The sequence below is a fragment of the Lactuca sativa genome, chromosome 4 (assembly GCF_002870075.4).
Source record: "Lactuca sativa cultivar Salinas chromosome 4, Lsat_Salinas_v11, whole genome shotgun sequence".
Lineage (NCBI taxonomy): Eukaryota > Viridiplantae > Streptophyta > Magnoliopsida > Asterales > Asteraceae > Lactuca > Lactuca sativa.
In genome coordinates, this window is record NC_056626.2 from 338,925,322 (window position 1) to 338,997,410 (window position 72,089).

The 72,089-nt window shown below is 36.5% G+C and overlaps 1 protein-coding gene and 1 long non-coding RNA gene across 13 annotated transcripts; one reads left to right on the plus strand and one right to left on the minus strand.

Moving 5' to 3' along the window:
- Window positions 1-37,693: 37,693 nt before the first annotated feature.
- LOC111895971 (uncharacterized) lies at window positions 37,694-42,005 on the minus strand. 12 transcript variants are annotated; one of them, XR_006190995.1, is made up of 7 exons: window positions 41,319-42,005; window positions 40,957-41,210; window positions 40,803-40,881; window positions 40,539-40,645; window positions 39,779-39,855; window positions 39,006-39,064; window positions 37,694-38,083 (listed from the first exon to the last, which is right to left on the minus strand). It is a non-coding gene; the product is annotated as an uncharacterized LOC111895971 (long non-coding RNA). The 12 variants fall into 12 exon arrangements; XR_006190993.1 differs by having other exon boundaries at window positions 39,006-39,588; XR_008231963.1 differs by lacking the exon at window positions 40,539-40,645 and having other exon boundaries at window positions 39,006-39,588; window positions 39,779-39,833.
- Window positions 42,006-42,730: 725 nt separating this feature from the next.
- LOC111895990 (mitochondrial fission protein ELM1-like) lies at window positions 42,731-47,106 on the plus strand. The gene is given in 8 exon segments (XM_052770635.1): window positions 42,731-44,944; window positions 45,033-45,129; window positions 45,237-45,338; window positions 45,340-45,403; window positions 46,196-46,294; window positions 46,429-46,550; window positions 46,651-46,714; window positions 46,801-47,106. Coding segments are annotated over 8 exon segments (1,014 nt in total). The 5' UTR covers window positions 42,731-44,675; the 3' UTR covers window positions 46,998-47,106.
- Window positions 47,107-72,089: the final 24,983 nt, after the last annotated feature.

The window sequence follows — 72,089 nt, forward strand, 5'->3', positions numbered from 1 at the left end:
GAAGGACACCATTGCCACTAGGCATTGGTTAGCAGATGTCGCTAACTCCTTCCACACCAGCAGTTGTCCTGATGGGGCAAAGGAGAGACTTGCTTACTGTCTTCTGAAAGACAGAGCTTGAGACTTGTGGGAGGAGGTTGGGTGCTCGGTTGGTGATGAGGCTGTTAATTCGATGACATTTGATGATTTTACGACTAGGTTCCGAGCAGAGTTTGCACCAGTGATTGAGGTGCAGCAGCTAGCGAGGGAGTTTCAGGACCTTCTCCAGACTACTAAGATGGTGGCTGAGATCACCACGATGATCCGAAAGAGGGCACTGTTGGTGTTGTAGTATGTGGAAGACGGGTAGATGAAGAAGTAGAGGTACCATGAGATGTTGAGGAGTGACATTCGGCAGTTTGTAAGCCGATCGAGTTACAGGACACTGGAGGATATGATTACGAGAGTTATGGAGAGGGATATTGATCTTGAGATGGAGAAGAAGAGGAAACCAAATTAGGCTCAGGTTTCAGGGGATTTGGGAAAGAGGCCCATGGTATTTGATTCTAGATCGAGAGGCCAGTAGGGTCGGAGCCACTGTAGCAAGTGTGACAAGGCGCACGATGGGGCGTGCAGGGTGGGTGGTTTTGGCTATTTCATGTGCGGTCAGACGGGTCATATTAGAAGGGATTGCACTGCTACTACCACTACCCCCATCATCTGAACTAATTCGATTCCATTGTAATCATAGGGGCCACAAGAAGGCCCATTGTCTGAGTTTGACTTCAGCAGGACCGATGGCAACACCCGTTCTTGTGACTCTACGGATTACTGAGGGCAAGGCAGATACGCCTGCGGTGAGGAGCACTTGAGAGAGGTTTTGGAGACTTTGAGGAGGGAGATACTTTTCATAAAGTTCTCCAAGTATGAGTTTTGGTTGCATGAGGTGCAATTTCTAGGGCACCTTGTCAACCATAACGGTATTCTGGGTGATCCGACCAAGGTCGAGGCCGTGATGAGGTGGGAGGTTTCGACATCTCGATCTGAGATTTGGAGTTTCCTTGTTTTAGTAGGTTACTATCGGAGACTTATCTAGGATTTCTCCAAGATAGCAGTTGCTCTGACCCGATTGACTTAGTAGACCGTTACTTTTTCCTGGGGGGCTGAGCAGTCGACAAATTTTGAATCCCTGAGGCAGAGATTGTGTGAGGCATCGATTTTGACCTTGTAGGAGGGTGTTAAGGACTTTGTGGTTTATTATGATGCTTCTATCATGAGTTAGGGGGAATTTCTGATGCAGAGGGGTCGTGTGATCGCTTACTCTTTTAGGCAACTAAAGCCTCATGAGGTAAAATATCTGACACATGATTTAGACTTGGGGGCTATGGTTTTCACCCTCAAGATTTGGTGACATTACCTCTATAGGATCCGTTGTTTTGTTTACACGAATCACAAGAGCCTGAGGTATCTAATGGATCAGTAGAATCTGAATATGAGGCAGCGTCGGTGGTTGGATGTGGTGAAGGATTATGATTATGAGATCCTTTACCGCCGGGGGAAGGCCAATGAGTGGCTGATGCTTTTAGCCACAAGGCTGTCGCAGCCCCAATCTGGGATATTTTTTTTGAGGATGACCGTGATTATTGAGCTTTTGGAGCGGATTTGTGAGGCTCAGATCGAGGCTATGAAGGAAGAGCACCGTAAGAGTGAGCGTATAGTGGGTTAAGTGGCTTCTTTTGATTAGGATAGACATGGCTTGTTGACTCTTCATCGGATGGTATGGGTTCCATATTAGGGCGGTGTGCGTCAGATTCTGATGGAGGAGGCGCACAAATCGAGATTCTCCATTCATCCCAGGGCAACAAAGATGTATAGAGATCTTTGTCCTGACACTACAAGAAATTTGGGTGTTTACCCACACACGTTATGTGTGGGTAAATGCTTTTTATGTGTTGGCAATTGTTTTTACCCACACATAAATTAAGTGTCGCTATGTGTTGGCTCATGTCTGTAGATAAAGATCGTTACCTACACATTGGTTATCTGTGGGTATAGAACGAGCTATACCTACACATTAATGTGTGGATAAAACTAGTAAGTATGTGTGGATAAAAGTATTACAATTTTTGTGATGGTTGATGACATGTCTAATGACATGGCAAATGACATGGACAATGATGTGGACTATATATGTGATGTGTCAAGTTACATGGCATGTTACCCACAAAGAGCGGGTGAAACGTGTCATAACATATGTGTGGGTAAACATACTTTTATGTGTAGGTATTGGTTTTTATATGTGTAGATAAAAAATATAGTTAATACAAATATTACTATTAATATTATAATGAAAATACAGTAGATGGATGAACTAAGCTAATACACAAATTAATATTAATATTGAAAAGTAATACATAATTCCTTAGTAGAAACATTACATCATCCAACTTTAACCTACCTTGTCAAAACATAAATATAACCTAATAATAATGTTGTTAAAACAATTTTAACAGTTGCTTCTACAATATCTTCATCAGCTTTTCTCAAGTCGAGCTACCCATATATTTACTTGAACAACACCCTGCAAATAGATTAAATCAGGTATTTATAGGAGACCCGAACCATACACGGAGAGTAAGTGATGTGGCTAGTTGGAGGATAAAATTGTTGGTCATCCTTGTAGATGGTTGAACTAAGCTTGCTTGGTTCTAAGAGACCATGGTTATGCTGTTTCACTATTGTAAACTGGATTTCCTTAATTTTCATCCTTGTTTCTTTCTATTTTGCAGTCTATTCCAAAGAGAAAAGACCGGTAAAAACAACACGTATTTCACAACATCATATGTGAACTGAGCTCGGTACCATAGGAAAATTAATACCGACCTGGTTTTGAATGTTTAGGACCCCTAAAATCCTGCTTTTCAGGTGACCCCTGTGTATCTTGATGTGAGATGAATCTTTTCGTAAGCCCTTTTGCCCCTGCAATTAAAATAATAGAATTAATTTATTAATAAACAACTAAAAATTAAGATGGAAAACAATACAATACAAACATTAAGCACAAATATCAAGTGAGATAGCAACAAATGAACTTTGTATTGCATATGCAATGAAAAGTCCATATCAAATTCTAGAACTATACCTTACTCCAAAAAATTATGTACCTTACTCCAAAAAACCAAAAAATAAATGATAGAAAATTATGTACCTTACTCCAAAAAACCAAAAATAAATGAACAACATACTTGAACAAATGGCACTAAGTATAATGATATTTCTGCAAAATAAAGTGAAAAATAAAGCATTGCACATAAAAGTAACAATTACAGTGGAAAATAGAAAATATTTGTAGTAACTATATGAGATGTAAAAATTAGGTTTTCATACCTAAACTTCTACAAAAAGATGAACAAAATGATTCACTAAGACACCTTCATATTTTTAGTAACAATTTTACTTTGGTTACCAATAGAATGTAAAGAAAGCTATTCATAATTTGCTCTACATTTGGTCCAACATAACAGTGGAAATTGGTACCTGAATGTAATATTAAAAAAAAAAACATTTTCATTAACAATACACTTCTAGGCGATGCTAAATCAAAAGTATATATATCAATATGAATTAAATCTAAATGATACCTTGATTCCCTAATATGTACGAAACATAGAATTTAAAATATACAAGTGGTTTAGCAACAAACAAGAGCCAATCAAGATCTGCAATTTTTAACGAAAATCAAAAGAATACAAATATTCAATTGGGAGACTTAAATGATGATATTATAAGAAGATAGATAGGGAAAGAAAGAGTGGAAAACTAGAAGGTAAAAAAAATCGAACACACCTGTAACAATAGAGAAAGAGATATCAGGAGACATGGTTAGTCGTGGGAGACTGGGCAACATAGGTAGTAGGCAAAAGAGTCGAAAGAATCGTGGAGCGGGGCTGCGGGAGGCATGGAGATTTTAGGTTTTATGGGTGTGGAATAGTGAAATTTAAAATTTTAGAAAATTCAAATTTGGTGGGAGCAATTATGAAATTTAAAAAAGGCGGAGACGAGATCTAAATTTAGTGGAAGCCAAAATTAAAATTGAAATACAAAAGGTCTTATAATCTAATAGTAATTTATTTTAAAATTAATATGTAATTTTTTTCAATTGATACACATAATACAATTTTATATGAGATGAGTGGATACCTAAATTTCTATATCATTTTGTAAAATAAGATAATTTTTGTTTACTTTATTTAACTAAACATTTATGAATAAATATTATGCGTTAGTCAAACTAATAGGTACCTACATTTATTAAGTTTAAAATATATATAGCTAATTTACCCACACATTAATAACAAATACAATATGTGTGGATACATAACATGCCATGTCATTCTCATAAAAAAAGTAAAAGAATTGTTTACCATAAATAACTACACATTTTTTATATATATAAATTATATGTCAGTAAAAGTTAACAAATTTACCCACATATATAAATTTTTATTTTTGTGTAGGTAATCTGTACTCACACAATGACGGAAGTTATTATATGTGCAGGTAATCGATCTCGTTAACAATCACCAATTTTTTAGAAAAAAAATTGCAGCAAAATAAAGTGTTCATAAAACATATTATATACACATATTAAATGTTGACTGCTATTAAAAAACTAATATTTTCAATTACCCACACATTTCAAAAAATGTGTAGGTATTTACCCACACATTAACATGTGTAGGTAAAATATGTGTGGATAAAGACCTAAAATTCTTGTAGTGTGATTATTGGTGACCCTGCATGAAATTGGATGTGGCTTGGTATGTGGATAGGTGCTTGAATTATAGGAAAGTTGAGGTTGAGTATCAGCGACCTCATGGTAAGATGCAGCCGTTGGATATTCCTGTTTGGAAATGGGAGGAGATTACCATGGATTTCATTACAAATTTACCTAGGACTGCACGCAGAGTGGATTCGTTTTGGGTTATTGTGGGTCAATCGACCAAGAGCATGCATTTTAGACAGGGATGCATGCGGAGTGGATTCCATTATGTGTTTATTATGTATGCTATGTGGTATTTTGGGGAACTCACTAAGCTTTGTGCATATGGTTTGCATTTTATGTTTCAGGTACTTCTGGATCAAAATGGAAGAGCTCGTGATGATTTCAATGCACACATCACTTCGTTCCACATTTTTGTGATTACTGTGATGTTTCACTATGTATTTGACACACTTTTTTCTATCTTAGTTTTGTGATGTTTGTTATATTAAAGTTTAATTAATTTAAAAACAAAATTTTTGGTCTTAATTTTTAGGACGTTACAAGTTGGTATCAGAGCCTTACTTTGAGAGATTCGAACGTAATCTCGGGTGTGTCTGAACTCAAACTAAGGGTTTGTTAAAAATATTCCAAAAATAAATGTTTTATAAAAAGACTCTCTAATAAAAGAAAAGGGTATGGTGCAAGCAATCGACCTGGCTCAAGTAAGTTTTCCCAAAATACCCATACATGATTTATGATATGTTTTATGAATTTATGAATCGCATGCTAGTTAGGACTAATGATCTTCTCAAGATTTGCGTGATAAAAAAATCACCGTTTTTTTTTTCAAAATATGAGTGAAACAATCTAATAGAATATTACAATTTAATATTCAAATCGAATTTTAATAATGTTAGAATATTCTAATATTGTTCTAAATTTGATAGATATGCTAAAATATACTAATATTATATTTGAATTATTAGATTTTTTAGAATATTTTAATATTCTATTAGATTTTTTTTTTGAGTATTTATAGTTTAATATTCTAGTATAATATTCTAAAATTCTAAAAATTTGATTTGAATATTTACAGTATAATATTCTATTAGAATAATTTATATATATTTTGAAAAAAAAAACGACAATTTTATTTATTTACTTATTATTTTTTTTGATAAAATAAATGACGAAAACAATATTTTAAAAAAAATCAAAAATTTTTATTTATTTTTCATTTTAAAAATATTTTTTTGAACTCCAAATAGAATGACTAGGATTGCGGCCCCATGTCTCACAAAATATGAAGGTCTCACATTAACCTAATCATATATATATATATATATATATATATATATATATATATATATATATATATATATATATATATATATATATATATATATATATATATATATATATATATATATATATATATATATATATATATATATATATATATATATATATATATATATATATATAGTAGAGAACCATTATTACTAAAGAACCAATGAATCAATTGTTAGACACGAAATTTAAAGCGATCAACGACCAAAAGAATATATGTACACTTGTACATTAGACGCACATACACCAGATTATATCATAAAACTCATCTCTTTACCAAAAAACTCAAATCTTTTTTTGTTTAATTTTTTTAAATCACGATTTATCGGAAAAAAAAAATATACGTTACTCATGATTTTTCATCCCTCTTTCCATAGAGATGGATGTTGATATATAAAAAAGAAAACATATTTTTTTTAAAAAAAAAACCACTTCTTTTTGTTGTTTTTCAATATTTAAGTTATTTTTGTATAAAAAAGACAATTATACAAAAATCTCAATTTTTTCATCTATTAATAAAAATCATTAACAATTAAAAAAAGACTTCGTTATTTCTTATTCACATTGTGAATCTAAACTGTAAATACTGTGAATTTTAGCAGATTCACAACGTGTATTTGTACAAAAATTGCATTTTTTTTTCTTTTTAAATTAATATGAATCTATGTTTAAAGAGTACCAAAAATATAAATTTTGATATATTTATTAAATTTTTTCAATCACAAATATTTCAAAAAACAAAGCAATGAAGTGAGTTTGTTATAATCCGGTATATGTGCATCCATTGTAAAAATCTACAACCCTTCATTTTGCCATTGATCGTTTCAAATTCCGACGATTTAGAGTGGTTTCTTGATTCTTTGATTAATAATGGTTATCTATTGAACTTTTCCATATATATATATATATATATATATATATATATATATATATATATATATATATATATATATATATATACACATACACACACACACACAGAGAGAGAGAGAGGCTAGATCAATGGAGAACTAAATTGAGAGAGAGAACCAACAAAGTTTTTATCTACAATGAATTCAGTTATCAAATTTCACATGTACATTTTATACCTATATCTAAAAGGAATGCAAAAAAATAAAAATAAAAATAAAAATAAAATTATATGCATGTATATATGCATATTTATTTTTTTAAATATATATGTGCATAAAAAAATATAAATATGCATTAAAGTTACTTTTTTTTTAAAAAAAAATTGTTTTTATAAATCTTATTTTCGAAATATAAGCCATATTGTCATATATTTGAAATTTTTTATATACTTTCAGAATAAATTCGCATCTCGATTTTTGAATATTGGTTCGTGTTTTATTTGAAGATTCAGTCATTTAAAATACAAAAAAAGTTGCATGGAATATGAAGAATGAAAGTGTATTGTACTAGAATACACTTTCATTCTTCTAGATACGAATCCGTTCTAAAAGAATATTGTTGTTTACGTTAATAACGAATTTAATTAGTTTTCATGAAAAATGAATAATAAATATGAATATCAATTAATACACATATAATTATGGATATCATATAATATCTATACTTATTTGATTAAAGAATAATTTAACTTTTACTAAATTCTTATCAGGTACATTCTACCAAATAATAGATGTGTGAAACATTTGAACCTATCTATATATATATATATATATATATATATATATATATATATATATATATATATATATATATATATATATATATATATATATATATATATTGGGTGTAAGACTCTTGTACTACATGGGTTGATTAAAAAAAAGTTATATATGAAGATATAAATTTTGAAAATGACAGTGAACTTTAAAATATGCATGCCAATTTTCAATTATGTATATTAAAAAAAACATATTCAAATTTGAAAATATAAAGCAACAAGTTAATGACACATTAATTACTTTGTAAAAAACTATAAATAATTTTAGTTAATTAAGAAAATAAAAAATTACAATAAAATGGCAAGTGAAAATTATTTTTTAAGAATTAACCACAGAAATTACATACATCAAAATGTATGAAAATGCACAACCATTGCACTCACCACGACCTCCATTTGCATGCACCTTCTTACTTGATGATCGAAAATGAAATCCGACATCAAACTTGCGCCTTCTTTATTGACGCAATGACCTCCACCCTGAGGCTTCCAATGAGAGTAATATATATATATATATATATATATATATATATATATATATATATATATATATATATATATATATATATATATATATATATATATATATATATATATATATATATATATATATATATATTCAAACCCATCACGTGTTATTCGTTGTTGCCGTGTTTCTATTTTTGTTTATGTTTTTAAATTTGTTTGTTTGAAAGATTTATTTTTTCAGTTTTTGACGAACCACAACGGCTAAAAAGATGCTGCATTCATAAATTATGTTTTAAAACGTAATATTAAGCTTCAACCTTTTCTATTATAAGGTTTCTTGTTCTCATTTTATGCTAAGAAGATCTGCTACAACAAGGTCTCTGTTTACCTTTCATCATGTGTGGTGTTGGTGATTTGTTATCATAAATATTATTTAAGTGTAATGGGATTACTTTGTTGACCAAAGGTGATCTTGATAAATATTAAACAAGCAAGGAAGGTGTGGAGTACACACTTGTTTAAGTTTGATCAAGTTTTCAAAATACACTGTCATTTAGGGGCGAAGCCCCTAAACGAACGGGGGTTCGAGGGCAGCGCCCCTGGGAGCGGGGTCCAAGGGGCGGCAGCCCCTGGCGGGGTCTAAGGGGCAGAGCCCCTGGCTGGTACAGACGAAAATCGTATTTTCAGAAAATTGACCATTGTTTGACCCTTATCCAATCTTCCGTTTTATTTCGGTTTTTTATAGTTTATGACAGTTTGAAATTGTCATATGAACGTTTTCAGACAAAGATCATAAATTCGGTTTGGCCTCATTTTTCTGGTATAGACGAAACTATCATCAAAGCATTTCAAATTCTTGTCTCTCTGAGTCTTATTCAATTAAAGAATATTGGGAGTACCACCCAAATGATTTAATCTGAATGTGTTTTACATAATTCTCATAATTCCAAGCCTTACTATACCTCAATTTCTAACATGTGGTTTGTGGACTTTCAGGGTGTTGTTATAGTGACTTTACAATGGTTGTTATGGTGACTTTAGGTTATAGAAACAAATATTTGCAATAACTATTTTTTTGTATTTTGTCTACATTTTGGTAGATCTGCAAACAAAGATTCCTAAAAATTAACTATTTTTTATATTTATTTTCTTTCAGCATATTTTGAAACAAAGATCTATAAAAGGTAGCTTCTTTGTATATTTACTATTTCAACCGATCTGAATAAAAAACATATGTAAAAAACTCACATTTGTTTTTGCTATCTTTTACATTTCAACAATCTAAAAATGGTGATATGTACGTTCATGATTGTTTGAAGAATATAACAACATTCTTGTGTAATTTTGAAGTGAAATAACATGTATGCACTTATTTGTGTGTGTTTAACAGGTGATCTTACAAATATTTTTGTATGTGTGTGCTTAACAGATGATCTCATCACATGTTGAAAGTTACTATGAATTAAGAAATAAAGGCACGACGTGTGATGAGGAGGTTATAGGTAAAGCTCAAGAAGGTGTTGATTGTGCCACTAAAGAGAGGCATCCACAAATAAGGAAGGAACCCCCACAAATGGTAATCTACTTTAAACTTATCTAATTAAATGTGTGTTGAAAGGGTTTTAATAATGATTTTTTTATTTGATTTCTTATTTAGGGATTTCCCAATGGTTGTACTTGGTGTAATAGAATGGAAAAGTTGGTATTCAAAGAGAAAGGCATGTCTTTTATGCTTAAGGTTGATTATTTTTTTTAAAGTTCTGTATTAATTTCATGTGTCATAATACATGTTTTGATGTAAGAAGTTGTTACAATGAGATGAAAGTTAGAGGCAAGGTGGATAAGTGATTTTTAGGACCAACGGGGAAGCTTACTGCACGTATTTACATTTTAACCTTGGCCAAGGCCGCTCCTTTAATGGTCTAATCAAATATAAGTTTTTTTTTTTTTTTTTTTTTTTTTTTTTACTTCTCACTTCCTTTGGGCTACTTAAAAAAACAATAATATGCTTTTTTAGATAAAAAGGAGTTAGTAGACATTTTAGCACACAAGTAAACTTCTGCAAATTACCAAACTCATTTAAACTCATGGAAATTACCCTTAAAATCAATATGCAAAATCATTAATCATTTTTAAACATTTCCTTTGTTTTCTTGATTTTCATGCCTTTTATGGGAAGTGGTATTTCCACTTAGAAATTACATTTTATGTGGATGAATAAATTCCTTAAGTTGAAATATCACTTCCCTTCTACATAATATTTTCCAAACAATTCCTCTATTTTCTTGGCTTTTTACTGTCCTAATACCTGGACTACTAATACTTATTTTAGCATGGGGCCATGTTGGCTGAGCATGTATGTTTTGTATACCGGTTATCTTCCTTTTCATCATTTGAATTTTATGGAAATGTACAGAAGATAAGGAAGGCAGATTTCAAATGTGTAAATTGGAGGTAAATCGGTTACTCAAAAGAATGTTGGAACTAAATCCCACCTATGGAGAAGTTCACCACGTGAGATTGATGTTGGTTGGAAGAGATTTAAAGGAACCATTAAGGTAGAAAGGTCACACTAGCCTGCAACACATTTGGATTTGCTTAACACCAAAGTTGATCTTCTATATGAACTAGTAACTTTGACTTCATTTGCTTAACAATATACACATAATCCTTTTCTTGAACATACATTAGAATCATACATTCACATCTGCTTTGATAGAACCATAATCCCAACAGCACCCCTGCAACCAAAAATGTCTATATTTATATCTTTCTATCGCTCCATTCAAGATCAGGAGAAACCCTAAATGCTTACCTTATCTCTCATGTCTTCTTCTTTATACTTCATTTTTTTTGGAATCTCATGTGTGCTATTATTACACTTCTGATTTGGGTATTCTTTTTTAATAAATTGCTCTGTTTAGATTACGATTCAATCCTCTTTAGTGTCGATGAAATTTACTGAAAGCGTGTCTCTTTTTTAAGTTAGCTTTTGTGTGTCTCATATCTGGATTTTTGATTTCTCGTTGAGTTCTCTACTTTTTTTGTTGATTCTGTCAGGTTAGTTTTGAAGGTGCGAAGTAGGACTAGGATGTAGAAGTTTGGTTTTGTCAGTGTTGATGTCAAATTGAAAGGAGATCCCTTAGTTGTGTTTTATTTTTCAGTATATTTGGGATAACTTTTTAATTAGCTTAATATTTTGTGATTTTTACAATTACAATGTATTATGAAGAGCGGAAGCTACAATTATTCTTGACTCCACTATTGGGACCAACCAACCAAGATCATTGAAGAAGAAAATGAGAAACTTCAAAAGCTACAAGAAGAATTAGTAACATCTTCCTATTTACATATTTACACTTATATTTACCGTCAATTCCCGACTATGTATCTTTTTATTCCATGTAATTTAGGTTACAAAAGCTAAAAAAGAGCCAAAGAGGAAAAATAAGATAATGATACTGGGCAAAAAGATGGCGACGATAGTAAGTGTAGTTAATTTTTTTTGTTTCTTGATTTCATCCAATGTAATGATCATTAACCATTGTACTTCTACATATTTTTTAAGTCAATGTATTTATCTCTTTTATATGCAGAAAATAAAGAATAAAATATGCTTGGTTGTGCATAGTTTGGCAAAAATCGAACATTTGAAACTAGCTTTTTGCCGAAGTGGTTTGTTAATGTTAGGAAACAATACTACATTATGTAAAGAAAATTATTAGAACTTTATCAACAAAATCATCGACAACAATATAAAATTAGTTGCAATCATGTAGGAGCTCAGGCTAATAATATTCAATAAACATCTAAAACGAATTACCAAAGGGAATTGTTGCATGTATGTTTTTGACAATTGGCTCCTAAAAAAAATATAAACAAGAAAAAAAAATACAAAGTACCTTCTATTGTTATGAAACATCCCAAACCTTCCACATCAAAAATTTCATTTTTGATTCATAAAACAAATTATAGAAAACAACATCAAGTTATCTTATTTCTTAAAAACCATAGATCATATGTCTCAAAAGCATGTCATAAGATACTAATAATGTCAGAGTACAAATCTCAAGAATCTCATATGCGGAAAATCGCGTGTGTGATGCGTTGTTACCGTGCCGACTTCTTTCCCTTCGAATAAGAAGGACCTGAAAAAAAACTGAAAACCGTAAGCACAAAGCTTAGTGAGTTCCTCTATCATACCACATACCATACAATAAATATACAACCAGACATATCAGGGTGCCCAGCCTACCCTGCTAAGCATATCTGGGTGATCAACCTACCCTCGTCAGGCATACCGGGGTGCCCAACCTACCCTTGTCAAGCATATTTGGGTGCTCGACCTATCCTACCAGGCATATTTGGGTGCCCAACCTACCCTCCGGTTTATTTCAACCGGCTATGGGAACTATTTCACCCCTACCACTACTACATAGAAACATAGCATAACAAACTGTCAGACACATCTATGTGCCCAACCTACCCTGCCGGTATATCTCAACCGGGTCCGGGGAATAGTCCCCTTTCTACCACTATCACATAATATCATAGCATATTGGCACAAATAGCATAAAGGATAGTGGCATACCAGACAATTATCACAAAGACAATCATCTCTACTATAATCAGCTACTAGTGGGCCGACATTCGTGCATTCGACCCAATCATACTAGAAGGTAACTTACCTCAATGTCGTGTAGTAGTTGAACTGTCCTCGGCTCTGGGATCAACTCCTCTCAAACTCCTACACATGACCATCTCCTTTAATTACCCTTTAATACTCATAACCCCTTTAAGGGTCAACTCTTGTCAATGGTCAAAGTCAAAGTCAAAGTCAACATCCTGGTCAAAGTCAACATCCTGGCTGACTCAACTCGCCGAGTTGGTCCATCAACTCGTCGAGTTCCATGATGCATAATCTCAATCCTATTCGTCGAGTTCTATCATGAACTCGTCACGTTCCATGATCCATGCAACCCTGGAATCTCAATCCTACATGTCGAGTTCTTTCATGAACTTGTCGAGTTCCCCTTCACACATAATTAGGACATTTCGCTCACAACTCGCCGATTTCCTCCTTGAACTCGTCGAGTTCTTTAATCTTTGAACCCAAAAATATTTCCAACTCGCTGATTCATCTCCTATACTCGAAGAGTTTAGCCAGTAACATAAAAGGTTGGGGAACCACGACACAACTCGCCGAGTTGTATGGACAACTCATCGAGTCCCCCATAGTCTAAATCCATACATTCATTTCTAGTCGGGTTCAATGCTTCCAAACCATACATCTGGTTCCCTAGGGTCGATATATCACGTAAAGTTACTATCTTTACGTCCACGCATGGGTTATTTAGCTCAAAGGCCCTAAAAGGTGGTTCACAAGTTGCATGGGACTCCCACGGCCATATAGTTGGCACCTTTATGCCATGTAGTCCCTCAATGGCTCTAGATCTGAAGGTTCTTTTCACAAGGGATATCCAAATCCCAAACGCCACCATTATTGAACCAAAACATGGAGAAAAAATCCTAAAACTAGATCTAAACACTAAATAAGTAAGGTAAGAGCTTTATACCTCACGTGAACCAGGAATGAAGTTCTAGTTCCGGATCTACTCTTTTCATTCACTTCCATGCTCTTTCCTCAAGTCTCCTCTTCTTCAAAACTTCAAGAAAGCACGAAGAGTGGCTCAAAACACTCAACAACGTATTAGGGTTTCGTAGCTAGGGTTTGGGACGATGGAGGCTGCAAATGAGGCCACCCTTTGGAGGTTAAGGTGCTTAAATAGGGTGAAAACCCTGAAAATTAGGGTTTCACTCTGGCAACCCTACTTGTTGAGTTGAGGCTTCTCAACTCATCGAGTAGACTTCAAGTCCCGCGTCCGAAATCTATTTCTACTCGACGGGTTTGGGGCCTCCAACTCGTCAACTCCCTTTGCAAAAATGAATAGTTTGGCCTAAAATACATACCAGGATCCGGGCGTTACAAATCTCCCCCACTTATTTTAGACTTCATCATCGAAGTTTGCGGTATCTAGGAGAAACTCTGGGTAATGCTCCTTTATCTCGTCCTCCGGCTCCCAAGTCCATTCCGAGCCCTTGCGGTGCTGCCATTACACTTTCACTAACTCGACCTTCTTGTTCCTCAGATCCTTAGTTCTTATGTATAGGATGGCTACTGGCCGATCGATGTAGTTCAGGTTGCCGTCCACTTAAATATCCTCTAGAGGTACCACCGCAGAGTCATCTACCAGGCACTTTCGCAGCTAGGAGACATTAAAAGTACTGTAGATCTGACTAAGCTCGGCTGGCAGATCCAACCTATACGCCACCTTGCCCACCCGGGCTATAACCCTGAAAGGACCAATGTACGTGGGGCCCAACTTGATCCGCTTCCTGTACCGAATGAAACCTTTCCAAGGTGACACCTTCAGGAGAACCATATCAACGACCTAGAACTCCAGGTCCGATCGGCGTAGCCCTTCTGTCGACTCAGAGCAGTCTGAAGCCTACTATGGACTTGTTGTATCCTCTCTGTCATCTTGAGTACCACTTTGGTACTCCCCAAAACCCTCTGCCCCACCTCACCCTAGCATATTGGGGTTCTGCATTTCCTCCCATATAACATCTCGATGGGAGGACGGTCGATACTCCGTGTTAGCTATTATTGTAGGAAAACTCTGCCAAGGGAAGGTAGGTATCCCAACTACCACTAAAGTCCAAGACGCATGTCCGTAACATATCCTATAGAGTCTAGATGGTATGATCGCTCTGACCATCCATTTTTGGGTGAAAAGTCGTGCTGAAGTTCAGACAAGTACCCAACTCGTCATGAAATTCCTTCCAGAATCTGGAAGTAAACCGTACATCTCTGTTAGTAATCATGGAGACTGGAACTCCATGTCGAGCTACTACCTCCCTGATGTAGATTTCGGCCAGCTTCTCGGCTGAAATGTTCTCCTAGATTGGAATGATATGGGCACTCTTGGTCAATCGATTCACGGTGACTTAAATCGAATCCACTCCTCATGCGGTCTTGTGAAGCTTCGTGATGAAATCCGTAGTAATATCCTCCCATTTCCACATAGGGATATCCAATGGCTACGTCTTGTCATGAGGCCTTTGGTGCTCTACCTTGACCTTCCTGTAGGCCAGGAATCTCTTGACGTATCAGGCTACATCCCGCTTCATGCAGGGCCACCAGTAATCAGGACGAAGATCTTTGTACATCTTCGTCGCCCCAGGATGGATGGAAAATGTGGACTTGTGCGCCTCCTCCATCAGGATCTGGTGCACACCGCCTGCATACGGAACCCACACTCGGCGGTGAAGGGTCAACAGCCCGTAGCTCTCATACTCGAAGGAGGAAATATGGCCCACTATACGTTCACTCTTCCAGTTCCTCCTTCATAGCCTCCTGCTAGGCCTCCTGGATCTTCTCCAGAAGTGGAGTCACCACTATCATCCTCAAGAAAATGTTTCTAATCGAGGCTGCCTTGTAGCTAAGCGCATCGGCCACAACATTAGCCTTCCCCGGGTGGTAAAGGATATTGCAGTCGTAATCCTTCACCACATCTAGCCACCGATGTTGCCTCATGTTCACATTGGCTGATCCATGAGGTACCTTAAGCTCTTGTGGTCCGTGTAAATGGTACAACGGACCCCATAGAGGTATTGTCGCCAAATCTTGAGGGAAAAAACTACCGCTCCCAACTCCATATCGTGCGTCGGGTAGTTTTCCTCGTGAGGCTTCAATTGCCTCGAGGCGTAAGCGATGACGTTCCCTTTCTGCATCAACATTATGCCCAAACCTGAAATGGGTGTCTCACAGTACACTACAAAATCCTCCACACCTTATGGAAGGGCTAAGATCGGTGTCTCGCATAACCTCTATCTCAACGTCTCGAACGTTGCCTATTGCTCAGGCCCACAGCGAAAGACCATGGCCTTCTTTGTCAGTCGGGTCAAGGGTACTAGTGTCTTGGAGAAGTCATGTATGAATCTTTGGTAATAGCCTGCTAACCCAAGGAAACTCTGAATCTCAGATGGAGACTTTGGAACCTCCCATCTCATCACGGCCTCCACTTTGGCCGGGTCAACCAAACTCCCGTTCTAGTTGACGAGGTGCCCTAGAAACTGCACCTTGCGCAACCAGAACTCACACTTGGTTAAATTAGCGTACAAGATCTCCCTCCTCAGGGTATCTAACACCTCCTGCAAGTGCTCCTTATGCTGCTCCTGCGTCTTGGAGTAAACCAAGATGTCATCAATAAAGACGATCAGAGACCGATCTAGCATCCGTCTGCATACGCAGTTCATGGGGTCCATGAAAGCCGCAGGGGAATTAGTGAGCCCGAAGGGCATAACCATGAACTCGTAGTGGCCATAGTGAGTCTGTAAAGCAGTCTTATGTACATCCTCATCTGTGACTCGCATCTGGTAGTGGCTTGAAATCTATCTTGGAAAACCAAGATGCCCCATGTAGCTGGTCAAAGAGATCATCAATCCTCGAGAGTGGGTAATGGTTCTTCACCCTTACCTTGTTCAGCTCCCGGTAGTGTATACACATCCGATGCAACCCGTCCTTCTTCTTCACAAATAGGATCGGGGATCCCCAAGTCGAATTGCTTGGCCTGTTAAATCCCTTGTCTAACAACTCTTGCAGCTATGTAGACAACTCCTGCATCTCATGAGAAGCTAACCGATATGGTGCCTTGGCTATCGGAGCCGCACCAGGGACTAGGTTGATCCTAGACTCGACCTGTCTCTCCGGAGGTATCCCATATAGCTCCTCTCGAAATAAGTCCGGGTACTCTCGCACCACATGTACATCACTCACAGTCGCCTTACCCGCCTCCCGGGTACCATAATGTAGGCAACATACCCTACCAAACCCCGCTAAAGGTAGGGCCTATCCCTCGCTGCCGAACACATAGTTGGTCCATGCTGCGGCCTCTCGCCTTAAATCACCAACTCTCCCCCACTTAGGGTCCTAACACATACCAACTACCGCGCATAATCGATCACCACCCTATTAGGGCTCAGCCAATCCATGTCGATGATAACCTTGTTCCCACGTAACAGAATAGGAACCAAATCCACGAGGTAACGCTTGTCATACAACCTCAAAATGCAATCTCTAAAAACTACTAATGCCCGGACAGATCAATCGTCAGCAATCTCAACCTCTAAAGGGCAATCCAACATGCCCGAAGACTTAGAAAACCTCTTGCTGAGAGCAAGAGAGACAAATGATCGGGTAGCCCCCAAGTCAAATAACACATGTACTGGGATGTCGTTCACATGAACAATCCTAAACAAAACACATAAATATCATAACCAACATGTAATAAAACATACCCATCACCACATCCGATGTAGCACGTGCCTCCTCGGCAGTCAGCTGGAAGGCTTGGCTACTCACCACTGGAGCCTCTTGTTGGATTAGGTGTCTAAGTTCATAACTATTTCTGGAATGGACTTGACCCGATTAGCATGGTCCATTTGGGTTGCATGGCATCATGCATTTGGATAGACTAAAATAAGAGAAATAACACTTAAGGTTTATTAATATATTATAAGCTCTAATATATTAATAATATTATTTAATTAGTATTGATCAAGAATTAATTTGGAATTAATTAAGTGATCAAAAGAAGACTAATTAAATATATGGGCTGATTGTTTAAATCATCCATACTTATATTGTGGGCTAATGCTACATGGATTATCAAGTTGGGCTAAAACCCATAGGATGCTTCATGGAGGCTCCATGGTGTTTATAGAACCCATGGGTCATGGAAATGAAAATTCATGACAATTAGGGTTTACATGGTGTAACCCTAATTGTAACACACTATATAAGCATCACTTTGTTCACCAAAATCGGCTACTAAGACATACAAGTGAGGGCTAGCTGATTTCTAAGTGTTCTTGATTTCTCTCTAAGTTATTCCAAGTGTATTTGGTGTTGTGTGAGACATTTGAGGCATCGCACTTGAGGTGCTAGGCTCACAAGGTTTTCAAGGAATCCAATCTACTACAAGGTATGTTTTCTTGCTTACTTTTATGGTTAAAAGTTCCCCATGTATGCTAGATAGGGTATAAACCTTGGAAAAACAAATTTTGCATCTATCATAGATAAAACATAGATCCAAGGTTTCTAGGGTTTCATGTACACCATAGGAGTGTTAGAATGATCAAAACCCTTCGCCTCTTTCATGCCCTGTCGGCCATCCGTGATCTGCAGCGTCGTTGGAGCTGGCGCCGCCACTGGCGCTCTTGATGTCAGTCGAGGGCAGTTGGAATTTTTATGGCCCCTCTTATTGCAATGAACACAAATCAGGTATGACATCTGAATGGTAGGGGTAGGAGATGTACAATCCTTGCTAAAGTGCATAGTCTTACAGCACTTGTCGTAGCCCGATCCCTTAGCTCTACAAACTCCGTCATGCGGCCCGACGTATTTCCCGCAGCGACCCCAACCCTACTAGCCCTTCGACATATAGTCGGATCCCTTGGGTTTCTTCCCCGAAACCCTAATAACCTACCCAGCCTCCTCCTTTCTCTTCCGGAGGTGCTCTATGTCAATCTCTTTCTCCTCTCTCTGGCTATCATATCATTCAAAGTCGGGCATGCCTTATCGGTCTATATTTATAGCATAATAAATTGTACTAAATATGTTGAATTGATGCATAATTGTCCAAGAATGGCACTATTTTGATGAAATGTTGAACATTATGTGCAGGAAACTACTTAGTGCTAAAGTGGGTGGAACCTGCAAGAAAAACGAGCAAAATGAAGCTAGCAAACATGGGAGACGAATTGGTAAAAGAATGAAGAAAAATGGTGCTGAGAAATTTGACCACCCTTCAGTGTTTTGACTTTTGATCATATCTCAAGATCAAGAGCTCCAATTAACATGAATGAAGAAGTTATGGAAACTAGACAAAATTTCCTACAACTTTTGTGTTTTGCGTTTTTACTTATTCAACCATTTTTATCACCAAAAAGAGGGCAACAATGATGAGAGATGTCCTAGAATGCCTCTAGGACGCCCCCTAGAATGCCTACCCGTTTTAGGCCATTTTCAAGTGCAAATCAAGGACGACCGAAGGCATGTAAAACGCCACAAAGGACGCAAAGACGTCCTACCTGACGTCAAGGACGCCGACGCGGAAAAAGACCCGAAATTAGTTTTTTAGCACCTATTTAAGGGAGATCAAACCCTAACCGACTTTAGACTTCTCCCCTGCATTTTTTCATAGTTTTGGAAGGTTCCAAACACATTCCAACTTTCTACAAATGTGTTTTTGATCATCAATTTCTGAATCCGAGGCTACAAATCATCAAATTCATTATCATTCAACGTTTGAAGATTGTTCAACCAACGAATCTACATCAATTCCATCCAGCTCCAAATTTGATTACCTCATCCCCAGGGTTTCATTGTTCCATAGTTGGTTGATCATTAAACTTCATTGGTTTTATGATTTCAAGTTGGTTTGTGAATTTTAGTATAAATTCCATTGTTTATATTGAAGTTGTGTGTTTTGTTAATCATATGGAAGGCTAAACCACCTAGGTTACTTCCAGGAACATTGTAGGATGTTAGGATGAACAAGTTTCATTCTTAAATTTATGATTTTTGCTTATAGTAATTGGAGTTGGGTTTTCTTATTGTGTGATATTGCAAGTAAGATAGTGTATTGTTAACTCACTAATCATTCTGAATTCAAGTAGTTTAGGAACTCAGATGATCAGTTGAACCCACATACATTATTCTAAATTTGTAGTATTATATACTCAATATTGTAATAGGTAATCGTAAGACACATTATCACCAAACTAGTAGTTGTTCCTAATCCAATTAGACATAGGGAGTAAGACAACTAGTTGGGATAACATATTGTGTGCTAAAAATTATTTGTTGCAAGTTAATCATCCTTAATTATGTATAGGTAATTAAATTGGAATTTTAAGGGAAGAAAAACGTGTAAGTCCAACCATCTGAAGAACTGAACCGAAAGTATCTTGTTTTTTTTTCTCATTGATAGTAGTTTGTTTTAGTAGTTCTTGCATTACCAAGTTTTTAGCTTTTTCATGAACTTTTAGTTTAAATAATTTCATGACAATTTATAATAGTTTTTCATTAACTATTTCAACACAAAGTTTGACCACAACCTCCTCGTTAATTCGACCCTTTCTTACCCTAACTATCTAGTCTGTCAGGTTTATTTTTGACTGAGACAACGACATCCATCAAAATTTGGCGTTGTTGACGGAGAGATTGTGCACTTAAACAATTGTGTTGAAGTAGTCATTACATTTTTTTTATTTTTTTTATTTTTTGCTTTGTTTTATTTCTTGTTCAGAATCTTCACTCTTTTATTGTGTTTTTTTGTAGGGACAGTCGTGAATAGAGGAATACACTTACATGAATCAAGATATGTGGTTGGGGAACGAAAATTCGGGCCAGTATCAGTATTATAATGATCCATACAATGATTCATTTAATGATGATCCATACGATGATCAATATGATGATGATTGTTGGTGGACTAGAAATTCAGCTCAAAGCCATCACCATGAATCATCTTGTTTTCCGGACAACCAAGAATCAGACAACTCTTCATTCAGCAAAAGTTTGATCAAATGTTGTACATGTTGAATGAAACCTTCAACAAAGAAGAAGACAACCCCAGGTCAAGCTTAGTTATTGAAAAGCAATTAAAACATATAGCCGAGCAACTAAATCAACAACTTTCAGACAATATTTCAATGATCAGGAGACTGAGAGTGTTTCTGAAAGTATTTGATAACAAAGTGCATAAACTTACACCACACGAACTAGAGCTTGTATTGCAGTCTCATGTATATTTAAATGATCAGGAGACTGAGCGTATTTCTGAAATCAACGAAGTTAAAGTTGAATTGGATAAGTATAATGAAGATTTTCATGAGGTTGAAGAGTCCAAAGTTGGGGAGGGGTTTGTGGAGGCAAATACTACCCCTACCCAACAATTTTGAAAAAAACCCGAAATACAACTTCTTGTTGCAACAAATTCTTAAAAATTTCCAAATACAAACACATAAATATAATCATTAATCTTCCCTTTTTGGAAACCATCTATGCTCTGATTAGTAGTTTTGAAGATGCAATTGATATGATATTTGGACAACATAAATTGAGACTCCTATTATTTGGACCTACTAATGATCCTCCAATGAATGGTGAACTATTTGTGATCAATACTGTTGATGATTATGTTTATAAGCATACCGCAAACATGCTCTATGACACCACCCACGATTTGGAGAAACCCTTACCTTGTAACAGGTTAATAGAGTTGAATGAGATCGGGTGTCAAAAAGTGAAGAAAAAATTATGGACCACGAAATATGATGTCGCGCTTACCCATAAATCAAAGATGAAGGTGTTTCATGATACAAAACATCGAGTAAAGAAGTCTAGGAATACAAATTATGTTTGGCTGTTCAAATCAAGGTTTAAGCGTCATCATGGAAAGATTAACGGAAAAATGGTTTATTTATACAAGGTAAAAGAATGCATTCCACATGATCTGATTCCTCAAATTATGGTGAACGACCTCATGGATGACTTTCAAGGAAGTCCACTAACATATGATCCTCCATAGACATCTGTGCAGGTAACCCGTTTGGATGAAGACATTAAACTTAGCACTATTACGGGAGGCAACCCGTGAACTTTGTGGGTAAGCTCACTGCAAACCCTCATGAGACTTCACCCATCTACTAGGGGTAACCTAGGGGTTTAGTAGTCTTGTTGCACATGCCAAGTACAAGCGCGGACCCCCACGAAATTGAGGGCTAGTTAGTGTGGTTTATTTTTATTTGATTTGATTTGTTTGCTTATAGTTTTTTTTTCTTATTGTTTTGGGTCTTTATCTGTTTATGCATCGAGGATGATGCAAGACTTAAAGTTGGGGAGGGGGTGTACACAAGAAAAAGATGGAGGATTTAAGAAAGAAATGATTTTAAAAAAAATTATAATTATTCGATGTTTATTCGGGCATAAGGAAACATTATGTAATTGCCTCCATGTAGTGAAATTTTTTTTAGGAAATCAAAACTGCCTCTACTATCGGTACCATCAGGTGTGTTGTCCTCCTCATTTGTATTTTTATCAGCATTATTTTGATGACTTTTATTTGGATAATCAATTTGGAATGAATGTATTATACCTTAAATTATTCCTTGATAATCTAATTCCATCAAGTTTGGCCACCATGAAATTTGTGATGACTTCATAGCTTCTCTATGTCTTGAATGTAACTCATCAAGATGGAAAATTATAGGAGATTCATACATCGAGTCATAATATATAATTAATGTTGATTTTGTGGGTTGCTCAGCCGATTTGGAAATATTTATATTTATCTAAAAATTGTTATCTGAAATACTCACGTTTGAAAAATGAGTGTTTTTGGCTCTAGCCTACGATCTTTCAATTGATGACCCAACCAAACAATATGTGTCATCATGCTCTGAGTACCTGGTCTTAATTAGTCCTACGCCTATGGGGTTAGGAGGGGACTATTATTACACAACCAAAACGCATCAGAAGACATTGAAGAACTTCCAAGTAGCTATATTCAAGCTCAAGTCAAGTACAAAGATGATCAAATCCGATGAAGATATCAAAAACCATGAAGAATGCACAATCAAGATAAATATGAAGAAATGTTCAAGTTGAAGACATTGTATAAAACAATATTTGACCCCTCGATAGAGAGAGTGTATGGGTTGGTCCATTAAGTGTTATTGACCGCGCTAATTATGTTAGTGAACCTTGAAAACGAGAATTTGGGAATAAGTTCAACTGATTACTCATGAAGTTTATTATTGGGAAAGGTTTAAAAAGTGGAGGGTTTCAAACAACAAAGTAAAATAAATATAACATGTATTTTGTTTAAAAGTTCGAATAAGCAACTAATAATCCCCAAAATAAATATATTGAGCTTATTGAATTTTTTTCAAAAGGTGTATGAAATTCGTGATTCCACTGAGTTTTTTCTTAGGATAAGAGAGTAAGCATATGCTGATTATTTCAAGCCAACCTCAGGACGAGTTTGGAATAAAGTTTGGGAGGTTTGATTGGTCTATATTTATAGCACAATAAATTGTACTAAATATGTTGAATTGATGTATAATTTTCCAAGAATGGCACTACTTTGATGAAATGTTGAACATTATGTGCAGGAAACTGCTTAGTGCTAAAGTAGGTGGAACCTGCAAGAAAAACGAGCAAAATGAAGCTAACAAACATGTGAAACGAATTGGTAAAAGAATGAAGAAAAATGGTGTTGAGAAATTTGACCACTCTTCAATGTTTTGATCATATCTAAAGATCAAAACCTCCAATTAACATGAATGAAGAAGTTTTGGAAACTAAACAAAATTTCCTACAACTTTCATGTTTTGAGTTTTTACTTATTCAACCATTTTTATCACCAAAAAGAGGGCAACAAAGATGAGAGACGTCCTAGAACGCGTCTAGGGCGCCCCCTAGAACGCCTACCCGTTTTAGGCCATTTTCAAGTGCAAATAAAGGACGACCGAAGGCATGTGAAATGCCACAAAGGACGCAAAGACGTCCTACCTGACGTCAAGGACGCCTACTAAGACGCTGACACAGAAAAAGACTCGAAAATTCGTTTTTTAGCACCTATTTAAGGGAGATTAAACCCTAATCGACTTTGGACTTCTCCCCTGCGTTTTTCCACAGTTTTGGAAAGTTCCAAACACATTCAAACCTTCTCCAAATGCGTTTTTGATCATCAATTTCTGAATCCGAGGCTACAAATCATCAAATTCATTATCATTCAACATTTGAAGATTATTCAACCAGCAAATCTACATCAATTCCATCAAGCTCCAGACTTGATTACCTCATCCCCAAGGTTTCATAATTCCATTGTTGATTGATTATTAAAATTCATTGGTTTTATGATTTCAAGTTGGTTTGTGAATTTTAGTATAAATTCCATTGTTTATATTGAAGTTGTGTGTTTTGTTAATCATATGGAAGGCTAAACCACCTAGGTTACATATGAGAAAGTTGTAGGATGTTAGGATGAACAAGTTTTGATTATTACTTTTATTCAAATTAATTTCAGTTATTTTTTCATTCTTAAATTTATGATTTTTACTTATAGTAATTGGAGTTGGGTTTTCTTATTGTGTGATATTACAACTAAGATAGTGTATTGTTAATTCACTAATCATTCTGAATTCAAAGTAGTTTAGGAACTAAGATGATCAGTTGAACCCACATACATGATTCCAAATTTGTAGTATTGTATACTCAACATTGTAATAGGTAATCGTAAGACACATTATCGCCAAACCAGTAGTTGTTCCTAATCCAATTAGACATAGGGAGTAAGACAACTAGTTGGGATAACATATTGTATGCTAAAAATTATTTGTTGCATGTTACTCAACCTTAATTATGTCTAGGTAATTAAATTGGAATTTTAAGGGAAGAAAAACATGTAAGTCCAACCATTTGAAGAACTGAACTGGAAGTATCTTGTTTTTTCTCATTGATAGTAGTTTGTTTTAATAGTTCTTGCATTACCAAGGTTTTAGCTTTTTCATGAACTTTTATTTTAACTAATTTCATGACAATTTATAGTCGTTTTTCGTTGACTATTTCAACACAAAGATTGACCACAACCTCCTCGTGGATTCGACCCTTACTTACCCTAGCTAGCTATCTAGTGTGTTTGTGAGGTTTATTTTTGACCGAGATAACGACATCAATCAATGCCGAGTAGATGACATGTTTCTAGATGTCAGGCCTCAACATGTTGTGGTACTAATTCTTCCTAATCTCCCCGTCCCCTGCATACCAAGGCACTAGTAAGGCTCTCTCCCTGAACTTGGCGGTAATCTCTGCCACCGAATGAGTAATCTGCCTCATATCCAGAAATTCTCTGGCAAGCTGCTAAAGCTCCTCAGTTGGTGCAAACTCAACCCTAAACCTAGTCACAAAGTCTTATAAGGTCATAGCCTCAATGTCTGGGGCTCCCAACGAATCACTGACCGCCTCCCACCAGTCTCTAGCTCTGTCCCTCAAACAACCTGCAGCATACCGGACCTTCGACCCCATATGGTAGAAGCTCGTCAACTGAGCAGACTTTATGTCAGCAATCCACCTCCTGGCCATAATGGGGTCCTTCACCCCGTGAAAGTCTGGCCCACCAGATCCCCTGAAATCCATGAAGGAAAGTGTATGTGTGTGTGTCTCTATCTGGCCAGATGCCATGTCACTCCTAAATGCCTTGAGGCGCTCCTCCATCATCTCGATGATCCCTTCCTTAATCGACTCGAAAATCACCAGGATAACCTCAAGGATGCCTCTCGTAATGTCAGATGCGATGAAATCGCGTAGTCCGTCATCTACTGGCTCAGAACCTGCACTCAATCCTGAACCTGAACCTGTCCCAGACCCTGAACCTCCTGCTCGGTGATGTTTCACCATCATTCTTAAACAAAACACATAATCGTCATAGTCATATATTACCTCGAGAGGTATCACGCACTCTACAAGTTCCTTGGTTCTATCTCATCCCTCCTTAATTCGAGTACAAATCCTTTGCTTTCAGTAGTACGGGCCCATACTACCTTCCACATCTATCCGTACTTTCCTAAAGGATTGCCTTGACTTTACCAAGTCCCTTTCACTACTACTGCTTGTTGCACTAATCTCAACCTAGGCTTACCCTAGGGTAACTCTCCTACCTACTCTCCGCCATCAACTACATAAGAAATCCCTGCTGCCTTTACCTAACTAGCTCACGAATACCATTACAAATTACTAAGACCAGATAATTCATCGAATGAGAGATCCTACCCTACAACGGTTGGACTCAAACAAAAGCTATGAAATAGGGCTAGACCTAACCTTCTAAAATTATTTAGTCCACGCAATATGTAACTTAAGGTATTCGTTTACTAATTAGTTAAAGATAACTAGAACTCCTAAAAGCAGAGAGCAAGCAACATTCGAGCATTGGGTAACCAAACCAAGCATATCCTATTCATGCAATCATGTCACTGACTAATCAGATCTAGCATGTAATTCATTAAGCACATATCGTAGTTACATAAGGCATCTTCCTAGATCCTTAGTCCTAAAATAACATGCAGTTCTCACACACATACAGTTGGCATATAAGGCATCCTTCTTAGATCCTCAATCCTAATCTAGCATGCAGTTCTCATAATCATATCATATATCATAACAAGCATGTATGGGTATCTTAGGGAAAAATTACTTGAGTTTGGCCGATTACACGCATCACACACCTTGTTCTTTCTCAAAACCTTTTATTTTAATTTTTAGAAAAACTATTTCCTTGTAAAAATCTTTCAAACCCTCGATTTGAGTCCAGACACCCCCGAAGGTGTGTCCGAATCCCTCGAACCAAGGCTTTGATACCAACTTGAAACATCCCAAAATTTCTTAACCAAAATTTTCATTTTTGATTCATAAAACATATTATAGAAAACAACATCAAGTTATCTTATTTTATAAAAACCATAGATCATATGTCTCAAAAGCATGTCATAAGAAAGTAATAATGTCAGAGTACAAATCCCAAGAATCTCATATGCGGAAAATCATGTGTGTGATGTGTTGATACCATGTCGGCTCCTTTCCCTTTGAAGAAGAAGGACCTAAAAAAATCTGAAAACCATAAGCACAAAGCTTAGTGAGTTCCCTCATCACACCACATACCATACAATAAACATATTGCCAGGCATATATGGGTGCCCGGCCTACCCTGTTGAGCATATATGGATGCTCAACCTACCCTCGTCAGGCATTCTGGGGTGTCCGACCTACCTCTTGTCAAACATATTTTGGTGCTCGACCTACCCTGCCAGGCATATCTAGGTGCTTGACTTACCCTCCGGTTTATTTCAACAGGCTACGGGGACTATTTCACCCCTACCACTATCACATAAAAACATAGCATAACATACTGTCAAGCATATCCGGGTGCCCAACCTACCCTGCCGGTATATCTCAACCGGGTTCGGCGATTAGTCCCCTTCCTACCACTATCACATAATTGATGGGTTTTAGGCATAAGAACAATCCTATGTGCTCATACAAACCCTAATGCTTGGATCTAGGTTTCTCTATTGTACATGCTTTGAATCCAAGACTAATAAACTTAGATCTAACATATTATAAACTGAATTAGGGTTTAGGGAATTACCTTTGATTGTTATATAGCAATAACAATCAATTCCTTGCTTGGATTGGCCTTAGAAAGCTTAGTGCCTCAAGTGTTGCACCTCTAATGGAGTCACAAACACCATATGCAACTTGGATGAAGAGGAGAAGAAGAGAGGCTGCCCAAAAACAACTAGAAACCCTAGAGAATCAGTTGTCCCCGTTTTTGGAGCCTAAGGGGTCCTTTATATACTTGTGTGGGTTGCTAGGGTTTCAGTCAAAACCCTAATGGACAGCTTAAACTCTAAGCAGCCCATGGAACCTTCTGGATAAGGCCATGGACGAAAATATGATGGGCTTCCATCATAATTTCGTTCACCCCTTTTCCTTTAGCATTCCTTAGCCCAATAACTCAATTATCCAATAATTGCAGTCTAGTCCCCTAAGTTTAATTAATCTCTTTTAGCCACAAAATTAATTCTTAATTAATTCTTGACTAATATTAATTAAACAATATGATTTCTCCTTTAATATATTATTCTCATAATATATTAATAAATCATATTTAAACCTTTCTCTCCTTAAATCATCCTACATATTGCTATGGACTTAGACACTAATCCAACAGTCTCCCACTTGGATAAGTCTAATAACTATTTTCCGTATGACTTCAGAACCTGATCAACAATCGTAGCTTTCAAAAGCCGCTGTCAACTCTGATCTTATCAGATAGCGTGTCCTCTAGATAAGGGATTATATATTCCTCCATTCTCAGGATATCGTATAGACATAAGACATGAATTTCAATCATTCTCTCTATACTGTTTCCCGACTTCCGATTTATGACGACTGATAACAGACTATAATTTGAACACATCAACTTAGTCCCGGCTTGGCCAAGCGCTTAGGTGTCATCACTAAATCATCGAGAGGCCCAATGATATCGCTTTTATCCCACTTTGGATAAAAGGAATGGATAAACTTCGACTCAAATGCTCGCTTGAATTTACTAATCGAATCACACACAACAATAAGTTTTATAACACCAAGTTACTGGTGCGTTTACTTATTATCAATGTGCAACCGGCCAACAAATAACAACTCACATGTCTCGGTTTCAAGAATATACAATATTATCGTCTCACTAATCACTCGTGATAAAACCATGAAGTGATCCAAGTGAGCGTGGGTTTAATCCAATACTCTAATCTTATCAAAGCACTCATGAACTCTGCAGCAAACTTGTGCTATGTCTAAACACTTCAGACAATCTACAGACAGATTCATGACAGTCTTCCTTCATACTTACTTCCAACGTATGACCGACTGTGGATGTTTGAATAACCTAGTTATTCTGGAAGTCAAAACATGCAAATTGAAACATAACAATAATACTTAATCCTATATGGCCTCAAACTTGTGAGAGTAAATAAAACATTTCTATTTAACCACCATATTGATTACTCATTATTATCGTTTACTGTTTCAGAAAATCAACTTATTACTCAAATTACAACAATAGCTATCCCATGCATAAAGCATACACACTATGTTTCCTATGGTCCATACTTTGTGAAATAGTTTAATTGAAAAACTTTTTCAATGATGCTCATTTCACAATTCCCAATCTTTATCATTAGTGTAAGAACACAAGGTTCTTTGCTACTATTAGAATATGCTAGATTCTAACATCTTATGCAACGATCCTTTCGTAAAGTCATAGCACAAAAGTCACCAAGACTTGGCTAATGAAATTATGAAGTACTCTATCGGACATTGTTACAAGACAATTCCATAGACGAGAAGTCTCACATTCAAAGTACATTCATTTGAACATCCTTCCTGCATAAAAGTTTCTAATCTAGGCATAGAATCTCAATATCCAACCCCCAATATGGAAACATTTCCACATTTGCCATATGACAACTCATTCTTAATAGAATCTTATCTATTCATAATAATGTCGATATGGTCCATCCAATACCGTACTTCCAACTACTCACAAGCGACCAATCCTCAACGAACTTTGGATTGTCCTTTCATAGTTGTTCAATTATTTTAGTCAAAACCAATTCTAGTCCTTTTCCCTCTTAATGCGCTAGACATTTGGAAAATTTTAGAATGGTAAAATATTATAGCATTTGCAATCGATCCTAAACCCGAAGCGTATGGGACACGATGCATAATGTCTTACATAAAGATATGATACTTTACCAATCTTTTGCCATAATATTTTATGTGTCATGTTCTCACAATTCGAACTATGAAGAGGGATGCCGTAATCATAATCGAATTTTAAGAACACACAATGTATCCTTTGACTGAAAATATTAAAATTTCTCAATCTAAGCTTTAGATTTTGAAACGAAGCATAATATTCTCTCCCTTAATTATATTAAAACAACTTTTCAACCCATGCAACTTTGCAAATTGAATCTTTGTTTTTCTATAATTAATATTGCTAACTTGCAATACTCGCCATAATAATCATACAAGCATAACACTTATGCTCCCACTATCATGATGATTATTATCATATAAGCATAACACTTATGCTCTCACTAGCTTTGACATGTATTCAGAAAACAAATGAGCTTTCAGAAAACAATGCCTATTGAATTTCTGAAATTCATATTTCTAATACCAGATGCTTCGATAATCCTTTATCTAGGCTTCTTAACCTTATACACCTTTGTCTTAGATAGTTCATATGTGTGTTTAAACAATTCAGAACTTATGTTACTAAGTTCCAAATGTTGAAACTAATTGCCAAATCTCATAATTCGAACTATGGAAAGGGATGCCGTAACCATAATCGAATTTTGAGAATACAATTTTCACAATCGCTATCTTCTTAAAATCTCTTTTAGTGAAAGCATTTCCTCACAGTCATTTTCATGAAGGAGGGAATCTTATGACACTTAGATTTTATGGTGTATGAGTTCTTATCCATGTGAATTTGCCAAAACCAAGGTTTGCGACAAATCCAAACTCATATGGACTGAACTTTCTTAATCTTGATTTCTTGCCTTATGGTAACACGAGTGCCCACCATGTCTTCCAAGTAGTTTAGTAACTTTTCCTTACATATCAATGTACTTTCCATCGACTAAGGCTCTAGTATGCATTCAAATGAGAACTCATAGAACTCACATACGCAATTAACTCAATTGGAATGGCACAAAAACAAAATAATGTCAGCACGATAGGTTGCAAACCTCAAGTCGTGTGCTAGTGATGATCTATAAGGTTTATTCTTGATTTGTTCTTGAAACCCTTCAAGACCATTAAGACTCCCACTGACTCCTTGATATATAAGATTCTCTTGTCAAGAAACATTTCTTGACAAAGCAAATATTCAAGAGTTAGTGTAGTTCTTATCAAGACAAAACACTTCACAAATTGGTCCTAGTTGTTCTTTGTCTTATCCAAGACATCACAACTTACCAATTTCTAATGTGCAAGAATAAGAAAACTTTTCCAAAGTCCACATTTGATGAGTGTTATAAACCTACTTAAGACTTGTCACTCAATGTCACAATCTTGGAGTATGACTCTAAGACTTGATATTGGAACGAAGTATGATTGACTCTTTGATTTAACCATTTCTACAACACTCGATTCCTCTTCTTAGACATGCAATTGTACTAAGACTCACTTAGAGGATCAATTGAGATATGGTTCTTAATCATTAAGACTTCATCATAAAACACAATAAAAGGTACTCTCCCTTCTTCTTAGAATGGAGAAACTTTTATCTTTCTGCCTTCTTGATTCTTCTTATTCGTTCTGCTATTGATTGAAACTATTTCAGTCAACTTAGAATTATACTTAATCTTATAAGTATAATCATATTTACTAAACTTTAGTAAATCATGACGAATGTCTTTGTCACTCTTGTGGTGGACTTGATCAACGCACAACCTTGTGTACTTGATCTCCTTGTCCTTCAATAGACACTTTGTCAAAGAATTAGTCTAAGTTTCCCAAATGTGAAAGTTTTTCATTCATCATACAATACACATTGCATGATTCCAAGTTTCTGTCCAATTGAAACTTGGTCGATGAGAAACTCTCCCTATTTGGTAAACTTTTGACATTTCCACAAATAACATAATTAAGAATCAAATCCATTATTGCTAATAATAGAAACATTCAAACATCAACTTTTTTATACATGCCATCGCAAGGATAAATAAATCAAAATTCATTTTATTGCGGAAAAAACTTTGTCCTTACAATGCAATTCAATTGAAAAACTATGTTATTACATATTTCTTAACAATCTATTCTAACTCCAAGTAGTAGCTCAAGAATCCAATCTTCAAGTAATGCAATCGAAATCCATTTCTTCACGATTAGATTCAGCTCACTTCTTCCCTTAAGCTTCCTCTCTTTTCTTCGATCCTACAAAACATCAAAATGCAATCTTATCACATCATGTATTAAGAATCTAGAATAGGAACTTAAAAGAGTTAGATAATGGATTTTACCTGAAGCAGAGCCATACGTCTTGACTCTCCCATCTCTCAGATCTCTCAGGTAGTTAGGGCAGCTTCGTCTCCAATGCCCCTTCTCTTGGAAATAAAAGCAAATGGACTCCTTTGGCACAACACATCGGACAATCACAGACTTAGTTCTTTCTGGACTTCCAATGTTGCCAGTGTCCATTGAAGTTTGGGAGTTTGATTCACCAGACAAATTTGCTTGACCAGCACGCCAAATCATTGCCGATTCAGCAGCTATAAGCAAATAGGTGAGATCAATTAGGATCACGTCGTGGTCCATCATATAGTACTCTCTAACGAACTCACTATATGATTCAGGAAGTGACTGAAGAACCCAGTCAACAGCCAACTCACTTGAAATCTCGACACCCAACATGTTTAACCTATTAATGTGTGACTTCATCTCTAAGACGTGCGCACACACAGGTTTCCCATCTTCGTGTTTACTTGCCAGAAGGGCTTGAGTGAGCTTGAACTTTTCAAGCCTTTGAACTTGTGGGTCAGGGAGAACAATTGGAGGAGGTGGAGGAAGTGAAGCATGACTCTCATTTCCTTGATCGTATCTCGGAACGTCATCTTCATTTGGAAAACTTGTTCCATGGGATTTGGGAAGACCATTGTAAGATTCAGACATCTACAAAACGGGAGAAAATTCAAGTTATGTTGATTAGAATTCTTGATGTAACACCCAAATGAAACATCAAGCTAGGATCCAACACAATACTCTACAACGTAGAAGAGGGATGTCGTAATCTAGTTGCAGAATATTTGAAGGTAGGTAAATGACGATTTACCAATTTCCACCATGAAAAACAAAAAGGAAGATTAAGTTTTAAATGAATTGAAACTCCTAGATCTTTTGAGATTCATTGAACTTTTCAATGGCATGTTTAATCTCGATTATGCCCTACTATTTGTGACTGGGATGCTGAGGATCACAAACAAGGCGTGAATAGCATACGAATCACGTGGTGCACCCAATGCTACTATCACCTAATCAATGTGTTGGTTAGCCACACACGCTCCATTGATCTATGACAAACATCGAGTCACCCTTCGCTACCAATGCCATCCCCAAATTAGTGTGCCGGTTAACCACACACGCTCCACTAACGTTTGACAAGGGTACGAAGTGTAATTCCATGGGTTAGCATACAATTTCACATTTTTGCCTAAAGTAACTATGATTTGGGAATTTGAAAAAGCATTTAGTTACTTTGTACTTCATTATACTTATAATGGAAGGTTTCTATCCTATCCTACCCGTTCGGCTAACGACCCTCCACTAGTCAAGAGTGCGGTGGGTAAGAGTGGATACCCATTCAATCGCCATTTTATAGGCAATTTCCTTAAACACCCCTTACAGACCAGCTTCGTGAATGAGGCCTACTAACGGTAAGACTGACTGTTTACTCATACATATATATAATATTAGACTTTTAATGTTATATATAGTATAGGGTGTATTTTACACTTTTAAAATACTAGGTGGTTCAATTTAGTAAATTATACTTTTAATTTAATTAAGTGTAAACCAAAACTTTATGGGTTTATTAAATCACTTTTAATTATACACTTTAATTAATTAATAAAACCATAAGGGTGTGATTTGAACTTTTCAAATTACTAGCGTTTTAGAATTTAACATTTCAAAATTAAACTTTTAGCCAAATTTTAAATTCCAAAACTTGAGTGCAAGTTTTGAAACATTTCAAAATATTAGGGATCAAACAACAAATAATTCAAATTAAACAATTAATTTCACAATTATCTATATTTAACCTAATCTTATTTTAGTCATCAGATAATTACCAAATAACTTTAAATAATCCATATTTATCACATAAACAACCAATATTTAAAAGATTTGAAATTATCTATTGTTTTGGCAAGGATAAGCATATAATTACGATAAAAATCGGATTTTAACTTCAAAAAACAAATTAGGCATCAAATCCAAGTCAAAACAGCAGCCAAAACCCGAAAATCCCTCTGTCTGACCCCTGGACTCGCCGAGTCAGGGACTAGACTCGCCGAGTCAGACAGACTCGCCGAGTTCATCCACTGACTCGCCGAGTCAGGTCGGGCAGAGGCCAAAAAACTCGATTTTCATCAAATAAAGCAGTTAAGCATCACATACAACTAAAACCAATCAAGGCTCTGATACCACTGATGGGTTTTAGGCATAAGAACAATCCTATGTGCTCATACAAACCCTAATGCTTGGATCTAGGTTTCTCTATTGTACATGCTTTGAATCCAAGACTAATAAACTTAGATCTAACATATTATAAACTGAATTAGGGTTTAGGGAATTACCTTTGATTGTTATATAGCAATAATAATCAATTCCTTGCTTGGATTGGCCTTAGAAAGCTTAGTGCCTCAAGTGCTGCACCTCTAATGGAGTCACAAACACCATATGCAACTTGGATGAAGAGGAGAAGAAGAGAGGCTGCCCAAAAATGACTAGAAACCCTAGAGAATCAGTTGTCCCCGTTTTTGGAGCCTAAGGGGTCCTTTATATACTTGTGTGGGCTGCTAGGGTTTCAGTCAAAACCCTAATGGACAACTTAAACTCTAAGCAGCCCATGGAACCTTCTGGATAAGGCCATGGACGAAAATATGATGGGCTTCCATCATAATTTCGTTCACCCCTTTTCCTTTAGCATTCCTTAGCCCAATAACTCAATTATCCAATAATTGCAGTCTAGTCCCCTAAGTTTAATTAATCTCTTTTAGCCACAAAATTAATTCTTAATTAATTCTTGACTAATATTAATTAAACAATATGATTTCTCCTTTAATATATTATTCTCATAATATATTAATAAATCATATTTAAACCTTTCTCTCCTTAAATCATCCTACATATTGCTATGGTAAAGGCAACCCAAAAGGACCATGCTCATAATCGGGTCAAGTACATACCAAAATAGTTATGGACTTAGACACTAATCCAACAATAATATCATAGCATACTTGCAAAAATAGCATAACAGATAATTCCATACCAGACAATTATCACAAAGACAATCATCTCTACTATAATCAACTACCAGTAGGTCGGCATTGGTGTCTTCGACCCACTCCTACTAGAAGGTAACTCACCTCAATGTCGCGTAGTAGCTAAACTGTCCATGGCTCTGAGATCAACTCTTCTCAAACACTTACACATAACAATCTCCTTAATTACCTTTTCATAATCATAACCCCTTTAAGGGTCAAGTCTGGTCAATGGTCAAAGTCAAAGTCAAACATCCTGGTCAAATTCAACATCCTGGTTGACTCAACTCACCGAGTTGGTCCATCAACTCGTCGAGTTCCATGATCCATAAAACACTAGAAATCTCGATCCTACTCATCGAGTTCTATCATGAACTCGTCGAGTTCCATGATCCATGCAACCTTCGAATCTCGATCCTACTCGTCGAGTTCTTTAATGAACTCGTCGAGTTCCCCTTCACATAGAATCGGGAAATTTCGCTCACAACTCGCCGATTCCCTCTTTGAACTCGTCGAGTTCTTCAATCTTTGAACCCAAAAAACATGTCCAACTCGCTGAGTCATCTCCTAGACTCGATGAGTTTGCCCAGTAACGGAAAAGGTTGGGGAACCACAACCCAACTCGCTGAGCTATATGAAAAACTCGTGGAGTCCCCCATAGTCTAAATCCATATACTCATTTCCAGTCGGGTCCAATGCTTCCAAACCATAGATCTGGTTCTCTAGGGTCGATATATCACGTAAAGTTACTAACTTTGCGTCCACACATGGGTTATTTAGCTCAAAAGGGCCTAAAAGGTGGTTCACAAGTTGCATGGGACTCCCATGGCCATAAAGTTGGCACCTATATGCCATGGAGTCCCTCAATGCCTCTAGATCTGAAGGTTCTTTCCACAGGAGATATCCAAATCCCAAAGACCACCATTATTGAACCAAAACATGGAGAAAAAACCCTAAAAATAGATCTAAACACTCAATAAGCAAGGCAAGAGCTTTATACCTCAGGTGAACCAGAAATGAAGTTCTACTTCCGGATCTACTCTTCTCCTTCACTTCCTGGCTCTTTCCTCAAGTCTCCTCTTCTTCAAAACTTCAAGAAAGCACCAAAAATGGCTCAAAACAGTAAAAAAAACGTATTAGACTTTTGTAGCTAGGGTGTGGGATGATGGAGGATGCAAATGAGGCCACCCTTTGGAGGTTAACGTGCATAAATAGGGTGCAAACCCTGAAAATTAAGGTTTCACTCTGGCAGCCCTATTCGTTGAGTTGAGGCTTCTCAACTCGTCGAGTAGACTTCAAGTCCCGCATCCAAAATCCGTTTCTACTCGACGAGTTTGTGGCCTCCAACTCGTCGAGTCCCTTTGCAAAATGAATAGTTCAATTTAAAATATATACCACGATCCGGGCGTTACATGTTATAATATAAAGACATGAATACTTAATTGATCACAATCATGAGTGCTTTAATTTTCTAACCAATCATATTATCTATTAATTATTATGTATGTGTGTTCTTTACTATCGAGGATCCATGAAAACCCACATCAAACAAATAAATTCCATAAACCAAGTGCCAAAAAATAACTATTCATTATATCAATGTTATTCAAATAGAAACTATTCGCGTAACGAAAGTAATTGGGGAACTAATTATTCGTTCCTGCCGTTTTGTGTTCGTTGAAATATAACATGTTTTTAAATAGAACTAATTGATGAAAGAAACTAGTTGTCGAATGAAACTATTCGTCGTCGTCGCTTTGCGCGGGCTGACAGCTATGTTCACTATATATATATATATATATATATATATATATATATATATATATATATATATATATATATATATATATATATATATATATATATATATATATATATATATATATATATATATATATATATATATATGGTAAAGTGAATATACCTAACAACCTCATCTAAGCTTAGGTACCTAACCACATCATACTACGTAATTTTGTATCGAATTTGCATTGTAATCACCCAAATTTCTTAAAATTCAACCTCATAAGTTGATTGCTTCCAAAATCTTTGGAGTTTCACCATTATCTTCCTTCAAATGACGTCTTTCTATCGGAGACCCCCTGGTGGGCTTCATATACTACCGTTACAAATCAAATGGTGTAGGAGGAATATAATGGTGAATGTTTGAAAATCTTGGAAGTAAATCAAGTTAAGGGTTGAAGTTTAACAACTTTAGATGATTGCAATAGAAATATAATGCAAAACAATGTAATATAATGTGGTTAGGTACCTAAGCTTATATAATGTTGTTAGGTATATTCACTTTACCCATATATATATATATATATATATATATATATATATATATATATATATATATATATATATATATATATATATATATATATATATATATATATATATATATATACACTAGCCGTTGACCCGCGCAAAGCGGCGGGCAGCGAATAGTGTTTTAGACAATTTGTTTCTTTTTGGGGGGACAATGATTAGTTTCAATTCAACAATTAGTTTGTTTTAAGAAACATGTCGTATTAGAAACGAAACACAATGTATCGGCAAGTATCACTAAGCATTAGTATTGAAAGACCATATCTATTTCATGGCATGTATCTTTAAAAGACCGAATAATCAAGAGTAATGCATGGGGCAAGAATATTTTTTCCCTGCAATTTGTTTCACATCCGGCATGCGGAAAATAATCTTTATTTCGAAAACAAGTGATATTTCAAAGTACACACAATGTGTCCATAAACAACTTTTCCTAGCTTGGGGTTGAGGGTATTGATGTATTTTTCTTCTTTAAAAGACTTAACAATGAAAACCTTCAAAGGATAATCATCTTTCGGGCATTTATTCAAATCCCCTTGTTTTAAGGACTTTTAAAAGCCTCCTTGCTCCTCAAAAGTTTAGAAATATGTTCATATTGAGTTGTAGGCATTAATATTGAAAACTCTTCCCACGTTTGCCCTTCGTAACCTTCCGGTTCTCACCACCCATCCATCTTCATGTTCCATTGCCAAACCCAAAAAAATATATTAAAAATTATATGATCTTAAGCTATCCCATTGAATGTGTACCTACAAAAAAAGTCAGTGTTTCATAGTTAGCAAATGGAAAACAAAGCATACATTATACATAAGATCTGTGGCTTATTTCAAATAGATAAATGAGGATAATTAGAATCAGCAATGTACTGTCTGAAATATGAAGATTATAGAAGTACAATGGGATAATAAGAACTACCACAATCATTTATTTGTGATTATAACATCATGTCTTTAATTCTTTGTAATACAACATTTTTTTATAAATATTCTCATTATCAGATTTGAATTATAATTACCTGTTGCATGCATTAGATTATACATATACAAGCAGATCTACATCAAATTTCATGAATTAAAGCAAAAACATGCTTATTTTAAGTCTTAAAAAATGCATTTTATCATTTTTATTTCAGAATACATTTTGTAAAAAAATAAAAAATAAAAATAAAATAAAATAAAATAAACTCAATTCCCTCCTCTTTCTTTTGACTTTCATAAGAAAAAAGATCAAAACAAATGTAGAACCAAGTTAAAATAAACAAAGCTTCAAAAATATCAAATTGCAAGATGAAATTCCAATGTCATAACCTTCGTTTTATGCAAATCAACTAAAAGTACAAATGACAAAACAACCCAATTAAGGGTGATGTTATTAAATTATGTAAACCAAATGTAAATACATTGCTATAAATGCCAAAACTGCCCCTATATGATTCTTTCTAATAAATTTCTATAAACCAAACGGAAGTATATTGCTCTAAAGGGAAAAAATGCCCCTACATGGTAGTGCTAATAATTTTATGCAAGTAAAATGAAAGTTTATTTCTACAAACAGTTAAAACAGTCCATATTTTGTCAATTAATGATTTTATGCAAATAAAATCAAAGCACAAATTTGATGACAACAGTTTACAAAATTCAAGAATTAAAAAAAATAGCTCAAAAGCCTTACCAACGCCTGAAGTGATATGAAACATGAGTATGTGGTGATGCTTTATCTTTTGCTTGTTCCTAAAAAACATGTCTCCATTCACACAACAATCATGTGAACTAAACTTGTCTTGTATAAAAAATAGCAACATAAAACTAAGCAAAACACAGCATATGAGAAAAGAGGAAAAAAATGGTAAATACACAAAATGATATATGTGATCGTTCAATATTACTTTAGGTTAGAGTTTCTTTACCTTATCATGTTTGACAACCCACAAATTATTTAAAACTTGTGACTTTAACAACAATAAAAACATAATAACTAACAATTTGATATGTGAACTATCACATATTTCAGTTTTGTGTCTAACTGACTAACTGTCAAAAGAACCTTCCAACCTTGCTAACCATTTTTTTGTTTCTTAGGTCTGATATAACATATTTTTGTTATAAAATGAGGATATAATCCATGGTTAACCTTTGAAACTGAGTCGTATATTCTTGCTTTTGCCTTGATGCTAGTATGGTTGACCCTTCAATGTTCAATTTGATTATATCACAAGGGGTTTACATCATCCAAATCCTCATCTTATCCCCTAAATCTAAAGACAACCAAACCAAATCAATACCTCACATACTCAAGATAAACTAAAGAATATATCCATAGACATATTAATTGGTTAAAACCAGACTAAGTCAATCGCTAAGTATACAATAATGCTTTGAAATTCATTTGAAATTGTAGTCCAAGAAGATAAAATTTGAAGGGAAGAAGCTCTTGACCCTTTCTACCTTTATTAATTTACGATGAAGCTCGCCTATTTAGTAGAAACTCTTCATCTGCAATCTGTCATAGATATAACTTGTCACTGAAACAAAAAATCAAAATCATTTGTAGAAAAGAAAATCAGTATCATTTAGTAGAAAATATAAGTGTGCATCTTCAAGTTTCATTTAAACTGCAAGTTTGTGTGTGTGTGTGTGTGGAGAGAGAAAGAGAGAGAGAGGCAGAGAACGTAACCAATTTAGAGGAAATATTTTAATATTTTAAATGAGAATTTTTATTCTTTTAAATGGCGGGTTTTTTCTGATTAAAATGATAATTTTTAATCTTTTAAATGGTAGAATTTTTTGCTTTAAAATGACAAAATTTTCACCCTTTAGAATGGCAGATTTATAAGCTTTAAAAATGACATTTTTTAATCTTTAAAAAGATGGTTTTGTAAGCATTCAAATGGCAAATTTTTTACTTTACGAAATGACAAATTTTGAACTTTTTAGAATGACATCGTTTAAAGCTTCAAATTGACAGTTATATAAGCTTAAAAATGACAGAGTTTTATCTCTTTAGAATTATATATATATATATATATATATATATATATATATATATATATATATATATATATATATATATATATATATATATATATATATATATATATATATATACAAAAGCTAAGCTTCAAATTGAAAATTTTTAAAGCTTCTAATTGACATTTTTAAGCTTTACAATGACACCAAATTATTGCTTCAAATCGACATATTTTACCTTACTATTACTGTTTTTAAGCCTAAAAATGGAAAGGATGATTACACATCGTTTGTTGTCCTTATTGTTGATGATGTTGCTTTACACGCATTTTTCAATTTAGTCTTCTGCAACCAATACTCATAGCATTTTATATTATTAGCAAAACTAGCAAAGTTGGAAAAAAAAGATGGGATTTATACTCTTTTTGAAATTTCTCCATGAAATAAATTGAAGGTGGCTAACACACTAAATTATGTAAATTTCATGAGGACTTTGATGTACCTTTTCTTTCCCCTCCTACAAATTCTTCGCTTTCTTCTTGTAATGGTTCATACCAATCAACCATTTGCTCCTTGTAATGCTTAATACCAATCAAACAACAAATTTAATAAATTTTGTAATATTAAAGGGGGTATAAATAAAGATATTTCCTTACATCTAAGTTGGATTGGATTTTTGCATTGGCTTCTTGAGGTAAATCTGCCAGCCTCGTACATGAATTATGACCATTGGCATCGCAACACCATTAAATTCTAGACACTTGATCAAAACATAACAACTTAATGCATTAAGACAAAAAAAATAGCATAATGTACACCCATCCATTACCTATCACACAATATTGCAATTAGACAAAATACCAGTAATAATGGAGGGATGGTAAATCATGAATCCCATACACTTGAAGGCCTGTGCAGCAGTGCAATTAGACAAATTCATCCGTACACCCACATTAGCAAGTAGCGAATGGAAAATGGCAAATAGCAAGACAACAATCAATTACGAAGAAAAACTTACATTTCCTCAGTCAGTGATTGAAAGAGGGAAGGATAAGTAGTCGAATGTTTTGGGAGTTGTAATAACGTCAAGTAAAGGGAAGATTTTTCTGATTTTGCATTAATATTAGCACAAATTGATAAGAGACTTTTCAACTCATGGAAATGGGTAGTGAAAAACCCCATTGTTTGTTGTTCAAAATTGGAGAAATTTGAGGAGACAATCACGTCTTTAGATTAAGGGATTATAGAGAGATAGAGATAAAGATGGATTGTGTGGGGTTTCGAGGTGGATGTCTGGTGGAGACAGGTGGTGGTGCGTTGCTGGTTCCTGATTTAGGGTTTACTTTTGCTGAATGGTGTGTGATGTTGTCGGAGTCCGGTGGAGATGGTGGAGGCAAATTAGGTTTAAGGTTAGGGTTTCTTGTAGAGAGAGGAAATGGCAGTGTTTATAATACAGGGGATAGCAGAATCCGGTACCGGTAGATGATTTCCAACGCATTGGTCATCTAGTTGAGTAGGAAGAACATATGGTTGACGTTGTGAGGGTGAATGGGGGAAAAATGGTGTGTGACAGTCTTCTAGGTTGTATCTGCAATGTCAAGAAGTTAGTGGTAACAGAGGGATGCCGCAGACTAAAGAGAACAAGGAGAAAGGAGCATGAGATGTTGTTTGATGGCAGCCGTTGTGTGTGAGGAGATTAGGGTAACATAGGTAACACCGTAAGATATATTTAGGCTGCAAGAAAGTTATAGGCACGCGTATATCGTATATCGTAAGCTTAACATTATTGTACATCATGTTCAAATAGTGATACCTTTTAAATTTCAAGAAATATTGAATATGCTTAATATAATAGTATATATATATATATATATATATATATATAGAAAAGTGAATATACCCTTAAGGGTATATAAACTTAGGTACCCAAACTCACCATAATACGACATTTTGTTTGATATATTCATTATAGTGTTCTTAAAATTCAACCCTAACTTGATTACTTTCAATATTTTCAAATTTTCACTTTTAACTTCCTCTTACATCACATCTTTATGCCAGACACCTACTAAGCTATATATATTATTGTTAAAAATGAAAATTATGTAAGAGGAAGATAAATGTAAAATTTATAAAAATATTGGGCTTATATCAAGTTAGAAGTTGAATTAGAAGAACATTGGACAATTACAATGTGTATATGTGATACAAAACATATTATGGTGGGTTTGAGTACCTAAGCTTATATACCCTTAAGGGTATATTCACTTTTCTCATATATATATATATATATATATATATATATATATATATATATATATATATATATATATATATATATATATATATATATATATATATATATATATATATATATATATATATATATATATATGTGTGTTAAAGAGTTGGTCTTATGTCCACGTCGATGGTTGCTTTCCCTCCTCCAATAAGAAGACTAATGGGCGGCAAATTTTAAACGATGCTATGTTCTTCCGTTATGCCCTGCATCATCCTTCCGTTAGTTGCTTCCTTTAGTTACTTGGTTGCCTGCATCACCAATCTACCTGCTTGTTTCCGGCCATCCTTGCATCAGGCCGACACAACAAACTTCAAAGGTGGGTTTACTTCATTCCTTTTTTGTCGGTGTTTCCCCCAAAGCTCTTTGCCGCCTCAATTAAGCTTCTTAAGGCGAGTCGCTCTTTATTTCTCACGTTATTCTTTTTGCCACTCTTTCTTCTCCTTCTTTTTCTTTCTTCTTGAAAAGGAACCGCCCTCCTTTCCGACCAATAAAAAGAGTGAAAGACTGGACACAGTGCTTTTATGGTATATGGCGGTGAGCAACTCCTGTGACATATGATTCCCATCAGCGAGGCGTTTCATCGACTTCACGTACTCTCCCAATCGGAAGGCGTTTCATCGACTTCTCTTCTTCTTAACGCCATACTATATTATCTTTGTCTCGCTTTTCTTCTCCTTCTCCCTGTGACCAATTGCAGGTTCAGTTTAAGCTATGCATTTTAGGGTTTATTAGGTTGGATTACATATATAAAAATAGATTGTTGTATCTAGATTTTTCTCACCTTGTCTTTAACATGGTCTTTTTACAATTATCCAGAGTAGCTGATGTTACAGTTGAGCCTGAGCCCTGAGGTACAATCACTCTTTCCTCCACCATCTTTCCGGGGCTTTTCTATGTCAAGGGGACGAACATCATATCTTATGATTTGATATGAGTGTCGGCCCCCACCTTGAAGCTCCTCTAGGCTGCATCGCTAGCCTACCCTTTGACGCCTCAATTTCAATAAAGTTCTTGAACCTCTGTAAATTGATTTATTTAGTTATTCCTACCTCAAATCGAAACTACAAGAACTCATGTTGCCCGCTTAGCCAAAAAACAACATCTGCTTCCATCAACAAAACATGTATGTCTCTCTTTCTATTCACCAATCTCAAAATTGATTAATCTCATCACCGCTCACACTTTTATATATCGATTCTGTCTTGAGCTAACTAAAAGTTAATATAAGCTGTTTTGAGAATTAACAGAAATCTAAAATCCGTGCATGTGAACGATCTAATCAAGCCTTAAGAAAACACGAGGAAGGCGGACGATATCAGAGAAAGAGCACATATTATGAATTTCATGTACCAGTAGCATTTTTTGCAGTCGCTCCTTGTTAATGTTCTATGAATATATAAAAAAGACACAATGATTGCATAATGTCAACTTTAAAAGCTGACTGAAAACTACAAAACTAAAATAATATTTTTTATTGTCACCCATTTACCAAAGATGTCATCATTGGTCTTCTTGTTGAAGAATTTTTGCATTGCAGGCAAGCTCTTTGTTAGTGTCTCTACCTTCCTTTCTCAGTTTCAGGTTCCTATAGAGATTTCTTCTTCTTCATAAAAATCTTTTAATATTTTAAAAAGAGCGCATCCCTCTTTTGATTCTAAAAATGATAGCACGATTGTTCATTATAATTTATAGTTGATGTATGTTTTCAACTGAATGAGTTGTAGGAATTGAACCTCTGGATCACTAAAGAGGCCAAACATGTTTCTTAACTAAAGTGGTCTATAAATGACTGAATAGTTAAAGAGAAATACCTCCATTTGTAGGAATAATATGTGAAAAAATATATATTTTCTTCCGTAATCCAGTTTACAAGCTTGAAAAATAATATAGAGAAAAAAAAAACATTATGCAGAACTTTAACTATGCAAAAACTGGATGTAAATGAATGCAAGAAATAAACATGACAGGAAGATATAAATCCAAAAACTATCCTAATATGACTGAAAAGAGAAGACAATGTGGCTCTTTGAAGAAAGGGAAATCTTGTAAAAAACTTTAAATCTATTTTTTAACATGTTATTGTTCTTTTGGCAACACATGCATCGTGTTACCACGCCAAGTGGAGGAATCAATGAATATCTACACTGGCTCCCAGTTTGTGTCCATAAACAGATATATTACATCATCAGACTGCTTTACAGCTATTCACAAGTTATGTTTACAACTAAAGGGAGTAAAGTCAAATCTTTAACCACAGAAAATGGTGGTAATGTAGGCTTATCCTCTATACTTGAAGTTGATGTTAATTCAATATTAACAATAACAAGAGGAACTGCTGACAAGTAAGCCTTTCTTCTGGATTACCATTAATTTTTGAGATTAGCAAGTAAAATTTTCATTTCTTTTATCATTAATATTTTTTTTTGTTAGGGATGAGCCTTTATTGGTGGTTGCATGTGGTAGAGACACCATATCAATTGCTAGCTCTATAAAAAGATTAACATCTGAAAATGTGTTTGTTGTTCAAGTGAGTCAACTCGAACCCTTTCTCCTTACATTAATTAGTGAAATAAACATTTTTATGAAAAAATCTTTTTAATTGAATATTTTTAACATTTGTTAATTGGGTTTCAGATTCAACATCCAAGAAGACAAGTGAGTAGGTTTGATTTGGTGTTTTCTCCTCAACATGATTATTATGCTCTTACCCCTCATGCACAAGAGTAGGTTCCTGAGTTTTCTTCACAAGTATATGACTCCTGATGAGCCCCCTACTAAGAATGTGGTATGTCTTAATCCGAGTAAATGAACATTTTACCCTTTTGTTAAGAAACAAGGTTGAATAACAAGTGGCTGTTTATTTGATCTGTCTAGAGTAGGTTCTGGATGGGTAAATGATGTATGTCTGTAGTATGTGCTGTATACACAAAAACTTTCTTGTTTTTGGTCTGAATCAACTTTAAGTAAATGACCATTTTGCCCTTTTGTTTAGAATCGATCTTGAATAACAAGTGACTGTTTACTTCATCTGTCTAGGGTAAGTTCTGAATGGGTAATTGATGTCTGTTTGTAGTATGTGCTGTTTTTCACAAAAGTCTTTCTTTTTTGTTCTGAATGACTTGTGAGTAAATGACCATTTTACCCTTTTGTTTAGAAGCAATGCTGAATGACAAGTAACTGTTTATTTGATCTGTCTTGAGTAAGTCCTGAATGGGTAAATGATGTATGTCTTAGTATGTGTTGTATACATAAAAGTCTTTCTTTTTTGTTCTGAATGAACTATGAGTAAATTACCATTTTACCCTTTTGTTTAAAAGTAATTCTGAATGACAAGCGATTGTTTATTTGATCTATCTAGGGTAGGTTCTGAGGGGGCTAATGATGTCTGTCTTTAGTATGAACCGTATACATAAAAGTCTTCCTTTTCTGGTGTGAATGAACTTTGATTAAATGACCATTTTACACTTCTGTTTAGAAGCAGTGCTGAATAGGTAAATTACCATTTTGCCCTTCTATTAATGAGTAACAACTATTATAAATTAAAAATTGTAAGTGTTTATCTGTATTGTATCAACTACCTACATTGGAATCAGTGCATCAAGTTGATTCTGCTGCACTTTGTAGTGTTGCTATTGCCTGGCATGATGAGTTTGCACGTTTACCAAAACCCTTAATCGTGGTCAGCATTGGGGGGGGGGGGGGGGGGGGGGGGGGGGGGGGGGGGAGGGGGGCACAAGTAATTATTACATAATCCTATTTTTAATAAGATTAACTTAATTTTCTTAAAATAATATGTTATATTTATTTATGGGTATTTTTTGTTTCTGTAAAAAAGGTCGATGTAGATATAGTACAGACCTTGCAAAGCAGTTAACTACCTATTTCAAGGGTGTTCTTGATACCTATGGGAGTGTAAGAATTTCTTTTTCAAGAAGAACTCCAGTTAAGGTATAATTTCTCTTTTTCTGACTGCATTTATTGCTCTATATATTAATCATTTCTTGTTCTATATATTAATTATTAATTCCTTCTACAAATATATCAACAGATTGCAACTTATGTGAGAAAAGAACTCGCAGAATTTCGAAAAATCTATATATGGGATAACAAAGGTAATTAATCCCACTTTTCATGATTAAATTCCAATATTTTTCACTATTATTTTCCTTAACATTTTTTTTAAATCTTATAAATTTAGAACCAAATCCACACATGGGACATTTAGCATGGGCATATGCATTCATTATCATAGCAGATTCAATCAGCATGCTGAGTGAAGCCTGCAGCACTGGGTACTCTACTCTACTTACTTGCTACAATGTACAAACAAGAAGTCAAAAAGTCAACCATTTTGTTTTTATAACATTGTACTTTCCTTTTTTTCTTTTTTTTTAATTGAAAACCTGTATATGTCATTGGAGCTGAGCGATGTAAATGGAAATTTGGAGAATTTCATAAAACTTTAAAATAAAGAGGGTCTTAGGCCATTTATAGGCCGTGAGGATGTAAGTTGTTTGCTTTTTTTTTTTTCAGCTTCTTGATATTTTAATGAGATTTTTTTATTTATTTATAAAAAAATATTTGTTTAATTGCTTTTTTCAGTTTAATTTTTTTCTCTGGGACCCTCGAATGGTACAACTCCAATAAAAAGATTGAAACAGATGCCTATTCCAATAATAAGGTTTTCTTCCATCCATTGATCTGCATGAAAAGAAATTAGAAACATGAGCAACTTTTGTAAGATAACTGTGTAGTTATTGTGTTGCTATACCCTAAAATATCATCAAATTTGAATACACCGATGGCAGCAAGTAAATAATCTACTGAGGCTCAACGAATCGATCACCATTTCTTAGTCTCCTGAAATAAAATTATGAAAATAAAGTGGATATCCGTCGGAAAGAGGTTTTAAGTAATATTTTGACATATATAAACTTTTTGCAGACAGGTTTCAAGTAATAACTAATGTTTTTTTTTGCATGTAGAGATTCGGTATCCTAACATGATCGCCTCGCAAGCCCCATCCCCGTATCCTTGTAAACTAGGGAAGCCACAGTGTGTGCCCCACTGCTCTGGCAACTTATTTTTGCAAGTGAAAGCATGTGTAGACCCATAAAAACGCCTTGGAATCTATGAGACTTTGACATGGATAAATAAACCATAAATAGGAAAAACTAAGAAAGTAACAACATGCATATGAAAAGAATCGATGAGAGATACATATCATAACACAAAATTAAGGGAATCGAAAGAAAAGTAGAAAAATAATAAATTTCAGGCAAAAAAAATTAGAAATAGACAATAAACACGAACTTGTTGACATAGAGAATATGCAGATTCGAAAGTTGATATTAGAAAGAGTAAAAATGATTTCATTCAAATGGTGGTACAAATTCATAAACAGATTGAAATAACATATAATTACATAAGAGGAAAGTCGGGGAAACAACAGTTAGTTGTTCTTTTTCTGGATAAATGCAAGAAATATATGTATACATTCATTTCTTTTGATATTATAACATCCTACTTTCATTCTGTTACCTGAGGTAGATTTCTTTGACTATTTTTAATGGTAAACCATTATGTATTTCAAATCTAGAGTCAAGGAAGCTACTATATGTCAAATTTGAAGGAAACGGGTTCCAGCCATGAGCTTCTGGTATGAAGGTAATAAAGATAAAAGGAATGAAACAAATTGAGGGACATGGCTGCTTCTTTCATGAAATCACTTAAAACTAGCTTACTGATCGATTCTTTAGGGCCGTGATTATCACGGCCCGAATAAGTTTACTAGTATATATATATATATATATATATATATATATATATATATATATATATATATATATATATATATCCTCCTTAATAAATGAAGGTTTTTTTTTGACACGTGTCAATCTCTCATGATTTTTGACACTTGTCATTTTATTATATTTTTAGAATAAATAATATCCACATGTCAATTTGTAGGTTTTTTCAAATTTTAAATTAAAAAGCCACATAATACTTATATATTTATATATATAAGTATTGAATGTAATTAATAGTTTCTTTCGTTCCTTATTTTAAATTTTATATAAAAAGATACTTAACATTTATATTTTAGTATTTAATCTTTTGTTTAATCAACCCGTGTAATACACGGGTTTTATACCTACTATATATATATATATATATATATATATATATATATATATATATATATATATATATATATATATATATATATATATATATGAGGTGGGTTCAATTGAGAAAATAAAAAAAGGTTGAGAATGGAGGAATCATTCTCAGCCACTCATTTTATTCAAGCATAAAAAGACACGGTGGCAAACTTGTAAATATGAGAACAACCTTCAATCTCAAATACGTATCTGTAGTTCAAACTCATTCATCATTCATCATCCAAATTTCTTCTCCAACTTTCAACAATCATTCAGATTTCTTCAATTAAACCATCATCAACATCTTCCAGTGCTAATCAATCATCGATCTTCGTCAATAATAAACACGATTCAACAGTTAACAACAAAATTTTGTTTTTGGTTCTTTTAATTCAACCTTCAATTGTGCTTGAATACGATCAGATCTTCAACATCTATGATTAATTATACTCCCAGCGTTATTAGATCAACATCATCGATAATCAACAAAAATCCACTTCATATCATTCATTCAACATCGATTATCAAATAAAACTTGAAAATTGAGGTTAGAAAAATATCAAATCGTTTTTTTTTTGAAAAATTTCATATAATTCTCTATCAATCTACTATTTTGTAAGACTTAAATGTTCAAAATATGATGTTTTTAACATTTTTAAAAAAAGTTAAATTGTATGCACTCCAACTGTTTGATGAAATGCATGAACTAAATTACCACGTTATATTCATATATGAATATGTTTTCTCAGTATATGATTATTAAAACAAAAAAAAACAAATATGCAAGTCGGTATGTTATTCATATGTGAATAACATATAAAAATTATATATATTTGTGAAAATACCTTGTAATATTCATATGTGAATATACTGTGTAATATTCATAAGTGAATATATCATCTAATATTCACAAATGAATATACTATGTAATATTCACATGTGATATACCATTTAATACTATGTAATATTCAGATATGAAAATATTATCTAATATTCATAAATGAATATACCATCTAATATTCACAAGTGACTATACTATGTAATATTCATAAGTGAATGCATCGTCTAATATTTAAATATGAATATACTATGTTTATTATATGCTATATTCATATATGAATGATACTTAAATTGTAAAAAAAAAAAAAAATTAATCATAGTTTTTATTCATAACTGAATAACGAATGTACTGTAGTAAAAACCTGATTCATTTTTATTCACTTATGAATAACGATAATTGAAAATATAAAAAAATAAATTTTTTATATTATCTTAAAACTATATAAATATGGATGTCTATTTGTAGAGAATAAAAAATCATGAATTTTGGTATATTTAAAATCATTTTTTGATAAAAATAGCTTATAAAAATTAAAAAAAAAAAAAACCAAAAAAATAATGTTTTTGTATATATTAAGGTAATGATTAACATAGTTTAAGGAAATATGTTATGTTGGAAAACATATATGCATTCGTTTCCCATTTCCGCCGGTACAATGGAGGATTTTGCGGCAAAAATAAATGATTGGCTGAGAATGATTCCCAATTCTCATATATATATATATATATATATATATATATATATATATATATATATATATATATATATATATATATATATATATATATATATATATATATATATATATATAAAGAAAAAGTTGGACCTTATATGGGTAATGGCCCACCTAAAATCAAATATGAAATTACATATGTAGAATACTATTATGATGGAATAATATATACCTTTTCCGACAATTGCCGGATTTTTAATAGTTCATTCTATGCACACTTTTCTTGTTCCATACAAATTATTATTCACCAATGGTCACCATGTTAGTTAATTAATTGTTTTATGTTATCCTTTATTTACTTAATTACTTTATTAGTTTTTGTTTTCATAATAGATTTTATATTTTTATCGTAGGTTTTTAATAAATTAAGTTAGTATTTATATGGTTATCTACGTCAACAAAGATATCGTTAAGCTTTTCAGTTTAGATTTTATTTTAGATTATTTTAATGATATAAAAAAGTGTTGTGCAACCTAAATGAACAATTTAATTTAGAATTCATACATTGTTATATTTTATTATCATTCGAAGTATTTTTCTATTCGTTCATATTTTGTAAATTATTTGGTCTATCCTAAAACAAATTTCTGTCTACACCACTATATATATATATATATATATATATATATATATATATATATATAGAGAGAGAGAGAGAGAGAGAGAGAAAAGTGAATATATGACTGTAATGTATGTAATATTAGGTATAGAACCATCTATATTGACTTCATTTTGATTAAAAAAAACATAATTTTCTTTCACTGTTAGCTTCTTCCTATTTCTTTTGAACTCATATGATTGTTTATTTTGTAATTCATCTCCAACATTTATGTATTTCGAATGTGTTTTTTATTAAACCTCAAGTAGAAACTTAATAACTTCCTTTGACACCTACCTTGTGTATACTTGCATTGTTTGTTTGTTTTTTTTTTTTTTGATGGATTATGCGAAGCGGTTTATCTAGTTTCTAATGAACAATTGCAATCTTTCATTATAGTTTTCTGTAATAAATTTCAATATACTGAACTACATGTAGTTGATAAAATATTCTTATATACGGTTTGTGGTAATGGCCCACCTAAAATCAAATATGAAATTACATATGTAGAATACTACCACTTATGATGGAATAATATATACCTTTTCCGACAATTGCCGTATTTTTAATAGTTCATTCTATGCACACTTTTCTTGTTCCATACAAATTATTATTCACCAATGGTCACCATGTTAGTTAATTAATTTAGTTAATTAATTGTTTTATGTTATCCTTTATTTACTTAATTACTTTATTAGTTTTTGTTTTCATAATAGATTTTATATTTTTATCGTAGGTTTTTAATAAATTAAGTTAGTATTTATATGGTTATCTACATCAACAAAGATATCGTTAAGCTTTTCAGTTTAGATTTTATTTTAGATTATTTTAATGATATAAAAAAGTGTTGTGTGCAACCTAAATGAACAATTTAATTTAGAATGCATACATTGTTATATTTTATTATCATTCGAAGTATTTTTCTATTCGTTCATATTTTGTAAATTATTTGGTCTATCCTAAACAAATTTCTGTCTACACCACTATATATATATATATATATATATATATATATATATATATATATATATATATATATATATATATATATATATAGAGAGAGAGAGAGAGAGAGAGAGAAAAAAAAAAAAAAAAAGTGAATATATGGCTGTCATGTATGTAATATTAGGTATAGAACCATCTATATTGACTTCATTTTGATTAAAAAAACATAATTTTCTTTCACTGTTAGCTTCTTCCTATTTCTTTTGAACTTATATGATTGTTTATTTTGTAATTCATCTCCAACAATATGTATTTCGAATGTGCTTTTTATTAAACCTCTAGTAGAAACTTAATAACTTCCTTTGACACCTACCTTGTGTATACTTGCATTGTTTGTTTGTTTGTTTGTTTGTTTTTTGATGGATTATGCGAAGCGGTTTATCTAGTTTCTAATGAACAATTGCAATCTTTCATTATAGTTTTCTGTAATAAATTTCAATATACCGAACTACATGTAGTTGATAAAATATTCTTATATACGGTTTGTGGTGCAAAAATTAAACTTATAAAACTCCACGAAAAATATATACATAGCCAATTATAAGCTCTAATAGAGGATACAAGAAATATGATAGAGATATTTGACTGAATTTTGTTAAAATTAGGTAGTTTTTTATGGTTCTATATTTAATATTAGATACATAACAGCCACATAATCCCTAAGCCCATATATATATATATATATATATATATATATATATATATATATTACTTTGTTTTAAAAAGAAAATGTAAAAATTAAATATTAACAGTTTGAAAACTACCAGGTTAGTGAATTATTAGTATTAAATTTTACAAACTACCAACAAAATTATTAAAATTTAAAAGGGTATGGTATGTGTAAAAACAATCATCAAAGAGGTACTAAATACCAAGAGGTAGTAAATACCTTTGGGATAATATTGTTGTTGACTTATTTGGCCCGTACTTCAAGATAATAAACAATGCCTATATAATATACAATTGATCATGCATTAGTGAAGAATAATGCACAAAAATAAAACAATTATAAAACATTGGCTCTTGACATCGGTCACACCACCTTCCATACGAGGCTACAACACTACCTTTCTACATGAGCCGACAAGTTTTTTCAAGTTATTTTTATAATTTCAATACACATTAAAACTCTTATCCTAAAATGTCTCCTTTTTTTTTTTTTTTTTTTTTTTTTTTTTTTTTTTTTTTTTTTTTACAAAAGAATAGACTCTAAAAGGTATATTCTCTTTTACCTTTAGTCCATTCCCATACACTAGAAATTGCAAAGGAAACTACGTTTTAAATTTACATCATTATCGAGTTTCGATACAAGAAGAAAAAAGTTTGTTGGATACACGTCATAAATCTTATCCTATAACGTCTAGTTTAACAGAAAGACATAGAAACAAAAAGGTTATTTTATTATTTGCATTCGTCCTTTACGTCGACCTTTGTTTGACCAATTATCCATTTGCGTACAACAAAAATCGCAATCAGTGTTGTAAATTGTGGAGCCCTATTCTTCGAAGGTTTGAGAAGTCACTTGGCTTCAAAATAAAGAATCGACAACATGACTTAGAATGAGAAGTGTTGTAAATTTTATTAACACACTACAAGAAATGTGAGTATTACCTTCGTCGCCGCTATTGTGACGCCGTTGTTATTTTGTCGCTATTGCTCCTCTTATCGCCGCAAATACAACCTATCGCCGCTAATATATTTTTGTTGCTGCCAAAGACGTCGCCGCTATAACATTTTTCATTTTTTCTAAATGTGACATAAAAAAATTTAAAATTGCTATAACATACATACAAATTGCTATAAAACTTAATTTTACTGAAATATTAGTCCATGCACAAACGATCTAAATATTCATTCACACCAAATATCCATCCAAACAAAATACTGTAACGACCCAAAAATCACGACTAAAAATTTCTTTTAAAACATTACTAAAACTAGATTTATAAACAACGTATCATAAGTCAAACATAACTTTCGAGTATTAAATTCAAAACATAATATCATTATCAGAGTCAAACATTCCCACGCTAACTGACTATGGTGTGTGCTCTGCAATCTTTCCGAGCTCCTCTTTTGAAAACCGAGTACCTGAAACCAAAACTGAAAACCGTAAGCACGAAGCTTAGTAAGCTCCCCCAAACTACCACATACCATACAATACATATAAAGCACATACTAGGCCTTGCCCACTGCATCAGACTGAAGTCTGGAACTAGCTGCATCGGACCGAAGTCTGGAACTGACTGGGACCTTCTCCCCTGCATCGGACTAGAGTCTGGAACTAACTGCATCGGACCGAAGTCCGGAACTGACTGCATCGGACCGAAGTCCGGAACTAGCTGCATCGGACCGAAGTCCGGAACTGACTGGGACCTTGTCCCCTGCATCGGACCAGAGTCCGGAACTAACTGCATCGGACCGAAGTCCGGAACTAGCTGCATCGGACCGAAGTCCGGAACTGACTGGGACCTTGTCCCCTGCATCGGACCAAAGTCCGAAACTAACTGCATCGAACCGAAGTCCGAAACTGACTGCATCGGACCGAAGTCCGAAACTGACTACATCGGACCGAAGTCCGAAACTGACTGCATCGGACCGAAGTCCGAAACTAGCTGCATCGGACCAAAGTCCGGAACTGACTGGGACCTGGTCCCCTGCATCGGACCGAAGTCCGGGACTGGCTGATCATGGCTTAGCATAACACATATCAAATATTATAATCACATATACTGCATACTGCATCGGCACAGAGTCCGGAACACATAACACAAACATGCTTGAATCACAAAGACATCAAGCACTCTAACTACTGCATCGGACCAAAGTCCGGGACTACTGCTAACTAAACGGGCCGGCATTGTGGCCGTAGACCCGTTCCTACTGAAAGGAGACTCACCTGAACTGCTGAGCTCTGCTGATAAACCTCTAGCTGCTACTCGACAATCCCTTGAACCGCTGCTCCTCTAGCTCTCCGAGCTATCAATATACATATAACACTTAGTCTGACAGTCAACTAAGTTAACTCTGGTCAAAGTCAAAATCCTGGTCAAAGTCAACCTTCTAGGTCAACCCTACTCGCCGAGTCCTCCTAATGACTCGCCGAGTTCATAAGCTCAGGGTCTTTCTATTCGCGACTCGACTCGCCGAGTCATTCTATGACTCGCCGAGTCCAACTAGTTCCAAGTCCTGTCCCGTCCAACTCGCTGATTCACCACCCGACTCACTGATTCGAGTCTCAACTCGAAGGGTTTGAGGTTTCGCGACCTGACTCGCCGAGTCCACTAATAGACTCGCCGAGTCCAAGGCAATCTTCAACCAACTCGTCGAGTTGTTCTTCCAACTCGCCGAATTCATGCTTAACTTCATCCGACTCGACGAGCTGTTCATCTCACTCGTCGAGTTCCTCCTCATCTTCAAGCTACTCGCTGAGTCCACTCGAAGGACTCGCCGAGTCTATTCAGATCTTCATACATGCAGAGGACTTTTGAGTCATGCATGGACTCCATACTGCAGATCTACCCTTCCCAAGCCTATTCCCCACGTAAAGTTGCAAACTTTACGTGTAGAGAAGGAGATCTAGGCACCATACACCATAAACTTAGGGTTTGAGACAAAGGGGCTCAACAATCAACCCATAGACTGATGCTTTATGATTCTCTAGGCCAAGATACACATAGATCTGAAGTAGCAACTTCAGATCTGGGCGTCTAACTCGAAATGGCTCAAGAACTTGCCCTAAAAGCCCCAAATCCTATGATAAAGGTTGATCTAAATGCAAAAGAGGGAAGGTCACGACTCATTACCTTCAAATGCTCTGGAAGACCTCACAAACTCTGGATCTACTACCAATTCTTGAATCCCCAATGTGAGCCTTCTTCCTTCTTCCTTCAAACCACCCAAAATGGGAAGAAAACTTGAATGAGCAACAATGGAGGCTTAGGGTTTCTGGTTCTGGACTATAGGGCCGCAACTGAGCCCTAGGAAAGAGAATAAGATGCTTAAATAGGGTACCAAGTCCCGAAATTAGGGTTTCCAACCCAGACCTGACTCGCCGAGTCGGTCAATTGCTTTACATCCGGATCCCGCTCCGATTCGCTGAGTTTCTCCCTGGACTCGACGAGTCAACCCTCTTCAACTTAGGGTTTTTCCTTTCCTTTCTTGACCTTTCTGATTTTGGGTGTTACAACTCTCCCCCACTTAAACTAAACTTCGTCCTCGAAGTTTGCTATGGCCAACTGTTCTGCAAACTGCCTCCAACTCTCTGCCTGGAAAAACTAATACCCTTTCTTCCATCACTCCAGCCACTCACAGTGCCGGTCACTACTGTTGGTACATACTGAATCCTTCTCTTTTCTATAATTTCCTCTACGCTACTTCCTCCGACTGAAAATCCCGTTGCCCCTCATCCGCCTACCGGGTGCACTGAGACTACCCAGGTCTAACTAATATGCCGATATCTAAGTTACCGGACTCCCACCGGTCACTACACTCCATCGCAATCTCCTAGTCGCCCCCAACGACTTCTGTAGATACTTCAATTATATATAATTGTTCTATCCACTCTGCCGATCATACTGAAACGATGCTGCTGGAACCAGCTTGCTTATATCCCATTTGATTACTCAACTCCTAGTAACTCGAGCCTTCCATCCTAAAAGAAAAGCTTCCTGCCTAGCTATCCTTACAAATCGCTTATACTTGGCAGAAGGCTCAACTGATCCTGCTGAGAGGGACTTGCCATTTCCAAATCAACCAACTATACCGTCAGCACTTGCATTCCAACACAAATACTAATACTGTCCAAAACTCTGAAACTTTCCAAACACTGAACTGCCTGCAATACTGAACATGCCTGAAACTCTAAACTGCCTGAAACACTGAACTGACTGGAACACTGAGCTGCCTGAAATAATGAACTGGCATACGGCTGCTTCCCAAATATCTCGAGACCCTCCTGGTCTCCAATCATTCGTCGGTTATTTGCAACACTGAGTTCCAACTCAACCGTGGAGTCAAAGGACTCCTCACTTAGTCGCTCCCACGACTTCTGAACGAAATCTCTCTCTGGAACTAGTCTCCACTAGTTATCCTGTCACTGTGGCTCTAGCAACCTTCTGATCCAACCGATCGAGTCCATACGTCACATCCTGACATCATCAATTCCACGACTAACAACATGATGGCTCCCAGACTGACGGTAGCCCTTAACATACCCGAACCCCAACGGTCCACTGCTACTCTGATCTCATAACTGATGTGACGATCTATAGCCAAAATTGCTGACTTAGCCATAACTGAACCATTTGGGAAATTCGAAATCTAACCCGTGGATTCCCATATCCTCACTGTTGCACCCGAACTGGTGGGTACTACTGCTTTCCCGCGTCCAACACGCGCTCATGCTACTTACCAATCTGATAAAGGCTGCGACTACGCTCGCGGACTTACAACTCTCTAATACTATCTGGCTGCTAGTGAATGCTACGGCTACCCCCGCAGACTTACAACACCACAACTACTATCTGACTGCTAGTGAATGCTACGGCTACCCCCGCAGACTGACAACACTACTACTACTATCTGACCGCTAGTGAATGCTACGGCTACCCCCGCAGACTTACAACACTACTACTATCTGATTGCTAATGAATGCTACGGCTACCCCCGTAGACTTACAACACTACTACTACTATCTGACTGCTAATGAATGCTACGGCTACCCCCGCAAACTTACAACACTACTACTACTATCCCGAGGACATCCTGACTATCCCTAGTCCCGCTAGTGATTCCTCATCCTGATTTCTCAAAAACAGCCCTCAGTCTTTGAATACTGCATCATCCTCGACATCTTGTATCCTTGATATACTTAGCGCTTCATCAAGGAACTCTTCGGCTTGGTTCCCAACCAACCGTCTACTAATCCGGATACAAGAAGCTATTATTGGGAAGTTTCCAAACTCCCAACTCCTGAATCTACACAATCCTGCATGCTGACGCTGACACTGGCTACTAATACGTAGACATCTCTTGCTAACCGTTCTCAGGATCCTCATTCCGACTCACTTGAGCCTCTACAGGTGGTCCTCCAATCCTGGATTCTCAACCAGCTTCTAACCATTTCGATTACATGAACTAACTGTTGGGAAGGTCCTCGAACTCCCGATTCTGAACTTCTCGATCCATCGATCACTGTGCTACTATCATTTCCTCTCAGAGGCCGCGCACTCATTTTGAGTCCATGTGGCTCTTATCCTTGCATACTTGGAGGGTTCTCCCCCACTTGGATTCGGCTAGATCCTTACTGCTCACTGGTCGAAAGGATTTCCAACCTTCCTTCCATTAAAAGGGCGACATGCTGCCCGCCGACGTTTACCCTTGCCGGCGCTCCAACTAACTCTTATCAGATCCGCACCCTTCTTGCTATCTGACTGAGCACCCTTCGATCCTTAACTGTATTTGCTTTAGGGACTGCATTCCGAGAACCTGCGTTTGGGGTGCACATCCCCAAACCACCTCCTTACTGACCGCTAGCTGCTCCACTAAAAACTCTGGGTTATCACTACTGAAAATATAACTGATCATTACCCGACTAACGCCTTCTGCAAGTAGTAAGGCACTACTGCATCTTACACATACATGCTACAGTTACTGTATCCGAAATAACCTGATCTGGAGGGAACGACCTCCAATTCACCATTCTAACTCCAAGGTATGCAGATGGCATAAAACTCAACCACAAGCAGGTAATACAATACCCCAACACTTAAGCTTATTGATAACAATGCAACAACATAATAATAATATCACAAATAATAGCTGACAGAAAAGCAAAAGATACATACCTCCATCGCTCAGTGCTGCTCGTATCCCTGCTGAAATCTACCGGAAAACTCGGCTCCGAGCTGTAGGCGCCCTTGCCCGGCCCTGATGTCCACTGGCGGCTCTCGAAGTCCCAGGGGCAGGAGCTGACACCTGCCCTGCTGTATACAAACTTGGACAGTGGGCCTTCTTGTGGCCTCTCTGACCGCAATGGAAACATATCGGTTCAAGTCCTTGGGCAATGGTAGTAGTACAATCCCTGTTGATATGACCCATTCGACCGCATCTGAAACAGCCCAAATCATCACCATTTCTATGCCTGCACACACCCATGTGCGTCCTTCCGCACTTCCCGCATCGACTGTGGTTCTGATAGTTCCTCGCCCTCAAATCTGAACCCTTGGGCCTCTTACCCGAACCTGAGGCTACCTGAGTCTCATCCGCTTTCCTCTTCCTTTCCGACTCCCTGCCCGCCGACTGAACAACAACTGTCTGATCCTGGAGCCTCTCGATCAATCTATCAGTGATCCTCATGACCATGTCGGGCAGATCCTCGCGAATGGCTCGCGAAACTTCCTCAACTATCCAATCATACAGAGGTCTCTCTTGGAGACAGGGTGCCCCACTCACTCCTGTCCCCTGATGGCAGAAACTAGAAATGGGATCTCCCTCCCTGATGGATCCCTGAACTCCATAAGATTCGGGACCTAGACGAGCCCCAAACTGTCCTGAAACTATCCCGGCCTTAAAGGCCTCAAGATGACGGTCCATGAGCTCCACAATGGCCTCTCTAACCGAACCGAAAATCACTGGAGTCTGATCAATGATGTTGCGCGTGATCTCTGCGGAAATGAAATCCCTCATCTGATCATCAAGCTGCCCGGCTCTAAAGCCCGAGCCAGATCCCTCCTCGACGTCTGAATTGCTAACTGGTAGCTCGCGCAATGTCACCATGCTGAAAATATAACAATTCCTGATCAATTTACACACTACTGCTGAGGGATTTCTCACTCACTCAACCATTCCCTGGTTTCGTCTTGGCCCCTCTTGAATCGAGTACGGATCCTCTGCTTTCAGTAGTATGGGCCCCTACTACCTTCCACATCTATCTGCACTTTCCTCAAGAGTTACCTCAACTCCACCAAATCACTTCTACTGATCTCTGCTACTCCCATCCTAGGCTTGCCCTAGGGAACTTCTGACTCCACCCAAACCAGTCCTCAGCTGCTGAAGGCCTCCTTGTAATGCCAATTAGCCACCACCTGAATACCATCACATGCAATGAGGCTCGGATAATCCTTCGAGTAAAAGTCTCATCCCTACAACGGTTGGACTCAGACAAGAGCTGCGCAATAGGGCCAAATCCAGCACTCTAAGATTATTCAATCCTGATCACATGTGATGTGACGTATTCACCTAATGGCTAACTCCCATCACTCAGAATCCCACAAAGCACAAAGCAAGCAGCATTCGGATAAAGGAAACATACTCAGTCAAAGCTATTCTCATAACAAGAAATTGCACTAGCATACAATGCTAAGCTCATACTATCAGGCATAACCTACACAAGCTATCCTGCTACTGTCTACTCATTACTAGCATGAAATCCTTATCAAGCTGAACACATAAAACAGACACATAAGGCATCATCCTAGATCCTTAGTCCTATTCTAGCATGTTGTTCTACTGAAGCTGGAACTGAAACTGAAACTGATACTGATAATCATAACATAACTTGTATGGGTAAATTGGGAGTACTTACTTGAGCTCGGCTGATTGCATGCACCACACCCTTTTCTATTTTCAAAACTCTTTTTGCTTTTTCTAAAACTCTTTTCTTTACACTTTTTCTAAAATTGTTTTCTTTTCTCAAAATTCTTTTGTAACTACGATTTTTCTTTTGAAAACTCTATACCACTTCCTTAGTTTGAGTTCAGGCACACTCGGAAGTGCGCCCGAAAACCTCAAACCAAGGCTCTGATACCAACTTGTAACGACCCAAAAATCACGACTAAAAATTTCTTTTAAAACATTACTAAAACTAGATTTATAAACAACGTATCATAAGTCAAACATAACTTTCGAGTATTAAATTCAAAACATAATATCATTATCAGAGTCAAACATTCCCAGGCTAACTGACTATGGTGTGTGCTCTGCAATCTTCTCGAGCTCCTCTTTTGAAAACCGAGTACCTGAAACCAAAACTGAAAACCGTAGGCACGAAGCTTAGTGAGCTCCCCCAAACTACCGCATACCATACAATACATACAAAGCACATACTGGGCCTTGCCCACTGCATCAGACCGAAGTCTGGAACTAGCTGCATCGGACCGAAGTCCGGAACTGACTGGGACCTTGTCCCCTGCATCGGACCAGAGTCCGGAACTAACTGCATCGGACCGAATTCTGGAACTGACTGCATCAGACCGAAGTCCGGAACTAGCTGCATCGGACCGAAGTCCGGAATTGACTGGGACCTTGTCCCCTGCATCGGACCAGAGTCCGGAACTAACTGCATTGGACCGAAGTCCGGAACTAGCTGCATCGGACCGAAGTCCGGAACTGACTGGACCTTGTCCCCTGCATCGGACCAGAGTCCAGAACTAACTGCATCGGACCGAAGTCCGGAACTGACTGCATCGGACCGAAGTCCGGAACTAGCTGCATCGGACCGAAGTCCGGAACTGACTGGGACCTGGTCCCCTGCATCGGACCGAAGTCCGGGACTGGCTGATCATGGCCTAGCATAACACATATCAACTATTATAATCACATATACTGCATACTGCATCGGCACAGAGTCCGGAACACATAACACAAACATGCTTGAATCACAAAGACATCAAGCACTCTAACTACTACATCAGACCAAAGTCCAGGACTACTGCTAACTAAACGGGCCGGCATTGTGGCCGTAGACCCGTTCCTACTGAAAGGAGACTCACATGAACTGCTGAGCTCTGCTGATAAACCTCTGGCTGCTACTCGACAATCCCTTGAACCGTTGCTCCTCTAGCTCTCCGAGCTATCAATATACATATAACACTTAGTCTGATAGTCAACTAAGTCAACTCTGGTCAAAGTCAAAATCCTGGTCAAAGTCAACCTTCCAGGTCAACCCTACTCGCTGAGTCCTCCTAATGACTCGCCGAGTTCATAAGCTCAGGGTCTTTCTATTCGCGACTCGACTCGCCGAGTCATTCTATGACTCGCCGAGTCATTCTATGACTCGCCGAGTCCAACTAGTTCCAAGTCCTGTCCTGTCCAACTCGCTGATTCACCACCCAACTCACTGATTCGAGTCTCAACTTGAAGGGTTTGAGGTTTCGCGACCTGACTCGCCGAGTCCACTAATAGACTCGCCGAGTCCAAGGCAATCTTCAACCAACTCGTCGAGTTGTTCTTCCAACTCGCCGAGTTCATGCTTAACTTCATCCGACTCGACGAGCTGTTCATCTCACTCGTCGAGTTCCTCCTCATCTTCAAGCTACTCGCCGAGTCCACTCGAAGGACTCGCCGATTCTATTCAGATCTTCATACATGCAGAGGACTTTTGAGTCATGCATGGACTCCATACTGCAGATCTACCCTTCCCAAGCCTATTCCCCACGTAAAGTTGCAACCTTTACGTGTAGAGAAGGAGATCTAGGCACCATACACCATAAACTTAGGGTTTGAGACAAAGGGGCTCAACAATCAACCCATAGACTGATGCTTTATGATTCTCTAGGCCAAGATACACATAGATCTGAAGTAGCAACTTCAGATCTGGGCTTCTAACTCGAAATGGCTCAAGAACTTGCCCTAAAAGCCCCAAATCCTATGATAAAGGTTGATCTAAATGCAAAAGAGGGAAGGTCACGACTCATTACCTTCAAATGCTCTGGAAGACCTCACAAACTCTGGATCTACTGCCAATTCTTGAATCCCCAATGTGAGCCTTCTTCCTTCTTCCTTCAAACCACCCAAAATGGAAAAAAAAACTTGAATGAGCAACAATGGAGGCTTAGGGTATTTGGTTCTGGACTATAGGGCCGCAACTGAGCCCTAGGAAAGAGAATAAGATGCTTAAATAGGGTACCAAGTCCCGAAATTAGGGTTTCCAACCCAAACCTGACTCGCCGAGTCCACTTGCCGACTCGCCGAGTCGGTCAATTGCTTTACATCCGGATCCCGCTCCGACTCACCGAGTTTCTCCCTGGACTCGACGAGTCAACCCTCTTCAACTTAGGGTTTTTCCTTTCCTTTCTTGACCTTTTTGATTTCGGGTGTTACAAATACAATATATCCAAAATATTAATTCAAACAAAACATTTCAAAAAATCCTAACAAATAGCTACTCGTCCTCATCACTCCCATAATTTTCTTCGTTATCATTTCGTGGCGGCAATGAGGGAAACCAGTCTTCTAGTGTCGCAGAACATGTCGGGTCCTTTAGTATTGTTTGCAGCATTTCCAACTATAAAGAAAGTGCAATATATTACCAAAATATCATAATAGCATTGTACTTTCCAAAAATTACCAAAATAAAAAATACAAAGATATCAAACTATAACCAACATATCATTATAGCATTCTACTTTCCAAATACACTTAAACATACATCATGCATAATATATACATTATAGCATTGTACTTTCCAAAAAATTATCAATCCACAAAATACCAAAATGTCAAACTATAACCAAACTACATGATACACAATATTGCATTTAGATTATATCATTGTACTTTAAAAAAAATTACCAAATTACAAAATAGCATTATATCAAACAATAACCAAATTACATGATAGACATTATTGCATATACATTATAACATTGTACTTTTTTTCATTTTTCCATTATAGCATTGTACTTTCCAAAAAATTACCAAACTACATGATACACAATATTCCATATACATTATAGCATTGTACTTTTTTTCATTTTTCCATCATGGAATTATTGGAAGTTCTGAGGCAAGAACAGTTGTATGCCAAGTTCTCGAAATGCGAGTTTTGGTTACGAGTAGAGGTGGCAAAAATTGACACGACACGAAATAAATGGGTTTGGGTAAGATATTTCAACCTGTTTAAATAAATGGGTTGACACGACACGACACGAAAATTAAATGGGTAAGGTTAGGGTTGAGAATTTCAACTCGAATATGACTAGAAAATGACCCGTTTATTTATATGCAATTTTTTTGAATTATTTAAATAAACTAGAAAGATACAAAACCAAAAGCATAAGTAAAAGAAAACCTTCGAATTGAATTGTTTTGTAATGTTGAAATGACTTAGCCGTCTAGATCAAGATTTCATTTCAGTTTTTCCATTCTCTCCCAAACTACCCAGTTTCTTTCACCACTCTCACATCCTCATGACCTTGTCATCCACCTCCCCAACTTCCACTCTTTTATTTTTTTCATCTAAACTTGCTATGGCTTCATCTATTCTGCCTCAAAACAATTAGTTATTCATTTCCGCCTACCAAACTCCTACTCTTTCAACATGCTCAATCTTGTAACCTGAATCTTTCAACCAGTTTAGTGTTTCGACACGACACGAACCCAACACGACACGACACGATTGCCACCTCTAGTTACGAGAGGTCTAGTTCCTCGGACATCTCGTCTTTTGGTCGATCCGACCAAGATCCACGTAGTTATGCAATGGGAGGTGCCAAGGTCTCCCTCGGATAATAGGAGTTTTCTGGGATTGGCAGGGTATTATCGGAGATTCATTCGAGACTTCTCCAAGATTGTGGTACCCCTCACTTGTCTGACGAGGAAGGGGGTGGATTTCAGTGGGGCCCTGAGCTGCAGAGGACGTTTGAGACCCTCCGTCAGCGGTTGTGCGACGCCCCAGTTTTGACACTCCCAGAGGGTGTGGAGGATTTTGTAGTATTCTGTGATGCAACCATCACAGATTTGGGGGTTGTCCTCATGCAGAGAGGACAAGTAATATCCTATGCATTGCGGCAGTTGAAGCCGCATGAGACGAGATACCCAACGCATGATTTAGAGCTGGGAGGCAGTGCTATTCACTCTCAAGATATGGAGACACTACCTATATGGGGTCCATTGTACCATATACACGTATCACAAGAGTTTGAGACACATCATGGATCAGCTGAACCTAAACATGAGGCAGCGCAGGTGGCTGTATGTAGTCAAGGACTACGATTGCGAGATCCTTTACCACCCCAGAAAAGCGAATGTGGTTGCGGATGCTTTGATCCGCAAAATAGCTGAGTCTTGCACCCCAACAGTATGTATCAGGATAGCGGTAGATTCTCCACTTGTGAGCTTGATCAGGGATGCTCGGGTTGAGGGCATGCGACCGGAGAACTGGAAGTTGGAGAGGATGAAGGGTAAGAACAGTCGGTTTATGAAGGATAGTCAAGGATTATGGACCCGATACGGTCGGGTTTGGGTTTCGATGTCTGGAGGGGTTAGACAGACAGTTATGGAGGAGGCTCATAAATCTCATTTCTCTATTCACCCGAGGGCTACCAAGACGTACCGAGACCTGAGTTTGAATTATTGGTGGTCATCTATGAAGAAATAAATCAATTGGTATGTCGAGAGGTGCTTGACCTGCAGGATGGTCAAGGCCGAGCATCAGAGGCCGCATGGTATGCTGTAGCCTCTAGAGATTCCCATGTGGAAATGGGATCAGATCACGATGGATTTTATTACCAAACTGTCGAGGACGGCGAAAGGGTTTGATGCTATATGGGTCATAGTAGATTGATTGACCAAGAGTGCCCATTTCTTGGCTATTCGGGAGAGTTCGTCGGCAGATAAGTTGGCCGACATGTATGTTCGCGAGGTCGTCGCTCGCCATGGGGTTCCAGTCTCCATTGTTTCCGATCGGGATTTTAGATTTACCTCCCGATTCTAGGAAAAGTTCAATGAGGAACTAGGCACACAGTTGCATTTCATTACAACATTCCATCCCCAGACCGATGATTAGAGCGAGCATACCATTCAGACCCTTGAGGATATGTTGAGGGCGTGTGTCATTGATTTCGATGGGAGTTGGGATTCCCACCTGCCGCTTGCAAAGTTCACCTACAACAACAACTATCATTCCAGCATTAGCGCCCCACCTTTTAAGCTGTTGTATGGGCGGAGATGTCGCACCCCGGTTTGTTGGGATGAGGTTGGAAACAGGATGATGGGGTGGACGGAAGTAGTCTTCCAGACTACCGAGAAAATTCAGCAGATCAGGCAGCGTTTGCAGACCGTCTAGAGTCGGCAGAAGAGTTATGTCGACATATGTCGATCTGAGTTAGAGTTTCAGGTGGGTGATATGGTTCTCCTGAAGGTCTCACCATGGAAGGGTGTGATCCGCTTCAGGAAGAAGGGAAAATTAGGTCCCAGTTTCATTGGTACATTCAGGATCCTTGCCAGGGTTGGCAAGGTGGCGTATAGGATAGAGCTATCGGAGGAGCTTAGCCAAATTCACAGCACTTTCCATGTTTCGAAGTTGCGGAAGTGCATTTTGGATCAGGAGGAAGTAGTGTCGTTGGATGATATTCAGGTCGATGAGCGCCTGAATTATGTGGAGAAGCATGTGGCCATTCTGGAGAGGAAGATGAAACTTCTGCGGAACAAGGAAATACCTTTGGTGAAGGTGCAGTGGGAGCATCGGAGGGGATCCGAGTGGACATGGGAGCCAGAAGCAGAGATGCGAGAGCATTGTCTGACATTGTTTACCCCAACAGACTTCAGGGACGAAGTCTAGTTCAAGTGGGGGAGAATTGTAACGCCTCGATTCTTAGGTATTGATTTATGTATGAATCTTTTTGGGTTTTAGGTCTACTCGACGAGTTGGCGGCCCTACACGTCGAGTAGTAGCGAGTTGGTCCATGTGTTTTAGTGATCTATGCGCCGAGTCCAAGAGCGGACTCGACGAGTAGGAGCTGGCAGATGAAACCCTAGATTTTGGGGTATTTCACCCTATTTAAAGGATCATTGGCCTCCCCAGCCTCCCCTTTACCGTTTCTTGTCCCTCTCAAACCCTAAATCGAATGTGTCTGTTCTTTTGGTGTGTTCAAGCTTGGAGGGGGAATTTTGGAGGAGGAAACACTTGGGGAAGCAAAGAAATCAAGGCTAGGAACTAGTGGGGAATTTAGAGGTGCGTCAGTTGTCATTATCTGGAAGGTATTAAGTTGTTTCCTTGGCTATCTCTCTTTTAACCTCCTTTGGATGGGTTTTATGAAAGGCTTCTTATGTTTGAGGTAAGATCTGAAGTTGTAACTTCAGATCTGGACTCCTTTTGGCCTTCAGATCCATAAAGTTATCAGCCTTGCCTACTATGACGCTTCCCTCAAGTGTGAGACTAAATTGCAAGCTTAGTTTTGTCATTTAAGGGCCTTAAAGCTTTGCATGCACGTAAAGTTTGCAACTTTACGTGATAATCAGGCCTTGGAAGGTTGGATCTGTAATTTAGAGCCTTTGCATGGCTTAAAAAGCATAAGTATGGATGAAGGATTGTAGGGACTCACTGAGTCGCATAGTTGACTCGGTGAGTCATATGAAGATGGTCATGAACTCGACGAGTGGGAGGAACAAGCTGGCGAGTCCGATGAAGACATCTTTGGGCTCGGCGAGTCAGTCGATGACTCGGCGAGTTGGCTAGAGTTTTCCCAACCATTGGACACGAATGAGTGCGACGACTTGTAAGGGGAAAACTCGTCGAGTTGGCCAAGGAGTTACGACCACTGACACTAGGAGCTCGAAGAGTCACTCAAGTGAGTCAACGAGCGGATGAGTATTAGAAGGAACTCTGCGAGTAACTGAGGGTACTCGACGAGTTAAGGTCAACATGGACTTTTGACCTTGGCCATTGGCCTTGAATTTGACCATGAGTTAACCAGTTCAATTTTTGAGGACATTTTGGAAAGATTGGAAACTTACAAGTATGGTTTACAATGAATATAGGGGGGAGGTGGAGTTCGTGGCAGTAATCTAAGAGCTTGAGTTTATCTTCGAGTCGACAGTTGCAAGGTGAGTTACCTCACTATACTAAGGGGTCTAAGGCACCAAGGCCGACCCATTGGATATGTTATTCTAGCAGTGTTAGTATTTCTAGTATGAAGTTAGTTTTGCATGCTAGTGGTTATGCTAGTTAGGTAGATATGTAGGACTACTTGTGTTGTTATATGATTATCTGCATGCTCAGTGATTATGTTATATGTTGATATGTAATGTGGGATGGGTTGAGGTGGGACTGCTTCGTGCGGTAACCAACAAACCCGGGACCATTCCAGTTACGGGCTAAGGGAGAGTTGTATTGTGTGATCGATGGCAAACCAGATGTGAGTTGTGGGCCCGCAAGGCAATCCAGACTCACACTGTGGGCCCAGGGGGTAATCCAGTCTATAAAGTTATGGACCTGTTGCATTGTGTTTAGTTTGTTATGTTATGATATTGCTGACAGGGTTATGTGGATTATATGTGTATCGTTATTTTGGGGGAAATCACTAGGCTTTCGGGCTTACAGTTTTGGATTATTGTTTCAGGTACATCAGGGGATCGCGGCAAGGCGAATGCATGATCGGAAAACTCCTCCTGTTTTGTTTATGGTTCTGGGAAAACTCTGATATTACATATTTTGAAAACAAACTGTGTAATGATGAATGGTTTTAAACGTTTTGAAAAAGATTTAATTTGGCATGAATTTTTCGGATGTTACAACTCAGTCGATTACTTGGAATCGACCCTCCACTGAGGCGAGTAATGTGAACTCGGAAAAAACACTCGGATTAAGCCAAAATCGGTTAAAAATCGGTCAACATCTCTCTAACTCTGGCCTACTCGGTATTACTCGGTCTTACTCAGGCCTACTCGATCAAACTCGGCTAACTCGGTCAAAATCGGTTAAAGGGTCAAAATTGTCATAAAAAGAGAAAAAATCAAGAATTTCAAGATTAATATGTATAATATACTTAATGATTTATTATTTAGCACACAAATGTGATTATTACAACATATATATCTTAAATTTTCAGTAATTATTCATGAAGTGAGACAATTGTATGTATTTTAGTTTTTATGTATTCACGTGTATCTAATCTTGTTATATATTTCAATCAAATTATGATTTTAAATTTTGATTTTGACATATATAATTTTACAAAAAATATTTCTACATGAATTACCGAATCCAAGTACTCCCGAGTACTCGATACTCCCCAGTCGGCCGAGAAGGTGCCGAGTAGCGAGTTCTAAAACTTTGGGTATGCCCTGCATAAGCTGGGTTACGCCCAACATATAAGGATATATGGTCGTGGGTGCGGCGAGGCGTACGACCATCGTACGAGAAGTACGCCCAACGTACGCTCAGAGTCCCTAAACCCTAATATTTAGGGTATGCCACTATGTAAAGAACATTATACCCTCAAGGACCAACCTCCTTCTCATCTTTAGATAGCCACCATGAAACCCTAATCCTCATTTGAGAGTTCTTGGAGCTTTGGAGGTTATTAGAGAGCATTTTGGTGTTGTGAAGCGATTTTTCAAGCAAGTGAAGAATATAGCAAGGTGGTGGATCAAAGGGGAAGCAGTAGATCGAAGATTATGTTTCCATTTAAGATCATTTTGAGGTATAAAGTCTGAAAATTTCCTCAAGTATGCTTAAGATCTATGTTAATGGAGTTTCTGGACCTTTTGGATCCCAAGAATGGACCTTTATGACTCAACTCGTTTTCTAGGTCCAGGGTTGCCACCCATAGTGTCATATGAGTCCCATAAGCAGTAAAGTTTCAACCTTTAGGGTTCATTTGTGAGCATACATGAGATCTAGCCCTTTCCAAGGAAGTTTGTTACCATAATTCAAGTTTGGGCTCATTTGGTGGGTTGCGAGCCACCAAGTAATAAACTTTATGGATTAAGACGTTAAAGAGGACTTGAATATGTAATTGTAGCTTCTAGAAAGGAGTATTAAGCACTTCATGGGAAAAGTAGCTTAAGAGAGGAGTACGTTGGGCGTACATGTAGGTACGCGCATCGTACACCACCTTCAGCTAGTACGCTTAGCGTACAGAGGAGTACGCCCCGTGTACTCATCAGACATGGGTTTGGTTTGTTTTGGGCCTCAGTTTGGGCCATACAGAGGATTTTGGTTCTTTGGGCCTTAGTGGGCCATCAGAAGTTAGATAATGTGGGCCAAGAAGATACTTGGGCCCAATTTGTAAAATTGGGCTATTAGTGGGCCACTAATGGGCTTGGGAAGCCTACCTTGTGTTGGGCAATTTTTAGAACATGGTTTGGCCCTTAGATATGGACCAAGTTGGACTAGGGGTTAAAATGGTCATTTACCCTAAGAAGGATTATTGATTTGGACTAAGTGATATTTTGGGTATTGGTAGCTCAGGGAGCCGAAGGATCAACAGTTCGGGGATTGTGAGATAGCAGCCAGAGAGGTATTAGCAGGACTTCAGCAGTGCAAGGTGAGTTTCCTCACTGTGTGCATGCGTCTAAGGCCATAATGCCGGCCCATTATGTTTTTGTATAGTAGGAAGACCCGGCGGTTAGCCCTAGGAACCGTATGTTATATGTTCCGAATCACGTTCTGATGCCGGGTTAGGCCCGAGGAATGTGTTGGAATAGTGTCTAAGGCTGCAACTATCTTAGGCAAGTATTTGACCCGATCGTACATGGTCCTTTTGGGTTGCCTTCACCATAGCAACTTGATAGGATGATTTATTATGAGAGAATAAATATTATTAATATATTATGAGAATAATATAAAGAATAATAATATTGTTATTTGATTAATATAAGTCATAAATTAATTGGTATTAATTTGGTGACTTAAAGAGATTAATTAAATAAGAGGGTATAAACTGTCAATTGTTTGATAGTTAAACTTTAGACTATAAATCCTTATTGGATAGAGGATGGACGAATTCTAGAAGCTAGGGATAGCTTAAAATCGTCTAAGGTTATCTAAGGAATGGATTTGGATTGCTTTAAGAGAACATTATCCAACTAGGGTTTAAGTTGTAACCCTTAAGGAGTCTACAAGTATAAATAGACCCTATGGGAATGGGAAATCGGTATCTCGTCTCAAGTAGAGAATCCCTGGCCGAATTTCCTCCCCTCTCCTCTCTCTCAAATCATCCTCCTTGCTATTTGGTGTTTGTAAGCCATTAGAGGAGTGACAATTGTGACTCTAGAGCTCCAAGACAACAAGATCAAACAAGAGATTCAAAGGTATGATTCTAGATCTGATTTTGTATTATTTTTATACCTAATTAGTCATTAGAAGTCTTGGATTCAAAGCATGTTTAATTAGAAAGCCTAGATCCAAGCATTAGGGTTTTACATGCGCACATAGGAAAGTTCTTATGGCTAAAACCCATCAGTGGTATCAGAGCCTAACTTGGTTTCTATTAAATTGTTGCTTGTTTGTTTGAAACTTAACTGCAAAATTCGATTTTTGTGTTTCTGAGTCATGGACTCGGCGAGTTGGCCTGACTCGGCGAGTCCCTTGGTGCACTCGGCAAGTTCAAGCGTCAGGAAAGGCTAGATTCGGGATTTCTTTGTGATTATCTTATGGAAACTTACCTTAATCATATTAGATCAACCCTAATCCGATTTTTTGATATATATGACTATAATCTTGATCTAATTAAAGATATTTATCAACTAATAAAATATTTAATTTCCTTATATGATAATTAATTAATTATTTTGATTAAATTGGTAATTATCTTGCAAGAAATCTTGAATAAATCAAATATAGATAATTAGGAAATTAATTCTTAATTAGAATTATTTGTTATTTGATCCTCCATGTTTTAAATGTTTAAAACTTGTCCTCAAGTTTTGAAATTTATGTTTTGTGATTAAAAGTTTTAATTTAGACAATTTAAATTTCAAACCCTAAGTTTTTAAAAGTTTAAAATACAACCCTATACTAATATCATATTACAAGATTAATATATATATATATATATATATATATATATATATATATATATATATATATATATATATATATATATATATATGTATAACTAAAATGCTAGTCTTACCGTTAGTAGGCCTCATTCACGAAGCCGATCTATAAGGTGGGTATAAGGTTGTGGCCTATAAAATGGCGCTTAATGGATGTACACTCACACCCACCGCTTGCTTGATCGGTGGAGGGTCGTTAGCCGAACGGGTAGGATAGGGCAACCTCATCCTCTCATTAAAAGTATAATATGAAATCCAAAGTAACTACACATTTTTTAAAATTTCCCAATCTTAGTTACTTTAGGAAAAGTGAATTGATGCAAGCCCATGAAATTACACTTTGCACCCTTGCTAAGAAGTT